The sequence below is a fragment of the Paramormyrops kingsleyae genome, chromosome 18, assembly GCF_048594095.1.
Source record: "Paramormyrops kingsleyae isolate MSU_618 chromosome 18, PKINGS_0.4, whole genome shotgun sequence".
NCBI lineage: Eukaryota > Metazoa > Chordata > Actinopteri > Osteoglossiformes > Mormyridae > Paramormyrops > Paramormyrops kingsleyae.
Window position 1 is genome coordinate 8,871,734 of NC_132814.1, and position 65,788 is coordinate 8,937,521.

At 41.2% G+C, this 65,788-nt stretch overlaps 2 protein-coding genes across 3 annotated transcripts; both read right to left on the reverse strand.

Annotated features, from left to right (window-relative positions):
* Positions 1–20,659: 20,659 nt before the first annotated feature.
* LOC111838054 (protein FAM98A) lies at positions 20,660–26,386 on the reverse strand. 2 transcript variants are annotated; one of them, XM_023800624.2, is made up of 8 exons: positions 26,211–26,385; positions 25,225–25,346; positions 24,973–25,092; positions 24,432–24,691; positions 23,952–24,032; positions 23,699–23,815; positions 22,340–22,486; positions 20,660–21,302 (listed from the first exon to the last, which is right to left on the reverse strand). In XM_023800624.2, exons 1-8 carry the CDS (start codon positions 26,252–26,254, stop codon positions 21,162–21,164), a joined length of 1,032 nt encoding a protein of 343 aa, XP_023656392.2. In that variant the 5' UTR covers positions 26,255–26,385; the 3' UTR covers positions 20,660–21,161. The 2 variants fall into 2 exon arrangements, 1 of the variants encoding a protein (XP_023656392.2); XR_002836797.2 differs by having other exon boundaries at positions 21,179–21,302; positions 22,250–22,486; positions 26,211–26,386.
* A 1,774-nt stretch (positions 26,387–28,160) lies between these two features.
* LOC111837992 (heterogeneous nuclear ribonucleoprotein U-like protein 1) lies at positions 28,161–45,971 on the reverse strand. The gene is made up of 16 exons (XM_023800507.2): positions 45,821–45,971; positions 45,132–45,414; positions 44,596–44,823; positions 43,917–44,148; positions 43,755–43,828; positions 43,505–43,644; positions 43,317–43,416; positions 39,531–39,643; positions 38,960–39,223; positions 33,416–33,538; positions 33,200–33,328; positions 31,699–31,867; positions 30,583–30,852; positions 30,313–30,491; positions 29,295–29,471; positions 28,161–29,212 (listed from the first exon to the last, which is right to left on the reverse strand). Exons 2-16 carry the CDS (start codon positions 45,370–45,372, stop codon positions 29,078–29,080), a joined length of 2,574 nt encoding a protein of 857 aa, XP_023656275.1. The 5' UTR covers positions 45,373–45,414; positions 45,821–45,971; the 3' UTR covers positions 28,161–29,077.
* Positions 45,972–65,788: the final 19,817 nt, after the last annotated feature.

The following is a 65,788-nucleotide window of genomic DNA, read 5'->3' on the forward strand; positions in this document are numbered from 1 at the left end:
GCGGCCGTCATGGGGGGGGGTTCTGTCACCTCCCCCGGGGGCGGGGCCAGACTAGTGTAACACCCTTCCTGCTGATTAAGCCTCCTTTAAAGGAGGGAAGTCACCACCAGTCTAATTGCGAAGTTTTGAGCCGATGCAAAGAAGCCTTACTGAGCGTTTTTCTGTCTTCCGTCTCCCTGCTCTCCCGTACCTTACCCGATCGCCTTGTGTGAGATCCTTACCTTTTGTGCCTTATCTCCTCAGTCCTGCTCCCGTTCCTGAACTACCTGCCCTGCTGAGTCCAGCGTCTCCTGTCTTCTTCCCCGTGTGTCCTCTCGTCCTGTGTTTCTCTGTTGGACGGACCTTTTGGCTAACGACCCATGCTCCGGAACCACGACTATGCCCCTTGCCTGCCGATTCCACGACTGTCAACCTGATCACCATCCCAAAGGAAACCTCGTTACCTCTCACCACTGCTCTGACCCTTTGGACGGTTGTGCTGTCTTTCAGTTGCTCTGTGAGCTTGCTGCTCCTCTGTATTCACCTATCCTCAGCTCCATTAAAGCTTTCCTTTCCCCGCATATCTGGATCTGAGTATCCCTACTCATCCTATATTTCTATATTTCTGTCTTCAACGTCATCTTGATGCGCTACCGTTTGGATGAAAGCACCATTCTCCACATTTTCCAAGCTAGTGTTATGAGATGTTTGATATACAGTTTGGTCAGCAATGCTGACCACGCTACGAACAGCTCTTCTGTTTTGGTGCCATACAACATTCAGCCACTTTTTAAATCCGTCATTCTCAACACCAAATATATCTAATGATAACTCTCCCCATACACTGGAATACCATGATGTGACTCGGTTTATTATAGCCACGTTTAAAAATGCAGTAATTAGTCGTTGTGTACCTCTTGCTTTTTTCCCACAAATCCTCTTTCAGCAATTTGCGTCCTTTTATTGCACACACCGTATTCACACTTTGCAAATGTAGCGTAATTTCTACTTGACCAGAAGAAGTTGCTTAGAACAGTTTTTTATTCTTATAGCTCATAAAGTGTCTGAACAGACTGCTCTATCACCATTTACTTTTCCAAAAATGGCGCACATTCATTTTTCATATTGAAAAACATATTAAGAATGGTTTAAACAAGCCAACTTGTGGTGGGGAAGTAGATGTCCTCGGTTGGCTCTCGCCACACAGCAAACGTTCCAAATGGAAACAGCGTAACAGTTAAATGGGAGTGAAACTTGAGCCTTTTACATATAAATGCATTAGCATTAAGAAATGTAGCTTCTTTTAACCGTATGTAATGACATTATCTATTTGATAAATATTTATTGGGTATACACGTTTTGTCCTCATCCTCTGCATGTGCAGCAAATTGGTATCAGTAAGGCACAAATTCATGATAAAAAAATTCATTTGTTCATTCGTTCGTTCATTTGTTTATTGGAGGGGAAGTGTCCTTCCCATTTCCAACTCCCATGACTAATAATAATAATAATAATAATAACAACAACATCAAAAGTATATAATGTTATTATATAATAATATTTATAATTACGTATTAATAATTAGGATTATTATTGCTAATAACTGCTGTTGTTATTAGTAATGATAGTAATAATATACACTCACCTAAAGGATTATTAGGAACACCTGTTCAATTTCTCATTAATGCAATTATCTAATCAACCAATCACATGGCAGTTGCTTCAATGCATTTAGGGGTGTGGTCCTGGTCAAGACAATCTCCTGAACTCCAAACTGAATGTCAGAATGGGAAAGAAAGGTGATTTAAGCAATTTTGAGCGCGGCATGGTTGTTGGTGCCAGACTGAGTATTTCACAATCTGCTCAGTTACTGGGATTTTCACGCACAACCATTTCTAGGGTTTACAAAGAATGTTGTGCAAAGGGAAAAACATCCAGTATGTGGCAGTCCTGTGGGCGAAAATGCCTTGTTGATGCTAGAGGTCAGAGGAGAATGGGCCGACTGATTCAAGCTGATAGAAGAGCAACTTTGACTGAAATAACCACTCGTTACAACCGAGGAATGCAGCAAAGCATTTGTGAAACCACAACACGCACAACCTTGAGGCGGATGGGCTACAACAGCAGAAGACCCCACTGGGTACCACTCATCTCCACTACAAATAGGAAAAAGAGGCTACAATTTGCACGAGCTCACCAAAATTGGACAGTTGAAGACTGGAAAAATGTTGCCTGGTCTGATGAGTCTCGATTTCTGTTGAGACATTCAAATGGTAGAGTCAGAATTTGGCGTAAACAGAATGAGAACATGGATCCATCATGCCTTGTTACCACTGTGCAGGCTGGTGGTGGTGGTGTAATGGTGTGGGGGATGTTTTCTTGGCACACTTTAGGCCCCTTAGTGCCAATTGGGCATCGTTTAAATGCCACGGCCTACCTGAGCATTGTTTCTGACCATGTCCATCCCTTTATGACCACCATGTACCCATCCTCTGATGGCTACTTCCAGCAGGATAATGCACCATGTCACAAAGCTCGAATCATTTCAAATTGGTTTCTTGAACATGACAATGAGTTCACTGTACTACAATGGCCCCCACAGTCACCAGATCTCAACCCAATAGTGCATCTTTGGGATGTGGTGGAACAGGAGCTTCGTGCCCTGGATGTGCATCCCACAAATCTCCATCATCTGCAAGATGCCATCCTATCAATATGGGCCAACATTTCTAAAGAATGCTTTCAGCACCTTGTTGAATCAATGCCACGTAGAATTAAGGCAGTTCTGAAGGCGAAAGGGGGTCAAACACCGTATTAGTATGGTGTTCCTAATAATCCTTTAGGTGAGTGTGTGTGTGTATATATATATATATATATATATATATATATATATATATATATACTGTAGGCCTATATAAAATTATATTGTAGCACCGTCTCCCGACATGCTCCGCGGAAAATGTGTAAATGGCCTTTCGTTTGTATAATTGTAAATATTTGTGTTGTATTTCCAGTTGTCACCTGTATCCTTCGCTCATTCGCATCGGATTCTCTCATGTCTTTAGCCATTGTGTAAACTACCCACCATCGCCGCTTGCTCACTGGCCCCATGCTGCTCTCGGAGAAAGCCATGGAAAACCTCCTCTTTTCTGGCCTAGTGGTTCCCAGTTTGGATTGGGACAATGCTACATTGGGAGGCACTGGAGGGACAAGAAGGCAGGGAGAGCAGAGGTGAGGGGAAATCAGAATCCAGATCCCACACCTCAGACGACGCCAAGCAGCCCTTTTGGACGTCCTCTCTGGCCTAAACACAGTTTCTCCATTCCTACCTTCCAGGAGGTTCTGCAGGCTCTTCTCCTTCTTCGAGACTTCCACCAGGAAGTGTCTGGGCTCGAAGTTTGCCTGACTCAGGAGAAGGGACTCCCTGCTGATATTGCTCTCTGATCTAAGGTGGATGACAGACCTTCAACTGAGCATAACGACTTAAAGACTTTGGGCGTCAAAATATGCCCCTCATTAATATTTTAGGTGCCCTACTAATCTGCTTATCAAATTGTGGATATAGGTAAAAATCCGTACGGTACTGAAAAGCCAGTGTCCAGGCAAATGTTTTACCCATTATCTAAAGCCCTGGTGATTGTTGTGCATGCACCATAGAACTGCTATTAAATTGTAATGTGATATCATGTAGCCCTACAATGACACATTTTACTCTATCATGAAAGCAACATTAAGATGTTCAAAGTAACTTACCTATTCAGCCACACTTTGAATGATGCAGTGTCCTAAAGAAATTAGGGGAAAAAAGCACATCAGAACATTTTTCTCTAACTGAGAACAGGTCTCAAGGACAGCTAAGCCCTCTAAGGGATCTCTGCACTGTTCCCCTCCACATGAGTGGAGGTGAAGGCCTACATTGCAGTGAGTGAGGTTCAAGTGACCCAATTCTGTCACCTTCATGAAGTTGATGTCCTCTGTTTTTTGAAGGGCCATCTGGACAGAGCTCAGCGATTGCTTGGTGTCCTCCTCAGTCTTACTGAGCCGCAAGATCTGAGCTGAGCTCTCTGCAGAGAACCTAGAGTGCGCCGCGTCCAGCTTCTGCAGAGTCCTGTCCATGTCCTGCATCAGGAGCTCTTGCATTTTCTGGTAATGTATTTTCACTGTTTCCCTGACTTTCTGGAAACTCTTCTGCAACACAAGTAGTTTGGGATATGTCACATGCTCAGAGAGCTGAATGACACTTTGAGATCCCGAAAACCTCAGAGCAGCTGGGGACACCGGCCATCCAGCGCTCAGAGAGGTCCTTGGGCTCCGACCGGCAGCTGTCCTACCTCTGCCTGCCGTTTATTCGCCATTGCTCGTGACAAGGTTTCACTGATGGCCCACATCCGCTCCTCTATCTTCCCCTGCTGCTCCATGAATGCTTGCTAGAAGAAGAGAAAAGAGTTGGGCGCTCAGCCAGCACCTCTCACATGTCTGTCACCCAGGTGCTGCCCACTGCACTAAACACGAGTTCTGTCCAAATGAGCCCACTCACCCTCATGCCATTGCGACGGACCTCCACATCGCACACCGCTTGACCATGGCTGGGGACACACCTGGCCAAGTAGCACTGCTGGCAAATCACTGTGTTCTCCTCCTCACAGTGGTATAGCTTGTAATTGCCGTGCTGAAGGCAGGTCCAGCTCTGCACGTCTTCCGCATTGACCAGCAAATGCCTTTCCTGGTCAATGTGCATCGGAACGTGGGCTGCACAGCAACCTTCAGCACAACGGAGGCAGAATTTCTGGACCTGTTTGCCACACACTGCACAGCCTGATGCCACTAATGGCATCGGGGGTTCCAAGTCCTTGAACCGCTGGACAATGTTGGCTAACTTCAGGTTCTCTGAAACAAATGGCTCCCTATTGTAGGTGCGGTTGCACTCTGGGCAACGCTTTGCACCTACATGGTCAGCCCAAGCCCTGGAGATGCACTCCTGGCAAAAGTTGTGCATGCATGGCAACTCCAGAGGCTCATCAAAAAGTTGAAGGCAGATGGCGCATGTCAATTCTTTCTCTAAGTTCTTCCAGACTGTGTCCATCTCTGCTTCTTTGACTTGCTACAGCTAAGTGTACCAGAACGCGAAGCACAGGTGCTTATAAGCTGCCTAGAATGTGACGTCATTCGTCGAAAGATGACGGAATACGAGTCCTAGAACGCAGCACCAATGCGACGCGGTCGGGTTGCTAGGTAACAGCCGAAGGCGGGTCCTCAACTCACAGTCCTACGTCACCAACCTTCAACAAGGCACGTACAAAAGATATTAGTGTTGCGGGACCATTAAAATGCCCCTCCACACCGCTGAATAAAACCAGATCGATTGTGCAAACAATGCAGAGTCTCATAACTTACACCGTATTAACGGGCACCATCCCGCAGCCCGATAGCATTTGTAATCCTTAATTTTGGCTCTTTCGTGCCGTTGCAGTATACAAATATTTTGATCTTTGGGTGTGGGTCCTCAATAGCCAAAATGAACAGGATTTCAGGGGCAAATGAACGGGAACTTTTATTACACAATCACCACTACAACCGCCAAAACCTAAACGCAACCTAAACGACTGAAGTACACCAATTTTACAATCGTACAAGTAGCAGCATCGCCTGATGGGAGGCAGAGAAGGTACCGTATTTTTCGGACCATAAGACGCACCGGACCATAAGACGCACCTAGTTGTAGGGGAGGGAAATGAAGAAAAAAAAGATTCTGAACCAAATAGTGTCCTACAATATTTTACGTCAACCATGTACAGTGAACAGTAGTCAACAGCAGCATTAAGAACCATTATCACTGTTATTAACAAATAAAGTCAGTAAAAAACAATAAAAGTACAAAGAAACAAGGAGACACTTCAGTAACAAAAAACTTTCATGTGGATGTAGCCATATGGGAATTTTGGGTGGTTAATTTGGTTGGTTGATGTATTTAAGTTGATGTTCTGTTTATTGTTGAAGTATTAACATCACATTGAGAGAGAAAAAAAAAGTGTGATATCCCTTTATATGTAATAAGTATTTAGTAACTTTAAAAAAAAAAAAACTACCTGGAGGAACGATCCAATCAGCGGCGAGAGAGAGGCGGGGGAGAAGGACGGCGCGTGAGAGGATCGAAGAGAAGAAGGAGTAAAGAAAAGTTGGTAAAACACCAGCTTTATATTGGTGACCGGGGAAATGTGAGCGATAGACAGCGAGTGTGTCGCTTAAGAACATTCTCCCCGCTTTGTTTAGAATTATATGCGGTGTTTGAGTACATTTTTATTTTATTTTATTTTTTTTACCGCGACGAGCCGGAGAATGCTAGCAAAACCTAGCTTGCTAATGGAAGCGTCCAGGGACTGCGCGCGCGAGTAGCCTACGCGGCTCTCTTGCTTTACGCCCAGGAACACGAACTTCGATCCCCGGCGAAACCCTTGTTTGGGGATGTGGACGTCCATTGTCATCTACTGCGCCACCACAGCGCTGCCCGTGTGAGGACGTCGACAACCAGCCATAACAGGGCAGTTACTTTAGGCCTCTCCGCTCACCAGCCTCGCCTCAGGCCTGCACCGCTGACTCGATTGGGTACCAAATTTCACCTCAGGTTTTCATTTTATGTGTATTTTTTTAATATAAAACTGCCGGCTTTGGAATTGTATGTATAATAATTTGTGGCATTATCCTGATTGGGGTGGGAAATCCTGTTTAGTAACCTTTTAATTTATGTATATATTTCCAGTAAACAGTCAAACTTTATTATGTTTGTACATTTTTCCCCTGCTGATAATTCATTGGTAAAGGTAACCTCTTTGTTCTAAAAAGAGGGTAAAGGAGTGTTATATTACTGAGGTAAATGATTAGTTCCCTTTATGCATTGATTAACATTAGAGAGAGATCTCTTATATCAAAGGAAAGGATTCGGGGGCGCACTCCAACACATAGCCAGACACGCTAGGGGGCGCTACATAAAATGGGGGCTCGTCCGGGATAAAACGTTAATTAATGCAATAAATACAGTTAGTCCAACAGATGTTTCAAGTTTTCACAAAAATTTCATAGTAGCATTTCTTTTATTATTATAAAAAAAAAAATTATAAAAGGAAAAGAATATAAAATAGTTATTGAGAAGAATAAATAAATAAACAAACCTATGTAAAATGTCTTCACCGTACATAGAGTTAGTAAGGGAATTCAAAGAATGGTGCCGGGGGGAAGGATTGGATGAAGCACATTCTCTTGTGGTGCTGGTTCCAGAAGGGACTGAGATTGCCCATATTGAAGCAACAATGGAAACAATCAAGGCTTTAGGCCGAGTTCGTGTGAGAGGACGGACCTACAGTCGGAAGCATGATTGTCTGACAGTCCTATGTGAATGCAAGGAGAAGCTAGATACTAGTAAGGTCCCCCCTGAAGTCATTCCATTGGGAGGAACAGAGCGGTGGAGGATTGTTCTGGTGGCTGAAAGTCCCGGGTTGGATGATGATGATCAGAACCTGCCTGAGAATCCCCCTTCTGATGGCTCTGCTGAGTCATTAATTCGAGCAGTTGGTGATATGCTAGCTAAAATGGGGAGACCTTCTGGGGAGAATAACAGTTACCGACGTTTGCGGTTGTTCTCAGGAATGTTGCCAACCCCTCTTGGGGAAGAAACCTTAGATCATTGGTTGGAGCACGCCTGGCTGATGGTGGAAGAGAGTGATTCTTCGGCTAAGGAGAAACGACGGCGCATAATTGAGAGTCTTAAGGGCCCTGCTCTAGCTGTGGTGCAGGCTGTGCGGACCGCTGACCCTGAAGTCAGTCCAGCTCAGTGTTTAGAAGCCATTGACAGTGCGTTCGGGTCTACTGAGACAGGTGAGGACTTATATTTTGCTTTTCGGTTGCTACAGCAGCAGCCAAAAGAAAAATTATCTGACTTTCTAAGGCGTTTGGAGTTGTCACTGAACAAAGTGGTTCGTCGTGGAGGTCTTTCTCCTTACCGGGCTGATCGTGCCCGGGTGGAACAGCTTCTTAGAGGGGCTGTACACTCAGATATGATGATGGTTCAGCTTAAGCTCCGAGAACGTAAGGAAAGTCCTCCATCATTTTTAGAGCTTTTAAGTGAGATCCGCGGTGAAGAGGAATATGAATTCTCCAGAAGGAAGCTGAATACATCTGTTCATCGAGTTCATACAGATTTTAATATGGATAATAGTCAGTTGGATATTCAGAACTTGAGATCTGAAATTAAAGAATTGAAGTCAATGTTTGCTTCTCTGGCAACCCCACCTCGCCAAGCCTTAGTGGACTACAGGGAAACAGAATCAATCCCAAAGGTGCCCACCTTAGAGGCAGGGGTTAATGCTGAAGTAGCTGCTTTGAGAGCACAAGTGAAAAAGTTGCAAAATCGACTGGCAGCTAAAAAGTCAAATATGTTTGATACCCCTGCTGCAGCTTTAAGAATAGGCCCACTGAAACAAGTACAGCATGGAAACAGACAACTAGCCTCTAGTGATGTTGATGGAAATTTTTGTTATCGCTGTGGCGGAAATGGACATTTTTCTGCCAAATGTGGAAATGCAGAAAACCAGACGAAAGTTATTCAGAAGCTGATACGGCTGCTGCGGAAAGCTAAGCAGAGTGAGCCATCTACCCCAGGGACAGATAAAAGCAACACCGTGTGTTCAGCAAACAAAAGTGAAGTATTCACATTGAGAAGAGACATTCCCCGAGGTCTCATTGGTCCGTCTTCTATTGTTTCAGTGAGGATAAATGGCCATCAGTGTGATGCACTTCTTGATAGTGGCTCTCAAGTCACCATTATTTTTGAGACCTGGTACAAATGCCACTTACCTGATGTTCCTATCCAGCCAGTGTCCGGGTTAGCTATATGGGGATTAAGTGACACCAGTTACCCCTACCTGGGATATGTGGTAGTGGATATGGAGTTCCCAGAGAAAATCACAGGCGCACAGGAGACCCTCTCTGTTTTGGCACTAATATGCCCGAGTCTCCAAGGTCCTGAACAGACCCCAGTGATCTTAGGTACCAATGCCACTCTTTTTCAGAGACTAGCTAGACTGTGCCACGAGACAACTGGGGTGGATATTGCACAAACTCTGGGGATAAAAGCAAAGGACTTTGTCTTAAACACAGACCAAGCAGCCACTGAAGAGGATGAAGTGGGATGGGTGAAATGGATGGGTCCAGGCTCTCACGTTACCTCCAGGTGGTGACTGTGTTGCACTCTGTGAAGCAAAGATGACGCATCAGCTGGACAAAGATATGTTGCTGGTCGAGGCATCACCCACGGTTCCATTACCATCAGGGATATTGATGCAGCCTATGGTTGTGCCGAGTACTGCCCTTGACAAGGGCCATTTTACAGTATGGATCCAGAATGAGTCGAAGAAAGATATAGTCATTCCAGTAGGAACTATGTTAGGCCAGTTATGTCGTGTTGATCCATTTATACCATCTCCAAAAACAAGGACTGAGACTATGACTGTTCCAGTGAAATTAGACTCTCACCTGATTCAGTTTGGTGACTCGCCCATACCTCACCAGTGGAAGGTTCGACTCCGTCAAAAGTTGTGTGAGAAAGCCAGTGTATTCTCTCTGCATGAATGGGATGTTGGTCTGGCAAAAGAGGTGGAGCATCATATCCGGTTGTCAGATGCTAGGCCGTTCAGAGAACGTTCAAGGCGCCTGAGGCCCGCTGATATAGACGATGTTCGTAAACACTTGCAAGAGTTGTTAAAGGCTGGCATCATTAAGGAATCACGTAGTCCATATGCATCACCAATTGTGATTGCCAGAAAGAAAAATGGGCGTATCCGAATGTGCATTGACTACAGAACTCTTAATAGTCGTACAGTTCCGGACCAGTACACAACTCCCCGCATAGATGATGCATTAGATTGCTTGTCTGGGAGTAAGTGGTTCTCCGTTTTAGATTTAAGAAGCGGATACTATCAGATTGCTATGGCCGAGGAGGATAAAGAAAAAACCGCCTTCATATGTCCTCTCGGATTTTTCCAATTTGAAAGAATGCCACAAGGCATAACAGGGGCGCCTGCCACGTTCCAAAGACTCATGGAGAAAGCTGTCGGCGACATGAATCTCCTTCAGGTATTAGTCTATTTAGATGACTTGATAGTTTTTGGACGTTCATTGGAAGAACATGAAGAGCGCCTCCTGCGAGTGTTAGACCGGCTCGAAGAAGTAGGGTTGAAACTGTCACTCGAGAAATGTCAATTTTGTCAACCAAGTGTCAAGTATGTAGGACACATAGTGTCTGCCAATGGCATTGCCACAGACCCGGAGAAGATAGAGGCAGTTGCTAGGTGGCCAAAGCCTACAGACCTCAAGTCCTTACGATCTTTCTTAGGTTTCTGTGGCTATTATCGCCGGTTCATAGCAAACTACTCGTCTGTTGTTAGGTCCCTCACCGAACTAACAAAAGGCTATGCACCAAAACATCCTGGAAAGAAACAAGCCATGGACAAGAAGAGGACTTACTTTAAAGAATCTGAGCCATTCAATGAAAGATGGGACCAGTCCTGTGAAGATGCTTTTAAGAGCATCATACAGTGTCTGATTAATGCACCTGTGCTTGCATTTGCAGATACCTATAAGCCATACATCCTTCACACTGATGCGAGTTTCAAAGGGCTTGGTGCTGTACTTTATCAGGAACATCCTGAAGGACTTAGGCCAGTGGCATTTGCAAGCAGAAAGTTGAGCTCTGCGGAACAGCGATATTCAGTGCATCAATTGGAGTTCTTAGCATTGAAATGGGCAGTCGTGGATAAATTTCATGACTATCTTTACGGAGCTAAGTTCACAGTACGCACAGACAATAACCCCTTAACATATGTGCTGAGCACTGCTAAGCTCAATGCGACGGGTCATCGTTGGCTAGCCGCCCTTGCCACCTATGACTTTAGTGTGCAGTATAGGCCTGGAAAAGCCAACATAGATGCCGATCTGTTGTCCCGCAACATAGCTGATGCGACAGAGCTGGGTGGATGGGATGCCATGTCCACAAATGCAGTGAAATCCATATGCCAGTGGGTGCAGGCTGAGAAATCCCATGAAGCATCCCCTAGGTATGTTGACCAATTAGGAGCTTTGCCAGCTTGTATCCCCGAGGCTTATGCATTTCCGTCTCAGTTGCAATTAGGCTCTTTGGAGCACCTATCAAGGGCTGAGTTGAACGTAGCGCAGAAGAGGGATGTTGTGATTAGACGAGTATTGGAGGCAGTGAAACAGGGAGTTTGGCCTAGTAACAAGGAGATGAATGCGGAGATGCGGCTGATGAAGAGGGAGGAAGGCAGATTTGTCCTGAGAGATGGGCTTCTATTCAGAGTGCGCAAGAACAATGGTGAAGAGGCACTACAATTAGTATTGCCTGAGGGGTTCAGAGAAAGGGTGTTGCAGTCTCTACATTATGACATGGGTCACTTAGGTGTTGACAGGGTTACTGACCTTCTAAGGGCACGATTCTACTGGCCCAAGATGGCCCAAGATGCAGAGGACTATATCAGGAATTGTGGATTGTGCGTAGCCCGCAAGACACCCTACAAGAGAGCTGCTCCCCTACATCACATTGTCAGCAGTGGCCCAATGGACTTGGTTTGTATTGACTTCTTGTCAATGGAATCCGATTCAAGAGGCATAGGCAATGTACTGGTTGTGACTGACCACTTCACTCGATACGCTCAAGCCTTCCCTGCTAGAAATCAAAAAGCTTTGACGGTAGCGAAGATTCTGGTCAGACAGTATTTTGTACACTATGGTTTGCCTGCAAGAATTCATTCGGATCAAGGGAGAGATTTTGAGTCAAGGTTGATCAAGGAGCTTCTGACAGTTTTAGGCATACGGAAATCTCGTACGACTCCGTACCACCCTCAAGGGGATCCACAGCCGGAGCGTTTCAACCGTACTCTGCTCTCCATGCTGGCTACCTTAGGGTATGAGAAGAAGAGATCCTGGAGTCAACACTTAGCTTCATTAGTGCATGCATATAACTGCACAAAAAGTGATGCGACAGGATACTCTCCTTATTACTTGATGTTCGGCAGGGAAGCAAGACTGCCGGTAGACTGGTGTTTCAAGACATCAAGCAATGGGGATGAAGAGAGAAGCCATTATCATTATGTGGAGGACTTGAAGCGTGACCTGCAAAGAGCTTACCAACTGGCAGATCAGGCTGCTGAGAAGACTCATCTCCGCAACAAAAGAGCCTATGACCAGAAGGTTAGATTTCAGAACATCCAAGAGGGAGACCGGGTTCTACTGAGGAATTTAGGACTCAAAGGGAAGCACAAGCTTGAGAGCCAATGGAGTTCCATACCCCATGTAGTCGTGGCAAAGCTGCCAAACTTGCCTATATACCGAGTGAGACCTGAAGGAAGAAGAGGCACCTTCAGAACCCTTCATCGCGATCACCTATTGCCTATTGGGTAGTCTGTGAGAATACCTGAAAATCAAACAGTTGAAGAGGCCTTGGAAAGGCTAAGAACACGTTCTAGCAATAGGAGACCCCGGCAGCCGGCGACCTTGCAGATGGAAGATGTTCAGGAGATGACAGAGTCCTCCTCGGATGTGGATTATGAAAGGCCCCGCGGGCCCTGTCGGGATTTCTTGGGACGTCTGTTGAGAAAGAAGGAGGCTTTGGATAGAGTATCTGAACCCTCGGAGGGTGAAGGTACCAGGAGCATAAGTTCTGAACAGCGGTCTGGTGAGTCTGATTCAGACCAAGACAATGGGGAAAGCCCGCTGGTGACTGATACAGATCTGTCAAACTGGGAAGTAAATCATAATGTTCAGAGAACCCCGGTCAGCACTGCAAAAGAAAGACAGCGCTCTAGATCTAGAATGGATTGGGAATGTAGACTAGAAAACACTGAGAAAAGGCCTATCAAACCAGTGTTAAGACTCACATATGATGAACCAGGAAAGGTCAGTGAGCACCCACTTACCATAGTTCACAGGGGCATTACCATTAAAATGGGGTAAAAGCTAGTTTGCCTGTGGTTTATGAGTAGGAACTTATAGTTCTGATAAAACGTGGTGTGGTAAGAGTTATACTGTTTAGAGGTGTTGGATGTCTAATGAGGACATTTAGACATTTAGTAAGGGGAGGATGTAGCCCTATGGGAATTTTGGGTGGTTAATTTGGTTGGTTGATGTATTTAAGTTGATGTTCTGTTTATTGTTAAAGTATTAACATCACATTGAGAGAGAAAAAAAAGTGTGATATCCCTTTATATGTAATAAGTATTTAGTAACTTTAAAAAAAAAAAAAACTACCTGGAGGAACGATCCAATCAGCGGCGAGAGAGAGGCGGGGGAGAAGGACGGCGCGTGAGAGGATCGAAGAGAAGAAGGAGTAAAGAAAAGTTGGTAAAACACCAGCTTTATATTGGTGACCGGGGAAATGTGAGCGATAGACAGCGAGTGTGTCGCTTAAGAACATTCTCCCCGCTTTGTTTAGAATTATATGCGGTGTTTGAGTACATTTTTATTTTATTTTATTTTTTTTACCGCGACGAGCCGGAGAATGCTAGCAAAACCTAGCTTGCTAATGGAAGCGTCCAGGGACTGCGCGCGCGAGTAGCCTACGCGGCTCTCTTGCTTTACGCCCAGGAACACGAACTTCGATCCCCGGCGAAACCCTTGTTTGGGGATGTGGACGTCCATTGTCATCTACTGCGCCACCACAGCGCTGCCCGTGTGAGGACGTCGACAACCAGCCATAACAGGGCAAGTTCATTTTTTTTTAGCGCTTTGACGCGAAGCGGCCAGTTACTTTAGGCCTCTCCGCTCACCAGCCTCGCCTCAGGCCTGCACCGCTGACTCGATTGGGTACCAAATTTCACCTCAGGTTTTCATTTTATGTGTATTTTTTTAGTATAAAACTGCCGGCTTTGGAATTGTATGTATAATAATTTGTGGCATTATCCTGATTGGGGTGGGAAATCCTGTTTAGTAACCTTTTAATTTATGTATATATTTCCAGTAAACAGTCAAACTTTATTATGTTTGTACATTTTTCCCCTGCTGATAATTCATTGGTAAAGGTAACCTCTTTGTTCTAAAAAGAGGGTAAAGGAGTGTTATATTACTGAGGTAAATGATTAGTTCCCTTTATGCATTGATTAACATTAGAGAGAGATCTCTTATATCAAAGGAAAGGATTCGGGGGCGCACTCCAACACATAGCCAGACACGCTAGGGGGCGCTACATGTATGAATGATCCATTGACACCTGGCCACATCCCTCCCCCCTTTTATGGCGCTGATGGGGATGTATTTGGATCGTGTTTCACCGTTGCGTTGTTCACCAAATTACCATGCGAATGAGATTTGAATACGCGCTAATGCGGCTATTTAGAATGTGAATAGCGATCTTCGGGTGACAGCGGTACTACACGCCCCCGATGCAGGTAAAACAAAGTAAGGGGACATAGTTTAATTTTTTGCCGATTTAACATAATTTTAAAAACTGTAATACTTCCGACAATGGACGTTTTGAAAAGAAGACAGATTACGGATTTAGCCAGCGTTTTTTCATGATTCTACATTAAGATTTCAGCGAGAGATAAACTGAAATAGACGCGAGAAGTACGCTGCGTCGCCAACTATGCATTCGACCCCAGAGGATTAAAGCATGTGAGCAGAGCAATATTCGGACCATAAGATGCAGTGACTTTTTCTCCCCTCTTTTGGGGGAGGAAAAGGTGCGTCTTATGGTCCGAAAAATACGGTATTTGTTTAACTTCACTTCAACCCCTGATTACATATACAGTTACACTCTATTTTTCTGAATTACACAAAATATTATTTATATAATTCTAGTTACGATAGATAAGCTTTATTGACTGTTGGAGGAAATTCTTTACTTTGTGTTAAGCCAAACACTGCTGTTGTACGTTGTATTGATAGTTCTAACAGAAAAGCGATGAATTGCTAAACCATACTTCCACTCGTGTCCTACATCATTTCAGGGTGCGGGGTGGTGGTGGGCGGATTGATCCAAGTATCGATAATAATGTTGGTATTGATCAATACCAATTTAATGAGATCGATATTTTAGTTTCAATTTCTCTCCTGAATGCACTCTGGCTGTCCATGTAAGTGCTACTGCTCTCACTTGCCGCTCCCGGCTTTCACAGCGTATAGCAGGCTTCGCCTCTCCTCCTCAGTCTCCTGATTTGATGTTGTACCGTCACGTGACTCAGCGGCGCCAGGCAAGCAAGCAGGCTCATTTGCGCGCGCGGACACACACGCACTGGCAAAGGCCTTTCAATTTGGCAGAGAATATCCAGGTGGATTATAGTGGCGCCAGTAATATTTTAGTCATCTTCAGCATTAGTTAATATTACATTTTCAAATTGCAAGTGGTTAAAACTCAAAATGTATAAATTATGCTAAGACATTATATCATGGATGCTAGTGCTAGCATCAGGGTCAAATAGGTAAATGGTTTGGGTTACGTGATCATTTTTCAAAGTCACCCTGACCAGAACCACGGAATGCGGTTAATCAAAGCTATTTTTTAACTAATTTTTTTTTGTTTACTTATAAACTTTGCCAAAATTCTGTCCTGTACTTTCCACGCCCCCCTCGTTAACCTCCTGTGAAATTCCGATGTCACCAGCTGTTTCCCTGTTATTTCTAATTGATCCTGTGTATTTCAGTCCGCGTTCGAGTTTGTTTCCTTAGTCCTGTCATTAACGTATCCAAGTCGCTGGTGGCTGTTTGTGCTCCGGATTGTATCCTACCCTCATTAAACCCCGAGTTTTCCCCGTGTCCTGGACTCCCGTGCCTTCCTTTATGCTGTGCTATCAGCGATCGTGGCACCTGGGTTTTAGTAATTAATAAAAAATATCACAAAAACACTTAAACGTAATGAAAACTAATTCAGCTTTAGCAATTTGATACATCCACCGTAATTATTAAAAAGTTGATATCGATATCGGCGATACTGGTCCTGTATTTACTTTGTATCCGATCAATACCAAATCTTGTGATATCGCACACCACTAGTGCGGGGATACTACCGATTTTACGGTAATTAATGTTTTCGCTCATATCTTTCTAGTGTCTCCCATTTCAACTTGAGAATGTTCTTCTATACCCGACAAGCAGCCACACAAACTTGAGGAGCATATGGGTATAATTCGTTAAAAACAAAATGAAATGGGTTGCCATACCTAATTTGGTTTCTACAGTTGTGGCCAAAAGTTTTAAGAATGACACAAATACTGGTTTTCACAAAGTTTGCTGCTTCAGTGTTTGTAGATCTTTTTGTCAGATGTTTCTACGGTATACTGAAGTATAATTACAAGAGCTTCATAAGTGTCAAAGGCTTTTATTGACATTAAGTTTAAGTCAATATTTGCAGTGTTGGTCCTTCTTTTTCAAGACCTCTTCAATTCTCACTGCCATGCTGTCAATCAACTTCTGGGCCAAATCCTGACTGACGGCAGCCCATTCTGGCATAATCAATGCTTGGAGTTTGTCAGACTTTGCCTCTTGAAGATTGACCACAATTTCTCAATGGGATTAAGGTCTGGGGAGTTTCCTGGCCATGGACCCAAAATGTTAATGCTCCCCCCCCCCCCCCCCCGAGCCACTTACAAGGGGGTGCTGAGAAGTTCCTGGCTTTGCCCAGAAAGAAGAGAGCAAGAGTTGTGAAACAACACATTTATTCAACATATTCCCCCCTGAGACTGATGCACTTGCATAGTTGCAGCTTTGACATCAGAGATGGCATCAAAACGTTGCCCCTTCAGGTGTTTCTTCAAATTTGGGATCAGATAATAGTCTGATGGGGCCAGGTCAGGTGAATAGGTGGGATGGTGGACCAGTTGGAAACCCAGGGTGTTCAATCTGGCAGCCACAACGTTGGACGTGTGCGCAGGTGCATTGTCCTGCAAAAAAAGGATCCCTTTGGTCAACTTTCCACGGCATTTTGTCTTAATTGACATGTTTGATCACTGTTCAAACATTTCAGCACCCACTTCGCTGAAAGCTTGCAAATGTCTAGGATAGTGGTGATAAACCCAACACGCTCCCATGAGATGTGAAGTAACTGAGCTATCTTTTTTGCGGATATTTGCCGGTCCTCAATAATCAGCTCATGGATAGCATTGCAGGTTGCCGGGTCAGTTGATATTGGGGGGCATCCACTGCACCTACATTTTCAGCCCAAGTCCTGTAGATGCGTCAGAGGCTCCTCAAAAAGTTGCAGGCATATAGCACACATAAGCTCTTTCTCCCGGTTTTTCCAAATTGTATCCATCTCTGCTTCTTTAACGTACTACAGCTATGTGTACTCTTCAACGGTGAAATGCCCATTCTTGAAACACGATATCCAGGTTCTGACAGTGCTGTAGGAAGGACACTTCTCCCCCAGTGTTTGTGACATCTGTGTGAATGTCCTTTGCTGACTTTCCCCGGAGAAACAAAAACAATGACATGAAACTTGCTTGTGCTTCTGCCATCGCAGCTTCTCACTGAAAGAAAAAAACAGTTTTAAGAATCGCAAAGCCCTGATATTTCCACAGTTACATAGTAAGATATTAGCCTATCATATGCCCCCACACTCATTTTTCTATTTCAACTGGCAGGGGGCAAAGCCAGGAACTTCTCAGCACCCCCTCGTAGTTATCACCTTATAGCACAGTGCTCCATCACACTGGAAAAGGCATTGTTTGACACCAAACTGTTCTTGAATGGTTGGGAGAAGTTGCTTGTGGAGGATGTCAAAATTAAAAGTATACAATGTTAGGAAGGCTAACTTTAATGGTATGAGACGGAAACTAGAAACTGTAAACTGGATGGAGTTAAATAGCAAAACAGTTGAAGAGGCTTGGAAAATTTTTAAAAGCACGTTGTTGCCAGTGCAAGAGGACTTTATACCTGTTTCCAGCAAAACTAAATCTAGGAAACGACAACCAAGGTGGTTTACTAAGGAAATTAAGAATAAAGTCAGGAGGAAAAGGGCTCTGTTCCACAATTGGAAAATAACTAATGATTTCAAAATTAAGCAGGAGTATCTAAGTCTACAGGTAGAGTTAAAAAATAACATTAGACTATCCAAGAGGTGTCACGCCCACGCAGGCGGGACCAAGCAGGAGCGCAGCCGTATGACTAATCAGTGGCCTTACTAAAGAAACCAGCACACCAGAACACACTGCGAAGTATTGTGCCAATGACTTTGAGCCATACAAAGCGTTTCTTTGTCTCTCGTCTACCCGAGTTCCCTTACCTGCTCTGCTTGCCTAGTGTGTGTTCCTTACCCTGTTTCCTTTCCTTCCCCCAGACCGGCTCCCGTACCTGACCCGCTTCCCTCGCCAAACCCTGCTCGTCACGTCTCCCCTTCCCTGTGTGGTCGTGTCCCGTGTCTACCTGTAGGACGGATTCCCAGGCATCAGACCCTTGCTCTCCTTCAACGACCTAGCTTTTGGATTTCCCTTGTTTGTACCTTTGCCAAGCCCGGCACATTAAAGCCTGCGTTTACCCGCATATCTGGATCCGTGTCTCTCTGCCCCGGCGATCGCCACAAGAGGCATGTAGAAAGAAAAATTGCATTGGAGGATAAGGATGACTAAAAGTTTATTCCAATACTTTAACTCCAAAAGAGCTCTAAAAGCTGAAATCACTAATTTGCAGGGTAGTAAGGGCCTTATAATTGACAATGAAATTGATATAGTAAATGAGTTTAATGGTTATTTTTCACGGGTGTTCAAAGTAGAGAAAACAAGTAACTTACCACCAATTAGTACGAATAGAGCGTCGTCTATGACCAACATATGTATAACTGAGGCTGATGTGGTACTAAGCCTAGCTAAACTCAAAATAAATAAATCACAGGGCCCTGATGGCATGTTACCTATAGCTTTAAAAAAGATGAGGGATATTATTAGCCAAACTTTAACTTTAATATTCCAGAAATCGTTATCTGTGGGTGTGGTACCTTCAGATTGGAAGCATGCTAATATAACACCCATATTCAAAAAAGGGGATAGAAGTAATCCAGCAAACTATAGGCCAATCAGTTTAACTAGCATTACTGGAAAAATAATGGAAGCTATAATCCAAGTGAAAATGGTAGATTACCTGGATGCAAATAACATTCTGAGGGATAGCCAACATGGATTTAGGAGAGGTAGATCCTGTTTAACGAATCTACTTGAGTTCTTTGAAGAAGCTACAAGTGAAATTGATCACAAAAAGGCCTACGATGTGATCTACTTAGATTTTCAGAAGGCCTTTGATGCTGTCCCTCACAAACGGCTCTTGCTAAAACTCAAAGCTGCAGGGATTTTAGGAACTGTGGCAGCTTGGATTGAAAACTGGTTAACTGACAGGAAGCAGTGAGTAGTTATTAGAGGCACAATGTCACAGTGGGCCTGTGTTCATAGTGGGGTATCGCAGGGTTCAATTTTAGGACCACTATTGTTCCTAATTTACATTAATGATATTGACGCCAATACATACAATAAACTGGTTAAATTTGCAGACAACACCAAGGTGGGTGGTGTAGCAGATACTGATCTAACATGGGATCTGGATTTAATTAGCGACTGGGCTGACACTTGGCAGATGAAATTAAAAACGATAAATGTAATGCAGGGAGCAGAAATATAAAGTACAGATATTTTATGGGTTCCACTGAAATAAAGGTAGCTGATTACGAGAAAGATCTTGGTGTGTATGTTGATGCTATCAAGTCCTACTCTCGCCAGTGTAGGGAAACAATAGAAAAGGCCAATAGAATGTTGGGTTATAACTCTAGGTGTGTGGAGTTTAAGTCAAGGGAGGTGATGTTACATTTATATAATTCCTTGGTAAGACCCCTCCTAGAATATTGTGTGCAGGTTTGGTCACCATACCTTAAGGATGACATTGCTGCCTTAGAAAAGGTGCAATGGAGGGCTACGAGAATGATTCCTGGTCTTAAGGGAATGTCTTATGAGAAGAGGTTAGCTGAGCTGAATCTGTTTAGCCTTGAGCAAAAGTGACTAAGGGGGGACATGATCCAGGTCTATAAGATTCTAATGGGTCTGGATGCTGTTCAGCCAAATGGCTATTTCAATATTAGTTTAAATACTACAACTTGTGGCCATAAGTGGAAATTAGCGGGAGAACATTTTAAAACAAATTTGAGGAAGCACTTCTTTACACAGCGTGTAGTTAGAGTATGGAATAGTCTTCCTGCTAGTGTAGTGGAAGCTAAAACCCTGGGTTCCTTTAAATCAGAGCTAGGTAAGATTTTAACAACTCCGAGCTATTAGTTAAGTTCTCCCCAAACGAGCTTGATGGGCTGAATGGCCCCCTCTCGTTTGTAAATTTCTTATGTTCTTATGTGTCAAAACCTTTGGCCACAACTGTACACAGCCAGCCTATCCTGGAATTTTCAAAGGACGTTAGCATTCTGAACGCTTCACATCACTCTCGTGAGTGCACGCCTAATGATGGCGGAACCCCCCTCCCCCTCAGTGTGTTTTAATATTTAATTACCCCAGGGTGTTAACCTTTGTCCCTACCCTACTCTTCTCACGCACCAGCCTGCCTACCACATGCTTATATGGGGGGGGAGGGTGTCTTTTGCAGCTTGTCATTCTAAAATTCCTTTCTTGATTTAAAGGAAAACACAAACCCTCTACGATTTGCATACATTTAAAAATGTATTCTCAAAAAACAATGGCTGTACAACTGATAATCCAACCAAATGTATAATGAAAATAGATGCTACAAATGTAGAGTATAACTACAATAAAATTTTGCAAAGTTATAATCTAAGTTAAATAAACAAGCATTTCAAAATATATTCTAGTTTATTTCAATCTCCCCAGACACACACAATTCTGAAATGTAGAAGCTGGGTGATGATTCACCAAGGACCGCACTATATGGGCTACATTCATGATTTAAAGTCTTTGGTGCCACAATAACCATTAAATTTATAGACAAACGGGAAAAAGATTTTTCAAACTTAGTCAACCTAAGAATGACTCCAGATCCACTACCACAGAGCATATAAACATTCAAGATTGTACTTTTTGATAGATTCTTGCAATCACAATATCCTCTCTCTTCTCATTTCGCAACATATGCCCAATTAGCCTCAGTCAGCAATGTGCGACTCATTGACATTCTTCACTGCTTCATCATTTCTTTTTCTTCCTTTTTGTCCAGCGACGCTGATGCCCACCCCGGCCTCCACCTTCACGACGGCCCTCCCAGATAGGCATAGGGGGCTCGATCTCTCCAGGGCGCCCTCCCCTGTCTGGGACTGTCCCCATCAGCACCTGCAGAGCAGAAATATTCCAGAATGAAACTACATTCCAGAATGGCAAACTACACATGCAATTCAAAGACATGCAGTTAGGTCGGCAAACTCTAAAATGCCCATAGTGAGGCGAGTGTGAACTGTGGCAGAGATCCCGCCTTCTGCCTTGTGCCGCTGCGATATGCTCCAGGCTCCCATAACTCAGAGTTTAAACATGGATGGAAAACCTTGGTCATGAACACTACAGCAGACCTCATTTGAGACCTGGGTAGGCAGCTTCCCCGGGCCCCAAACGCAGGGGCCCCATAAAGACAATTTCCAGAAGTTACATTTAAGGATATAACCTAATATGATCATTTAAAATCATAGCAACTGTTAGATTGATGAAGTTGCCCCCCGTCCCAGTTGTAATGGAGTATTTTTACTTTGAGACTTAACACTGGCAAGCAATCGAACACAAAGTAGTCGAACAGAAGAAGAAAACAATGAACAAGACTAACATTACATCTCCTGTGTCTGAAACTATCCCTCTAGACACATTGTAAACCGATATGAAGAGAACACAATTAACAATTAAATGAACATAGGCAAAAATTCAAGCAAAAGAGGGAACAGATAAACTTCTTAAATTTGTACACCCCTCCCACCAATTAGCAAATTTTACCAGTAGCGCCCCCACCCTGATTGGTAAATTGTACCGCTGCCCCCCCACACTTTGATTAGCATATTATTGATGTTCCATCATTTTTATTTCCCTCTCGTTTCACTTTAGGCTCCAAAAATAGCTGAAATGGCCACTTAGAGGCCCTCTAAACCATGTCAGCATAGGGCCCCCAGAGAAGTATGTCAATCCTTGTGTTTAAGAGTTCACGTGCTGAATAACTACTGTCTCCTTGTGGGATTTGTGATTCACATTTCAAAGGAACAGCTTGGTAATTGAAGGGAAAAAAAAGAAGTTATACATACATGCACATTCAGCTGACATATCCAGCTAAATCAAAGAGCAAGCTTCTCAGGGAGGGACTCAGAGAATCTGCATCAGACTGAAGCTCCCACCTTGTGAATGGCAGTGCTATGTCCTGCTTTCACTGGAAGGATGAATGACTGGTCCTCTCTGGCTGCCAGGAGGGATGACAAAGAGATGCAGGACCTTCCAGAAGGGGGGGCAGGTAACGGCAAGCTGGAAACCGCTGCAAGACGCTCCTACGTAAGCATGTGGTACATGTGGAGATGTTTCCGCACTCTTTGCCAAAGTTTAACAGTGAAGTATGACTTTAGATTTGCACTTGTAATTAATGCTTTCGTCACATGTTCAAGTTATGAGAATAACTTGAGGAAATCCCTCAAGTTAATCAGAAAATGTGCAGATTTGCAATCCCTCAAGTCGACATTTAGGGAACGAAGATTTAAATTTGTACATTTCTTACCTTAAAGCATTTAATTTCATCTTTCTACAAACAAATATAATAATGAACCTATACAGACCAAATATACAGCACTCTGCAAAATTCTTAGGCAATCTTATAAAATCATGCTCAAATAATCTTCATGCTGATGTAAACTTGTGATATGTCTGTCAAAGTGTCTGCTCAGCCACTTCAAAACCTCTCAATCACCCCTGTATTTGCCACAATCCTTCCATATACTCATATATTTTTGCCTTGACCACTACCACCCCTCATATAGCTAAACCATGCCTCACTGACTTTGATTGAGTCATTAATTAAAGTCGGTTAGTTTAATTAAATAATTTAATTAGTTTGAGCTGGATGTGAGATGTAACAAATACATGGAATGGCTGAGGTGCCCCTGAGGAGAGGTTTGGTAACTGAAGCGGTGTTCATCTAAGCATCCAGCAAGTTACCAATACATTTTTGGAGGAAGGAAAAAATACTTGCTACTTTTTGATGTGTTACTCTTTATTTTTGTATGTTCTAATGTTAAACTGTGTTTTTTCTTCTGAGCACATATACCCTTACTACGTAGATATACATTTCCTTTGACTAAGATTTTTGGACAGTACTGTACATTTGTATGTACTTATTCTGATTTATTGCAACTTGGTGCGTGCACGTGATGATTAATCACGCTCTGCTGAACAATCACAGCCAGATTTACAGATACTATTTCTTGCTAACTCCCCAAGAAACTCCAAGTTTTATTCCTTTATATACTGCTTTAAGTTTCAGGTTCTGTATGATACTTGCCCTAACTCTATACTGGAAAGGAACTGTCCATCCCTATTAGTTTTCTACACTTTTAAAAACCACATTTCAGCTGCAAAAATTAGGATATGTGTTCTAGTGATTAGATGCACATTGATGTCTGTGACAATCAAACACAGCAGATTCAGTCATGACTGTACACCAAACATATCACCCTGGTGCGTAAAGTCACTACCTAAGGATGACCTACCTGCCCCCTCTCTCCCCAGGTGAAGGACTGTCTCGTGACCTCAAAGCGCTTGATCACCATTTGCATCCGACATTCATAGTCCCCAATAAGGACCTGACTAATCTTCTGGATGTTGGACTGAAGTGGACATGAAGTGGCATCATGTAAAATTGAGGATCACCGATCCTGCAATCACACACACTTTTAATCTACCAAAATTGTAAAGAATCCATAAGGTCTGAGCTACAAGTACTCCTAACTCTTTATCTCATACCCATTGCTCAGGACTCAGTGGCGTTTTCAGAAGAGGCCCAGGCAGGACATCATCTGGTAACATCGCAAGATGAGACTCCACCTGAAAACATTACATTAAAGCTCTAAGTACAAACTGGAGATTCTAGGTGAACGTCTCATGTACAACATTTCAGATGAACTGTCGAAAATTAAAATTATGCAATGACTTATGAACCATGACTCGTATGTGTGTGTAATATGTATAATTTAAAATGATAATCATTATCAACATTAAAATCCCTTATACTTTAATAAAAATATGTACCCATTGCTGTGCACATTAGCAATCAAATGTATATTAATGTAAATATTAAGTAAATCTGTACATCCACAGAATTTTACAAAGAGATTACAAATGTCACTCATTTCAGCAAACCAGGAATCCCTGGCAATGACACGCCATTCCACAAATCATGTTAGATATTCAGTTAAGAATCTGCGTGTTTCACGTTTTGCTCACCTGAGCGTATACATCACTCAGCTGAGAGGAAGCAGCCAGACCCAGAACCTTTATCAGTTCTGAAAACTCGTATTCAAACTCATCACACTCTCTCTCATTCTTTTTTCCACCTTCAGCTTCTTGGTCTCCCTCCTCAAGGTCCAGGTTTTTACCCCGCTCCTCTCTCTGATCTTTCTCATTCTCATCCTGTTTCTGTTCCTCTGGGTGAGTATCTTTAAACTGGAGTATTCTCACTGCAAGAAGTTCTGTTACCAAAAACTCTACAAGTAAAAGAAGAGGACAAAGAAGAAGATTCTCTCACCTTCCATTCCTTTTCTATCTCAGCCTCCTTAAGACTTCGACCACAGACTGTTTCACTTACTGGGAGAATGTGGTCGCTGGTTTTTATTCCAAACCATTTCTCAATTAATGATACTTAACTAATTTAATTTATACACACATTAATCAGAAAATGTTTACACACACACACACACACACACACACACACACACATACACACACACACACACAGGTAGTTCACTTTAAGGAGCATCTTTTTCACCAATGAGGTTGTTGAGAAGTACTGAGCTTAAGGTCTCAGTAGTCAGGCTTGCATAGGGACAGTGCAGCTTTGTCAAGACATCCCTCAACTCCCCCACCAGGACGGTATTCACCCTCGAATCTGGTGGGGGGACAAAAAGACACTTCAGCCAACCCTGGTCTTACAGACGCAAACCCTAGCGGAGGTAACACTCTCGCGGCCCGCAAGAGCAGCTGGCGACTACAAGCTAAGCAGGGATAATGGCAAAGTCACCTCGTCTGTCCCCATCCTGCATTTCTAAACACGTGGCCCGGAGCTCTGTGACCAGCCACGTGAGAAGGGGGCAAGGTAGCTCGTCACATGTGCATCTCTCCAAGCAGGCACTGCCCGGGTACCTACACCAGCAGTCACAAAACAAACATGTACGACTGCGGACATCTATAAACCATTATGCAGCATTCAGTTCTTCCCCAAAAGCAAACTCATCTGTTGTGGCTTCACTATAATCAAAATTAAATTTTGTATTAATGGAATCTTTTCTTTTACAATGCTTAACCGCCCCCCCCCCCCCCCCCGAAGTCTGCTTCATGCACAGCAGAACTTTTCCAGATGCTTTTGGTACATGACGGTTTATTCCTGTACCTTTTCTTTTTAATAAAACTGAAATCTCTAATGCAGGTTGGTTGTGTGTGCCTTATTACGACATGGTCGCTTGGATGAAAAAGCAACATTTACACACAAAGATGTTTTAGCGTCATTATCCTTTAGGCCTCTCCATGTGCATCCTTGTGTTACAACTTTATAGTTTGACAGGTACGGCAGTAGAAATGCATAAGTTATGGATCATTTCCTTACTCTTCAGCGCAAATAAGCTAGTTTCCCTTTAATTAAAAAAAAAATCGGCCTGTCCCTCTTTACTTTCAGTTGTTGTTTTGATCAAATAATTACGTTTTACTGTTAAGATTTTGCAAATTTTACTCCCGAATGTTGCTTATTTCAACGCAGAAGCATGACGAATTAATTTAGGCAAACGTAAATAAAGCTAACTGCACTGCAGCTGATTTTGGCGACGAGGTTTGCAATATACTATTACGTTTCATCGGATAGCATTAAAAAGCCGAATCGAAGACGAACAACAAATTGAATGAAATTAACGGCATCATTCGTTAATAACATCTGCGAAGAATATATGTAAAAGTTGCTGGTTAACGAATGAACCGTATTAAACAGAACACTATTATAATTCAGCAGCTGCTCACCCGAGGGCCTTAAGCCCCCATACTGTCGGCGAAAGTCTTGCCATGGCGCGTCTGATGATTTTCTGCTAAACAGAGCCGACAAACTTATATTGCTTATATATTATATTGGAATCTTGCACCTGCAATCAACCATGCTACAGCGGGTCACGTGAAGCAGAAAAATCACATAGAACACTTCCGGTTTGACGAAGGTCTGCCATTGGCGGAGTGTCGAGTGGGCGGAGCCGAAAGCGCAGCGTAGCCGAGCTGTCGGTACGGGCGGCGCCGGGCGGTAACTTGGCGGGACTCATCGTTCTGCCCTTACAAACAGTACTTTCTTGTTATGGCAGCGCAAATACAATTAAAATAAGTACACATTTGCGCTGCTATGACAAGAAATACCTTGCATTTTAACCTGTATACCACAAATGAGTTAGAGTTAGCATATGAAGATTAAAATGCATTATATTTTGATTTCATATCAGCGCAGATGCACATGAAGTACGCTTTTATACTGCAGGTATGTTACAAGAAAACGAGACAGTAAAATTAAGACCTGCAAATTGTGAGAGTGTAAAGAAACATAAATTTTGATACCAAAACCACCCCTCTATGTTCAGTATTAAGGAAGTTATGACAATTTTAATATTAGGGGAATGGCTAATTTCCATGTATTGTCTTTGCATTAGAATAAAACAAAAGCTGTGATCAACAAAAGTGAATGTTCAATAACTTCCTTGTGGGTTGAGATAACTGAATGAAACTTTCAACACGTACAGAGAAAGTTAAAGAGAATCAGATAAAACACTAAACAATTAAGTTGGATATCTATTTCTCCTTTTAATTAGTTAATTAATTAGTGTGACGGACAAGGCTAAATTTAAGATGCAAAAACGCAGTGACATGGTCTGTAGCATTGTCATACTCCTCCAAATGACACCAGTATGCAACCGTATAAATCTTTTTGGTGGCCCGCAACTTTTGTGCAGGATTTTGGGAAATTTTCATAGATTTCGTGTCCGCCATGACACTCAGTCAATCAGACAGGCGATCTTCGGAACGGTAAATAACTGTCTCGGATTCATTTGATTTTGATTAAACTTCACCAGTTAACAGAAAAAACAATAGAAAGAGCGTCCAATTAGCTTTTGTTATTGTCCAAAGCATAGATTTTGGTTTAGAACAGGTTGAACTTGATGAAAATTTTCGGCGCAAGCAAAAATGACAAACCGTATGATCAAATTGAAAAATTCGAATTCGAGGCTGAAGAGGGGAATCCTAAGTATGTCATAACAAGGAATCTCGCAGAAATAGCCGATCACAGACAGCGCACTGCCCATTTGACCTTGGGGTTACCCTGTGATGCACCTATATCGCATAGCAGTGGCGATCGTAGAAAATGGCGGCCGGGATTCTCGTAGATTGTAACATACCTATATACTGTTACCACAATCGATTGTCGCACGTATCGTTTTTTAAAGTTGAATGCGTAACAGGTATAATATACCTACAAGGTTATTTCCGAAGATATTCAATAATTTGGCAAAACTTAAAAGGTCCAAGCCAGTAATTTTTCCCCATCATATTTATGTAATAGATGAAGCATGAACAACTTGATATTTCGGAGTTGCTTTCGGATCATATGTGTTTTAAGATGACTTAAGTTGTTACGTGTAATTTTAAACCCAGAATGTAAAACTAATCGAGCAAGGCTTTATTCTAAAACACGTTAAACATCACGATTAAGTGTGCAGACATTTGTGTTTAAAGGCAAGGGCGTAGTCCCCAAAATCTATTAAGGCTTCATTCATCCCTCCAATAAGCAGACCTTTGTATTTAAATTAAGTCATTCCTCCCACAAACCCTGGCCTACGCATTTTTTAAAAGTGAAGGACTTTAGTGTGCACAATGTATAAATCGGTATAAGCAGAGGATGAGCAAGAGCCTTACAGAATGACAGGAGGCAAGGGGCAGTATTCCAATTATATTCTCAAATACAAAAAGTCTGAATTTAGATTGAACATTTAACTACATACGTGCATACAATTTTACAGACATGGTATAAAATTTGTCTTTAACACACGCACAAAACTCGTTAATGACTACGAACTGGCAAAACAATCTGCAGGATAGGGGAAATTATGTTCATTTGAAAGAATTAACAGCTTTAAAATGGTACATTAATGGAAACCCACACTTCAAACACTTCAAATTTATCACAAAAATATTGATACAAGTTACACAAACATACTAAAATGTTAGCCATTCCGGACTTACATTTTAATAAAACTAAGAATTATGGATATGAAAGCAAAACATTTGAAATTTTCCCAGGTGAAAACTTATGCATATAAAAAAAAGAAAAATGCCATTTTGTCAAACATTATACTCTTTAGTAGCTGACAAAGGTAAATATTAAAACAAATGCTCTCTACATTGCTTCCATCTTGCCTAACACACGAGCAGCATATGGTCTTAAGATTACACATGCAATTGCCAGTCAAATAAAATGAGCAAAGATGCACTGTTGTAGCAACACAATCCTGTTGCTATTTTCTAATTGTGGTATTACTGCAGGGTTTTTTTTGTTTTTTAAAAGAAAAAAATGCCTAGTTTGTTATCTACAACAGGTGTGTGTTTACGCAGTTGTTTGTATACTTGAATGAAAGACCTAAAGTAGCTAAAAAGCACAGTGAGAATGGAAGGAATCAAAACTCCATTACTTTTAAGAGGGCGGGGATAAATCTGATTATAGCTTGCAAACGAAGGTGAAGGAGGCGGCGGCTGGTGGGGAACAAACACCGCAACGCAGACCACTGACGAGATTGCGAGGAAGGGATGGAACCTTTCTGCCATGTGTCAGGACAGGATGAGAAGCTGCCGCACAGCTACTGAGACCCGCCCTGTGACCCCTGGCTTCCCTGGCTGCCTTGGTTCGAGTAGCTGCCATAGTTTCCGTACTGTCCGTAGTACTGGTTCCACTGGCTCTGGTTCTGGTAATACTGCTGCCACTGCTGTGCGTACTGCAGGGGGCAGAGTGGCATTGGTCAATGCTCCGCTCGGAAAAAGGCGGCAACGGAAATGATCAAAGTGGTTCAGCCTCACCTGCTGGTACTGCTGATTGTAGTTCTGTTGCTGGCTATAGGTCTGTCCGGTGGCAGCAGGAGCTTGACTGTAGCTCTGGCTGTATCCAGGATACTGACTGTAGTTTGCATAGTTGTAACCCTGGCTGTAGTTGCCCTGATTGTAACCTTGACTGTATCCCTGGTTGTAAGACTGAGGCTGTAAAGTAAAAAATCAGAGACCGGTTTACCACACTTTGATCTGCACAACACCCTTTAAAGTCACGCCGTGATGTGCAGACATCCTGAATGGTGTGAGGGGCTTGCATTTTATTTCTTTAGCCAATCAGAGTCATCGTATGACATCACCACATTGAAAATGAAGAAATTGACCAAACTCAAGGCTTCCAGCAGAACTGTGTGGCTTAGCAGGTTCAAGCCTTATCATCATCATCATCATCATGAAATAAAGGCACACCCTTCCATTGCTCTGTCCAGCCTTTGTAGGTAAGCATACTCCTATGTTTGGTATCTATGACATGTCCCTTAACAAAAGACATACACGATAAAATGGGTACTTCAGAAATCTGTGCACCACTTAGAAAATATTGGCTTTATTAAAAATATTGTGGGCAGTGGTGGCTTAATGGTTAGGGAAGCGCACTTGTAATAGAAAGATTGCAGGTTCGAATCCAGCATGGCACCACTGAGGTTCCCTGAGCAAGGTACCGCCCCCAAGCACTGCTCCCTGGGCGCCGAATTAGCTGCCCCCTGCTATTTTACGAAATCACATATGGGTTAAATGTAGAGGACACATTTCGTTGTTGTGTTGTGGTGTGTCATCAATGACCACTGATCACTTAATTTTAATTAATTCTAATTTAATTATTGCAGTGATGACATACAATGGAGATGCTGACTCAAATTGCCCCTTGGGGACAAGTTTTTTTGATTTGATTTGATCTGACTGGTAACAGAAGGGAAACGCAAACCCCTCCCTTGTTGACACAGGGACACACAGCACTTGGCAAAATCAAGACATGCGTGATGGGCTTGTTTACCTGGGCCTGGCTGTAGGTACCGGCAGTGGTGCTGCTGCCCTTGTTGTAGGCTGCCTGGCGGCTGTGGTTGTAGCCTCCTCCGGCCTGCTGGTTCCGGTTGTAGCCACCTCGTCCCCCAGAGCCACTGTCACGGTTATTATTCCCCCAGCGGTTCTGATTGTACCCTCCACGGTTATATCCTGGGAAAGAGGAAATGGTAGAATTGGTCGCTGATTCCATCTATTACACTGAACCATGAATAGCAGGAATAGCAAACCACAACCTACTCACCGCCTCTGAATCCACCGCCTCCGGTGCCACCGCGGTTCTGGAAGCCACCGCGGCCTCCCTGGGGTCCGCTGCGGTTGTCATAGCGCTGGTACCCGCCACCTCTGCCGCGGAAGCCCCCCTGCCGGTTGTCGTAGCGCTTGTCGGGAGGAGGGGCAGCCTTGCGGCCCTCCTCATTGTACTGCTTCACCAGCTTGTCGGCATCTTCTCGCTGCAGCTCCACGAAAGCAACGTCGTCGAGAAACTCGCCGGCCTCCGGGAGCACAAAGTTGGCTACAGGAACAGAAGCAGGGTGTGTGGTGGGGGGGTGGGGGTGACGAAGTAGGGGACGAGCACAGCCGCATCGCCGGGGGACAGAGAGAGAGACAATTAGTGACTGGTAGAGGCTGCAGGAAGCCACAGAGAGAAAGAACGAAGGGAAGGGGGAACGGTGGCAGAGATGGATGTCGAGTGTGGGCTTAACAAGGTTGGAGCGAACATTACCTCAAGGGACAGAGGGAAGATTTGCTCCAGTTTCAGAAGGAAAATGAGGAAAAGGAGAGAATAAAGTAGAACAAAAAAAAATGCCAGACTTTTGGGGGAAGGGGGATGATAAAAGGAAAACAGAAAAGAATCTCTGCAAATCAAGCATTTCAATACATAGCAAAGTGAAAATTTAAGGGCAAATTCAAGGCCAGAGTGTTAAGATGTTCACATGAAGATCACATGAATCCTGAGCCCTGGTTGACCAGTTTAATTGTCATAAGAACCATATGAAAATCAGGCTGATCCCGCAAAGCCAGCAAATATGGCCAAAATCCCAAGTGATAGACAGTACAAATGGGGAAATCATTTCCGCCATCTCTCTGAGAGACAAAAATTGGATAAATTATTTCTGCTTGTTTTGCAGTGCAGCTAAAAGAAGCAAAGGGTGATGAAATGAGATACAAAAAAAGGATGAAATCTAATTCAGGAAGAAGACAGGTATACGGGCCTGAAAATCTGGCAAAGGGGAAAACTAAGGGGGGGGGGATGAGGTCTTCCAAGTTCGATTAAAAAAATAAATAAAAACAAAACAGTAAAAGCAGATCTTGTGTTTGCTGTTTTTTTTTATTTGTTTGTTTCTTATGAAATTCCTACCTTTCATTTCTAACACAGCATGATCGGGCACATCCTTCCCTTCCTCATCAGTTCGCTTTAACGTTCGCTCTTTTAAATCCTCGTCCGTGGGACAAATTACAATAGCCTTGCGTTGAAAACCTTCAAAAGGACGCATTTTTCGTCTCTGGGCTGATCCATATACATTTGTCTAGCAATGGTGACAAGAAAGAAGTAGAAGCTGTTCATTGTTTGCTTGTTTGATTTTGTTACGGCTTTGCGTTCCAGAGGAGAGAAACTGGAATCCTGCAATGATGAAAGTGAGAGAGTTTCTTGGTTGTCATTTGCCTATATTTACTGTTCTGGAACTACTGGTTGTCTCTCACAACCCCACACACTTACCTTTATGTCTGGATCGTGTGCTTCAGATACTTTTCAGAAAGAAAATTTCAGGGGCCCTTTAAATACATCAAGCTAAAATCACTCCTAGCCTGCTCTAGGCAGCCCTGTGCATATGACACTATGCTTACTCAGCCATGTATTTCCACTAAAGCAGTGGAAAGCAAATGCACATCTCTGTACTGGTTAATATATCACAATTTTGATGCAACAGTACAGGTTAAAGAATGGGAATGAATCCGTTTGAGTAACATCAAAAACATGCTTCGGCTATTTGGTTGCAAAGCAGAGAGCGCTGATTACTCAAGGTTATACAGTTCAATACTGCTTAAAGAAAGATCTACAAAGGACAAAACTATGCCTTTTCATTTTGGCAATTTACTCTTTACATACAAAAATCTCGACATTCAATATATACCTGATAATGAATTAAATTACATTTTAAACGAGTTTCTTAACACAGATTCTGGTGTTTCAAATACACGTAGCTGTCCCTATACTAAGAGGGTCCCCTTACTTACCAGTACCTACCTGCTCTTCAAAGGCACTTCAGTCCCATGGACATGAACAAACATTCACTACTTACCTGTGGGTACTCACCATTTCCAGGGTGTCCTAGGGCATGTCCAGTAGACCTTACTTACCTTATAACTCTGTGACCAACATGCCCTGGAAAGTTAAATGTTAGTTTTTTTTTTTTTTTTTACTTACCTTGAAATTTAATTCATTTAAAAATACAACATTAAAAAAGTTCCTTATGCTACATATATACTATAAAAGCTAGTTTATATCAACTTTTTCTTTTTTTTTTTACATTTAATGTAGCAACAGAAGGTGTATTTCTTACTCACCAGGCAGTGTTTACTTGTTTTCAACATCTTATTATTCACATGGACTATTTGTACAGTGTAGAAAGAGTTTTCAACAAGACATACAATAGAGCAAATACTGAAAATGACAACATTCTTTCTGTCACTTGAACAAAACAAGTTTCTTTGAAGTACATAACAGCAACATCATATTCAAGACAAAGACAAGTGTGGTGAGCTCAAAAAAAAATTAGTTAGAGGCCAGTCTTCTACACAGCAAGAACAATGCAGGTGGGGGGTGTATGTGAGCGAAGGGAAGGGTTTGGTTGCAGTACCTGATCCAGGATGTAGTTACGCTTCTTGCGAGCGGCGATCTGGATCAGTCGGTTTAGACACTGTGTGGCCTGTTGGATTAGGACGTCCCAGCGGCCCGCGTAGTTCCGCTGACGCCGAAGACCCATCACCTTTGGGGGTGGACAGGGAGGCAAGCTTGGGGTTTTGGTGCCTTTTTACCAGCCTGAATGCTACTTAACCAAGAGGTCGAAATGTACCTTCATCTTGTCCATGATGGCATTGGTGCCCAGGATATTGAACTTCTTGGCTGGGTTCTCTTCTGCATGCTTCATCGCCCAGGTGGTCTTTCCAGACGCAGGCAGGCCTACCATCATTAGTATCTGACAGAGCAGGAAATGGGTCAAGCAACCACCACACAGACATAACACAATGTCTTCTGAATCCAACATCCTAGGATGATGCTAACAATCCTAAATTAATACGATGTGGAGCAGGAAGAGCTGGAAAACCCATTTCTAAACCACAATACGTGTAAGAAAGGCAAAGTATGCTTTCAGCATCTCATGCAACCATTTATTAAACACCACCATAAGCATTTAAAATAAAAGTGGCGGCATATTTTCTGTTACACGTTAATGATACAAAAAAAGACAAAGCAAATCAATCAATCCATCCACCCATCCACAATTGTGGAAGGATCATTGAAGCCAGATTTGAAATCACGGTGACAAAGTTACCATTTTGAAATCCTACTTTTCTCCAAACATCTCAGGGCATTTAAGTGGTCGTGCACACAGAAGCATTGCTAGTTTACATTCAAACATCCAAATGCAAAAAATAAATGAAGCATTTCCTACACTTCCATGTGGAATAAACTTTTGGACAGACATTGCAGCAACCTCGTTGAACAAAGTCAAGCCACCAATATCTGCATCTCTCATAACACATCTGGCATTAACTGTGAAGCTCTCATTGTGTAGCGTTTCCATCTGTATGTGTATAGGATACCATCCGTTTGTAAGGGAAAGCAGGAGACAAATCAAACCAGGCTTTTATTTCTCCCCTAACAGCTTTTGCATCTATTAACTAATGCGTTATATACAGTGAAAACTTCGCCACAGTCTTTCTTTAAAAGTCCTGTTTAGAAATGGTTGAAGGTCTACTAAAAATATTTGGGAAAGTGAAAGGCAGTGTTTTACATCTGTAAATGCAAACCGGCCTCTTCAAACAAATATTGCAAAACAAAAATATTTTTCATCTGTGAGCCATTTGGCAATGATTTAAAATTAAACGAGACAAGTACCAATTATTCCTTGTCTCCAACTACCCTGAGAGAGATACCTGGATTGGTTTGATGTTAACTGTAAATTCTGGGAAGTCTGTGCAATGTCATGACCGAAGCTCTTGTGCTATTTACAAACTGGAAGGAATACTACTGGTTTCAGAATATTTTTGAGCCCTAATTTTAATATACAATAAAAGGTATATCAACATACATGGTATTGTGTCATCCTATATCTCATTTTGAAGAAATAGCGATATACCGTGAAAATCTGATGTACTGTCTGGCCCTAGGCAACTATAAAAGATGTGTTTGGGAGGACAAGCGAAGCCAATGCCGTTTATACCGCACAGTACTATGGAAAACAATAAGCTAATTATGACTGTCAGTTGGCCACAGCTAATTCTGTTTGAATGTCATGTCAGAAATAAGCAGTTTCTGTATTTCTTGGTTTCCCAGTAAATATCACCAACATGGAGACAGTAGTTGATAAGACCAAGACTGTTATACCAAAAATAGATATATTGCTGAAGAAACATCCAATATGCAAAAGTCATTTGTAGGGGTGTAACAATATACCCAGCCCACAAGATGAGACACGATATTGGGTTCACGAGACAATATTTGAACAATATTTTAAGGAAAACTTCAAAGAGGAAATATATTACTGGAAAGCAGCCTTTTATTTAATTAATTTGAAAGACAAAAAATGCTAAATAATGCAGATGTATGGTGAAATGTTTTAAATAATCACCATCATCATATGCAGTAAAGAACAGAACAAAAACCTAACACCATAAAATATTTCACTACAAACTCAAATGACAGGCTTCTCTTGTATTTGACTACTCAATTGAACATAAAATAGAATATAAATAAATCAATATAAATAACAAACATAAAACATTTTTTTAATGCAGTGGATTTAAGTATAGCTATGATGGTGCTGCAAATGGCTTTGCATAGTAGTAGTGTTAGCCGCTGTGTAAGGCATTATTTTCCTACAATGCTTACAGATAGTGACAGACAAAACACGAACCATCTTGCCGTTCATATTTTCTGCCGGGTACGCAAAATGCTGCCACACAAAACATTTAAAAGTGTATGGGGCATCTACTATGGTACTTTCGTCAGACACCAAAATGCTTACATCAGCTGATTTGCAGCGCCTTCACAAGACTGCTTTTCACTCTGACGAGAAATCTCGTCATGTTGTAATATCGCGAGATCTCGTGACACGAGATTTCGTTACACCCCTACTCAGACATCGGCCGATTGTGTGTACGACTGAAACAAGGATGAAACTACCCCTGCATTCTGCATATTTTTAAAATGTGCAAATAAGCACCTCTTAAGCTGTTATTCAGACATGTCGCATCGCTTTGGGCTCCTAAGTTTTTTTTTTTTTAATAATAATTCAGAGTACTGAAACTGGACCAAACCATGAACCCAAAACCAAGGTTTGTGGCAAACTGTAAATTTTGTGTACCATTGCACCCCTAATACACACAAGTTCATGTGAGGAATTCTTCCCAAAGCAGCTGTTCGTTGACTGAATACAAAATTGCCAGAAAAATCATTTTAAACAGTATGATTTAATCTGATATAATCAGTTATCAAGGATGGAACACTGACGACATTTAGCACAAAAAAAAATCTAAGCTCAACCAAGCACTGGCCAGGGAAGAAAATGTTCCCTAAGAATGTGCCAGAGGAATGTATTTAGACTAAATACAATTAACAGAATCAGGTAGTGTATCCCAACCAGGCTGTGTCCCCCGGCCTTGAGCCCTATGCTTAAAGCGATAAACTTCGCTGATTTGTCGACCACAAGCACAAGTGCCAATTTGGAAGTGGTACAGATGCGCAGGGAAAAGAGAAACAAATTCTAAGAACAAAAATGGAGCAGATACAAAAATATTTATCTCCCAGTTACATTAAATGCATTATCTTTTGCTTGTGTCTCCATATTTCTACATCAGAAAATTTTACTGATAACATATTTTGGTGAAATATCACCGGTCCTGGAGGGGAGACTTGCCAGTATTTATTAGCAGAATAATGTTATAGTTTTTTTTTTTTTATTTTGTGGAAAATATTTTTTTATTATTAAATCTGCCAGATTTCATAATAAATTATAATATGCAGCAGGCTGTATAAATAAAATATTAAAACATGCAATACAGGAATTTTTAAGCAATATGTGAAATAGTTCTTCTCATATTCTAGGACTGCACGATCGATCCCCACACTCCGCAGTAACTAAAGGTGGCAGTATCCTTCAAAGGATATATGTGTATGAGCTGTAACCGCAGCAGTATCACAGTTCCAGTGCATCGCCTGAGCAGGGTGCCCGAGATGGACTTTTTCATTTGCTCTGATCCCACCCGCTGTTCACAATTGGCTGACAAGATGATGTCGCAGGGTTGATCAACAGGACTAATTATGCAGTTAGTGGCAGCCTTTGCCCAGCACCACATTTTAAATAGTCAAACCTCGGATTGCAAGTAACTTGGTTTGCAAGTTTTGCAAGACGAGCAAAAATTTAAAATAAATTTTAACTTGATAAATGAGTGAGGTCTTACAATAGGAGTATTATGTATACGCTTTGTCTGCCGAGCGTCACGTGATCATAACTGAGCCGATGGTTCTTCGCTCTCGCTCGCTGTGGGATTGTTGGTAATAGTTTCCCATGCTTGGTCTCAGTCAGCATGCGTCACTTGTATAGTCAAAATTTAGTAGAAAAGCACCACCCGAATAAGGGCGTAGCAGTGCGAGCGATGAATCTGTTTAACGACAATGCAATGTCACATTTCTGAGTAGTCAAAAACGAGGCAGAAGTGGCTGTCATTGGATAGGTTCCTTGTTAAAGTTGCACAAAAAGAAAAAGATTCCAGTGAGCCAACAGATAGCAGTGATTCCGTTAGTTATAGTGAAAGTCTACAAAATAACCCTCCTCTTCTCCTCTCTCGTCTCCCTCACACCATCCATGATTCTTTTCAAAGGTAAAGTGAAGGTTAATTTGTTTTATGTATTTTTACTTTATATTTTGTATTAATCATTTTTATATGAATATTTTTGGGTTGTGGAACGAATCATCTAAGTTTCCATTATTTTTAATGGGAAAATTCGCTTTGATATACAAGTGCTTTAGATTATGACCACATTTCCGGAACGAATTATGCTCACAATCCGAGGTTTTACTGTATTGTAAATCAATGTGTATTCATGCATTTCTATTCATAGTAAATGCTGTTACCGTGTAGTTTTTACCGTGGAATGCTCATTCCCCAAGTGTGTAACCGCGAGTGTTGTGTAAATTATCGGCTTCAATGTTTGTGCTGCTTATAGCAGTAGACCAATATTGGCTGTTATAAAGAGAGCAGCTTCCATTTTAAAAGAGCCTTCCTCTCCTTTATTAAAATGACTCACGCATTCACCACAATATGTTACTTTGAGTTCTGTATGTGGGACCGCTGTATCGAAAACATTCTGCGCCCTCTGGGGCTGTGGCATGACAAGGCGGCAGCATCATTTTAGGTACGCAACAGATTGTTCTCTCCAACGTGTTTGATTTTGCTTTGTCTGGATGTTATTTGAAGTATATGGATACCTTGACAACTAACAGAACAACATGTTCATCCTCCATTGTTTTGGGGTAGGGGAGTAGTTTCGTCATATGTAAAATTTGCACGTGAAGTTTAACCTACAAACATTTTGGATCTCCCTTGCTTATTCAGCATAAAGATCTCAGTTCCTGTTTGTGACGGGAAAGCAACACACTAAAGTGGCTAGGAACTACAAAGATTCCTGGCTGAGACAGTGCTGACCAGGCTCTTGAACTTCAGTAGGAAAGTGCTTAAGAACAAGTTTAAGAAGTTCAACAAAGTAACAGTGACCAATAGTAGAAAACTATATTTTTGGAATGGGGGGAGGTAACTAAGTTGCATCCATCAAATTAACTGACTATCCTTCAACGGGGCAGCAAAATGAAAGAGACTGCCATAGCTTAAACAAACTATATTGGCACTCATTTAACAGCGAAGGTTCAGAATATGAAAAAAATTCTGTCACTATTGTAGCTCATCTCTGAACTAGATTTTTAAACTACATTTCAAGCTCCCAGATAACATTTACATCATTACCTGGTTGCCTAGCATTCTATAGATAACACAATACATTAATCAACACTGAGATAGCGTAGAATGGGTCACTGGTCAAAGTTTAACAGTTGTATATCCTTGACAGTCTATTACAGACTGAAACAGACATTACTAATCATACTGATGTGTTCCCATGGCCTAATTGGATCAACAGATTCAAGTCTAAATCACAATTTGGAACCAAAGAGAATCTCATCGGTACTTATGTCTACACGTGTCAATGACCCTCTGTGTAGATACCTGAACATCCAACCTCTCAAAAAAAAAAAAAAAAAAAAAAAAAAAACACATTACACAAGTATAATGTATTCTGCAAGCTATGTAAAATGCTTGGTTTGTATAAAGACACCACTTACCTCACATTCAGCTTTGCAGGAAGGTCCCACGGTGCCTCTGGCCCTGTCCTCTACTGGAACATTCTGGATAAAGGTGTATCCCTCTGGTTGAGGGAAGAAAGATTCTTTCTGGCCAAAGTTGAACTCCACTGCACAGTTCTTGACCAGAACGTGCGGTAAGAGAGGTCGGCCAGCCAGCTCTTCTCTCTTGATGCAGTATGCTGTCTCCAGCCATTTCCCATTCTTTGAAAAACATATCTCGATATCTTCTCCACTTTCAAAGTCCTGTCGGTGACAGTGCATGGGGGGGTTAATAAATTTGACCATATAAAGAGGGGCATGACAGATCATTGATTGGTTTTATTCTTGCCAATATCTGCTTTTTGTGACTTTGAAATTCTAGGACTCCAGGGGAACATTTTGTAACCAATAGACAAGAAAAATGCTAAAACAGACTACAAAACCGGACAATGTCCCCCAGACATGACAAAGCAGCGCATTTTATACCTCAGTACAACGTAACAACCATGTCAATGTGGACGTTGTCCAGATCCATGAAGTAACCACACAAACCTTCACTGTAAACACTTACTATGTAACAACCAAGGACGTCATTTTCTCCAAACCTTTCGCCGTAATCTTCAAACTTGCAGTCCATGGATTTCTTGCCTGTTCCTCCATATCCAAAAGAGAAAGGCTCCTCACCTAACATAGGAAAATAAATTCAGTTGTTTAGCATCATACATACAAAATAATCCTTATAGCCAGATATCAGCATCTTGTAAATGTCTTTATAGTAAAAAATTTTCCTCCCACTTTGAAGTGGTTTAACATGACACAATATTACAATTAAAAGTTAACAAGTACAAAAAGAAATTCATCCAAACTCCTAATACTGACTTATATTCAAACACTCTATTTATAGACTGCATGTTAGTACACATTTTGCAGGAGAAACAAAATTTTAATAAGAAAAATCTGTAAATACATCTTTATATAGACTGTAAATTATATCAACTGGAAATTTGCAAAATTGCGGGTTAACCTATAACAGGGGAACTTAAATGTAGCTGGAAAAAATATATATTGATGGTACTAATAGTGATATCATTGTGTAACCAAGTGCCTGTGAGTAATTGTGTGTGCACAAACACACCCCAAAATAAGCATCCGCATCAAAACATGCTTCTTATAAGCTATATTCTATGTTGCATTATTCATACGATTTACTTTTCATACGTATCTGACAGCGCATGGGGAGTTCCACAGAGTTCAACATTTCCAAGATTCCACAGCTTAAATTCCCATTCAAAGTTTCTGGAAAGTTTACAGTTATTTTCTGCCCCTTTGCAACCCTTCTTCCCATGGAAAGTTTCTGGAAAGTTTTTCTGGAAATTTCCCAAAAATCTTCCACCCTTTTGCAACCCCCACCCCCTAGGAAAAAACTGTCCAACAGCAAAAAAGCGCTTCATAATGTTTGTGAAGAGGCACATGGTGAAGTTATTTTAAAGAGATGCTAGTATAAGTCAGCGTAATGTGTCAGGTGTAATGTGAAGACTATGCTAGAAAAAAAAATTGGATCTTAACAGGTCAACAGACAGTAGTAGTATTTTCTTTAAATGCTAGGCTAGCTTTATTCACATTGCATGCAAAGGGAGTCACACCTATGACTTCTCTCAGCGTAGCTCAAATCCACTGAGTGGTTGCAGGCTATTTGCATGTTTTTAATGACATGACACATCCATACATTACACTTTGATTGGTCAAGAATGATCTCACCCACATTCCCCAACTTGTTTTTCCCTTACCAACTACACTTGTTTACTTAAGCTCATGTACGAGTGGCACCCCAACTAGACCAGTACTTTCCTAAGGTGGCCATAAACCTCCTGACTATTTGAATGCTTCCCAATTCTTCAAAGAACAGAATTTTTTGCAGCACATCGGTCTTAGACCAGGGATGTTCTCTTTAGGTCGATCCTGCCCTTCTATCAACCCCCTTTTCTTCTCTTTTCCACACTCAATTTAGCAAGCTGGCTAGACTGTATGCCCACTTCACCAACATCCAATGTTCTTGCCTGAGCGTCTCTATACATTTTCATTGGCTAATATCTCTCAATGTTAGTAAACCAAGCAAAATTATGACATATGCATGCACGCATGCAGGTGGGTATACATTTCATTAGTCTATTAATGAATGATAAGGTCACATCACTTTCCTGCATTCCTTCAAATTCTTCTTCCATAAGACACATAGGCAAGCGTTTTCAGTGTCTACACCTAAAGCCCGGTACCTCCTTCTGAGCATGCAGACATGTACGTACGCTTATTACACGATTCACATAAATCAAATGAAAATGTAAGACTTTGTCACTGTTGTGTCAAACTCAGACAACATGCATACATGTTGCTCTAAGCCACCTAACCTGTAGGGGGTAGAGAGGAAAAACCTGTGTTCATCGTCAAACCTAAAGTTGAGTCAGTGTTTCCAGGGGGACCCATATACCTGTGCACCATTGACGAAAGGTTTGGAAGGAGGCTTCACTGGGATCTCAATGAGCAAAAGAACACTCTGCTCACGGTCAAAGACACTGGAGATGCAATTGGTAGGGAGATGGGCTTTTAAAATGTATTAAGTTTGGAATGCACAAGTGACTTGTTCATGGAGAAGTACATGGTGAAGTAGAGGACTGTGTAAGGTGTTTAAAGGTGTTACGTTGTAAGCATTTACTGAGTCTTAAAAGAAGCCATCGTTTATGTTTAGAAGCTATGGTTTATGGTGGTGGAATAAAAGAAGCTATCATTTAAGTTTGAATCTACTGTTTGTATAGTTCATTTAAGTATAGTTAGTTTAGCTCATCTGAAGTGGCATTGTAAGTTTGCATACTCATTTAAATGAAGCAGCATTATATGGTGTGTGACTCATGTACTTATGTTAGCTTGATGTGTTTTCCTAATTTCATAAACCTTTAGCCTTTTGTGTCATAGTGATGACTGGGATATTTATAAATAAAATGAGATGTTTAGTTTAGTTTAAATAATGTTTTAGTTTAGAAGCGTTTGTTTATTGTTTGTTTCTGGTGTTTATCCTTAAAGGTTATCAACCTAATTGGGTATCGACCTAATATTGCTTCTAAATAAGGAAGACCATAATTGAGTGAGTTGTCCCTTGCGTCCTTCAGTCTTTGACTGGCCGCTTTCAAGTTTGGGCAAGAGCTCAGATGTCAAAACCCACCATAACTTGACAGTCACTGTGCAGCCACCAACTATGTTAGTCTTCATTCATCACACACGTATATTTATAAATATTGTCCAATCGCCCTCCTCTATATATTCTGCAGGGCCATCGTTATTCACCCAATAAAAAAAAAAATATTGCGTGCAGAGCACCTGAGTAGGGTTGCAAAATTCTGGATAAATTTTTTAACACTCAGAATCAAGACCACAATTATTTTTATGATGATTCTTGAGCAATATATACATTTCTTTATACATTATTGTTATTATAAGCGAATAAAGCTGATTCTGATTATTTTCCATTACATATTGTCTTTATGAAGATGGAACAAATAATATGCAGTAATACAAGATATATACTGGAATTGCCATCCAATATTTAAATTTGATCAATATTCAAGTTACCAGAATCAGAACAAGAAACACAACTACTGAAAAAATGGTAATGACTGTACTGGACGATCAGTCATTTTCCCTAAAAGGAGGAGGGTTTCGTTGGCTCACCTGCCACATATAAGAGGTCTCAAAGTATGGATCCGCAACATGTTTATAATCCATATGCAATCTTTAGTTTTCCACAGAATAAAAAGTTATTCCATTAATCTGCAACTGCAAATACGGCAAGTTTCACTGGTTCTTCTGAACAACAACAACAACAAAAAAAAAAGTGCAACTCAGTTTTCCTTATTGTGCTGCACTATAACTTACAGTGCTACAGTATATTCAAACCAGTCTTGAGTGAATTTAATAGTACAGGTTGCGTTTCATAGGATAAATATTTCAATGTATAGTATTTTTGCTTAAGTACTTTTAAATTCTGGTATTTTTTACTCTTACATGAGTAGTATTTTACTGGATGACTAACTTGAATAACATTTTGATGTGGTATCGGTACTTTTAAGTATGAAAATTGAGTACTTTTTCCACCACTATTTAGAATGTCTGCATTGTGCGGGCTTGACTGCAGAAGAATGAACTGTTCCATATGTTACGTGTACGGATGTGCAAACGCACTGTCCACATGCAGAGAAGTATACTCTGGCCTTCAGGGCCCAGAAGAAGGCCCTTAAGGCCAACCATTATATAAGCAGGCCCCAGGACCAGTTCTCTGCACAAACTTTCAATTGAAAGTTCTTCTTACCCAGTTGCGTGCTGCAGGAATCCAGGGACCAGCCAACTCTCACGACATGTGGGTCAGGCTCACTGCTGGGCAGGTGCTTTACCGAGATCTCCTCATTAATCTGAAAAGAGGACAGTTACTTCGGCTTAAACACATGGGCCATGAATTCACAACTCTATTCAGCTAATATTGCACTTATTGTAGCCTACCTTGACCTCATAGCAGACACGGCCTTTGGCGACGCCATAAGAGGCCCGGGCGCCCGACCACAGATAGGCGAAGCCCTCGATAGTGAGGGGGTAGCCACTGTACCGGTCGCGAGACACCTTGAAGTGCAGGTCACAATTGTCTGCCAGACCGAGAGAAAAGCCTTACTGTAACCCAGCACTCATTCAGTGGCGTTTAAAAAACTGCTATATGGTAATCCAGGACAAACAGAAACAAAGCCGTCTAACTCACAGGTGTCAATGGCCACCAGAGTGTCATCAAAGTCTTCCTCTTCCTCCTCTGCTGGGGGCTGGGGTGAGCGTGACCTGTCGAGGACAGCATGCAGGATATTTAACACACACCAAAAAAAAAAAAAACCTAGCTAAAGGAAACAAAAACCATGGCATTAATTACCTCTTATCTTCACGAAGTTCATAGTAACTGAATCCTCGGCCTTCGTCGTAGGGTCTCTTACGGCCATAAGGCATGTGCCTGTCATCCATCTTAACCTGCACACCCTCCTGGGTCTCCCACTTATCTGTCAGCTCTGGCTGCAGGTGCTGCTGCTCCTCTGGAATCTTATAATGATCTTCGTATTGCTGTGCTTCCTCGTCAGCCTTCATCTCCTCCTTCACCTCAAACTCTTCTGCACAGGATTATGAGACACTGCTTTACATACATCAACAGAATGAACTTCTGCAAACAATTAAAGGACTGATGCTATTGTTGAGATTTCGGCCCCTTTAAAAAGTGACTTTTGAGTACAGTAATAAACATTACCACTCCTGTAGTTTAATGTTAAAAAGGTACAACCGAAAGGAATAATTACTGAAGTTTAAATGAGCCACAAAAGGTACTTTCAGATCTATATCACCATCAGACGGTATGTCTTTTTAGACTTGAAGGTGAAATGTGTAGCATACCAGAGTCAAATGCAAAATATCTACCATGAAATCAATAAATCATTATGGCTCAGCCCTCATTGATAAGAGGTCACATTTACTGACACAGAGACCCCCACCCCCCTGCAAATTAGAATAACATCCAAGCCATACCCAGACAGGCACCCCTTTTCATATTAATTGTGTCCCACCTGCTTTAACTTCTGGTTGTACGTGTTCCACAAACTCTTGACCTTCTGGTTCTTGCGGCTCAGGCTCGTAATCCTGCTTCAAGTTGGATTCGTTCAAATCTTCCGAAGTAAAGTCAGTCCCGATCCCAAAGCCCATCTCAGAGGCTTCCACTTCAGGCATGCCTCCCTGCTCCCCGTTCTCTTCCTCCGCTGGCTCTTGATCGTCTTCGTCACCTTCATCTCCTTCACCTACGTAGGAGAATGGCTCTTTTTATACAGAAAGAACAGTCCTGAATAACTACACCGTTGCAGTCCTACCTCAAATTTATGGGCATAAAGCTTGACCACTGCTCGGGGCATTTCACGAGTTCCCTGGATGATTCCTTAAAACTGTTTGCCGACAACTGCAAAAAGTGCGCAAGGCAGGCAACTATTTTTATAAATCGTTAATTTACTTTGGATGGGAGCGATAGATGGAGGCTCCATGGATCAATAGAAAAGCTTGATCAAAAATTAAAATGACAGTTAAGACATGTAATATTAGTGATTTACGATACCTTCGTCCTGGTACCCCTCGCCGGCTCCGTCTCCGTCTCCGTGCTCAGCCTCCTCGCCGCCCACACACGCTTCATCCATTGGTCCCGGCGGCCCGCCCCCCTCTCCCGTGGCCTCGGCCTCGAGTGCCGCCTGCAGCCTGTCGACGAGATCCGCTTTCAAGCCGCGGGTGTCCAGGCCTCGCCGCTGGAGTTCCTCTTTGAGCTCGTTGACCTTTAATTTCTTCACATTTACTCCACTCATGATTTAGCCAAAATCGTGAAAACGGCCTCTCTCCCAAAAACACTGCAAGGAAATTTTTTTAAACAAAAACACAGAAATATAAATAAAAGCGCGGCCACCGGAATCATCAATAAACCAGTTACCGACATATATCGTCAATGGGAGTGCATATAATCCAGCGCTGTAATCGGTTCGTTTACCCAAGATAAACTATTTTTGCACAATCGGCTGAAAGGCAGTTTTTAAATAGCTTGATCGATCGGGCCAGAAATGAATGGCTGAGCCGCACTTTATGACATTAAAGCAGGAACTGTTACTGCAGCTGCAGGCCAGCTAGCAGTTCAGCTATCATTCACAGAAGCGCCACCACGTATGCAAATACAGCCCCCATACACGATACGCTCGTCGATCGGCGCTACGGTGCATAATGCATTGCAATACACATAAAAAGCTGCACAAAACACCAGACCTGTTTGGTTTATTCCCACCACGCAAACTCCCTCGCTTTGCTTGGCAGTATTAGCTCCACAAAATGGACGATAACCCCTCCTTCCTTCCCCGACCATTACACAATTGTTGCTTGTACTTCGGCCCCTCTCATTGGACAGTAACGCTGTCTACTCTGGCTTCGAGCAGGGAAATACAACCAATTACTTCTCCGTACGAAATTGCGTCACCCTCAGAGTAAACATAACAGTAACTTCCAGTTTCCGTTCAACAGAGAGAAAAAAGCCGTTTCAGTTGTCCCTTCCGTGCACTCTTTTTGATTAAAGCAAAATTAGCGGAGGATGCGAACTATTCTGTAGCACTATGTTATGTAATCTGAATCAGAAATATATTTTTTTATGTCAAAAAAGGTAGCATCCCTATATAACATTGTTTTCTCGATTGATTTGGCTCCATTTCTCAGTTGACAGTTGACATTTGTAAAACAACGACCGTAATCCCCATACCATGATGTCACTTTTGCACAGAACGTCGTTCTAGATTGTTACACACACATTTCCAAATGTTTTAGAACATGCATGCAAATTGTCTTATACAAGTGCTGTCATTTAATATATTTTTCAAGTATTGTTGGTGAAAATGGATTGTGCAGTTTCCCAGTGTAATACTTTTACACATAAAGCGAGTAGGAGTATTACTAAAATAATTGAATCAGTACAAGGGCATGCCATAAAATCCCAAAAAAGTAACACAGAACCCCTATGGTAATTAATAAGGATTTGCTGGTATTATATTGCACTTGATATGATCTGTGTTCATGGGAGGTCACTATAGAGCAGGGGTGTCAAACTCCAGTCTTGGAGCCTTGTATAGCTTAGTTTTTCTCCCCTGTTCCACCACAAATGATTCAGCTGAAGAGTGGTGTGGTAATTAGCATAAGGATTTGAATTAGGTGTGTTTAATGAGGGGAAACCCAAAAATGTGAAGGGCCCCCCAAGACTGGAGTGTGACACCCCCAATATAGAGGGAGCTGGTGATCTCCAGAAAGCCACTACTGTTGACATTTTTGTCACTAAAGGAGGTTCACTAAATATCATAGCTCATATACTTACCACAATGTTCAGCATGGATATGGCATTGTGAAACATTGTGTGTGTTAACTAAATAAGACTGTCTTTATTATGATGATTTAGATGAGAATCGGATAACATTTAAGAGCCATTTGTGCAGAAGGGATTTATAAGCTTTTCTCACAACTGTAGTTTCAAACTTTCAAAATGAAAGTCTTAGTCGAAAAAGATTCTGAAGACAAGCCAGGTCTTACAGGTAACCAGGGTCTTTGCAGAGCTTTACTTTTGAAATTTAAATATTGCAATAAAGTTCCACTGATTATACAGATAATAAATACATGTTACTTTTCCAGTAGATGTTTACCATTCAAAGTCATCAAAACCCTCTTTATTACTTTATATAACTTAGGTCAGTCTAATTTTCACTCTGATGCCTTATTTTCTAAGAATCTTCTTGAAGGATGTTCTTTCTTCCACAGGTTGCAGTCTACAGCCTGGCCACAAGTCTTAGGCCTCCCAGGTTCTGGTGAGACCCCCCCCCCCCCCCAACTTCCCCTGGACAAATAAGTGAAGTGTAGAGATTTCTGATTATGTAACTACAGGAAAATACAATATAGTGATTAAATTCTATTTAGCAGAATAAACAGAATTATTTACTCTGGCTTTCAAATCAGGAAATTAAAACATAAAAAAACTAAATTTCAGTACACGGGATGATGGGGACTCATGGACCTCTTCTCCGATGGTGTCAATTAGCTCATTGCAGTTTTTTTCTGATTGCTTAGGCACTATCTATAAAACTATAGGCAATTTTGCAAAGCTCTACACAGTAACTACAAAACCTTACTCCAAACCAGTAAAAATATAAACTCTAAAAAGCAGTTCTTGAAAATTTCTTCAAACTCTTTCAAAAATTGTGTTTTTGTCTCAGTACAGAACACACAAACCATCATTTGTATTTGCTCACAAAGCAGCAAGTTCATCAATCTTCTTGAAGGATGTTCTTTCTTCCACAGGTTGCAGTCTACAGCCTGGCCACAAGACTTAGGCCTCCCAGGTTCTGGTGAGACCCCCCCCCCCCACTTCCCCTGGACAAATAAGTGAAGTGTAGAGATGTTCTAATGCTGCTCAAACAACAAAGTACAGTAGAAGAAAACAAAAAACATTTGTGCTAGGAAAAAAAGAACAGAAAGAAACTTTCTGAATTGGCAAGATAGTGTAGGAATGTATAGACTAATGTTTACAGTTTTGCTAGAAGTGTGCTATAAAATTGGATTTAATAACTGGATTTAATAACTTCCATTCAGTTTGGCAGAATTGGTAAATGCCTTGGCTATATGTGTTAATGGTTTCAGAGATGCTTCAAAGATCAGTTAGTGTTTCAGTGTTTAAAAAAAAAAAAACTGTGATTTTTATCAGTGTTTCTCAACCCAGTTATTCGGAACCCCAGGATATTCCACAGTTTTGCTCGTTCCCAGCTCCCAGTCAATGAAGAACACTGTATACTTAGTTTAGGTATGCTGACAGGTGGGAGAGAGCAGAAATGCTGCAAACTGTGTTGCACACAAGCCCTCCAAGACAAAATTTTGATTAGCTTTAGTTGTCATTTGTCATCTTCCTTCCTGTTGACAAGCTGGTCAGATGGGGGTGCCCCCTAGTGGCTGCTGGGCCTGAAGCAGCACTCGGTTCACTTATGCCTTGGGTCTGCCCTGCGTGTGGTATAGTACGAGATATGGAAGTGATGCTGTAGCCTGATGTGTGTGATTACACAGCGTAGCACCTAAGGAACTGGTAAGCATTCATTTGTAAATGTTGTACTATATGCCGGAGTATGACACAAAACCAGTCAGTAAATATCCAACTGAAATTGCAAAAAAAAAACAAAACAAAAAAAAACAATTACTTCTGAAGCGTTTCGCACAAAATGGAAATGGATGAGGAAAAAACTCAAGCCAGCTGTCTATAGGGATTATACTCCAAGAAATCCACACTGGATGCCTTATGACTGAAAGCACTAGACCTGAATTACTCTCGAGAAAAACATAAAAACTAAACATTCATCTGTAAGGAATTAAACATTACAAGTGCTTATATTTTACCTGGTTATCTAAGGCCCCGTTTACACTGTCTGTTAAATGCGACCTAATTCCGATTTTTTGCTCATATGTGACACAGATCGGATCTGTTCTGTGACAGTGTAAACGGGAAAAAAACGCATGCATTCGGATATTTCGAGATCGGTTTCAGGCCTCATTCATATGTGGAAATAAATCAGATATAAATCAGATATGGGCCAATGCGACTGTAATGTAAACAGGCAGATCGGATTTTCTGAGGCATTGCGTTCTGTACGTCATTAAACTGCGTACGTGAAAAGTACGTGGGAAGTACGTGTGGAAGCGTAACATTCAAGAAACACACGAAACATGGAGGAGGAAAGTGTAGGGCAGTGGTCGGCGCCTGAAATAGCCTACCTTCTCACCCTGTGGGGAGAAGAATCCGTTCAGGATCAAATTAAAGGTTCCTACAGAAACAAATCTGTTTTCGAGGATATTTCGGCTGCAATGATGGCCCTTTTCCTCCTCCTTCGCCTCAAAATCGTGATGTTGTTCGGCGAAATTCGCATACATCGCAAAGCTATCATAAAACAAATTTCGCGTTCGTCCGTCTTGGCTACGGTGTCGTGCAAAAACCCCCGTTCAGCATGCGTGAAATTATAGCAAGTGTAAACACACGAATCGGATATGGGTCACAATTAAAAAGACCGTGTAAACAGACGGTCCAAAAAATCGGATATAGGCAACAAATCGGAATTAGGCATCAAGACCTGCAGTGTAAACGGGGCCTAAAAGAACTAAATGCACATTCTGACGAGGTTTTGAAGCATACACTTTCATTATTAACCGAACTCACCAAACATTTTGAGGGTAAGTACTGCGAATTTGTGCAACTCAGTCATCTTCCAGGAAGGTCTAGAACATTCTTACAGCATGTATAATACCAGTCAAAAGTCGATCTTGCCCCACAAATACACTGTAGGAAAAGAAATGATGCTTTATTTGTCATTTGTAAAAGTAGTTACAATGTTACATTGCATCATGTGTATGTTTCTTGTGATAATTGTATTTATTCTTGTTACTGTAGATGCACCTTAATTTATACTTCCACCTTAAACTGTACTTCTGATCTGTACTTCTGTTGTGTTAATTTGTGTTTAGTAAAAGGACAGAGTATGATTTTCATTGCATAGTGGAACTCACTGTTTACTGTGCATATCACTAACTCATTACCCCACTGAGCCACACAATGTATGCTGCACACTACAAACAGCAAATGCCACAGTAATACTGAAGGTTCTGATAGCTTTGTGAGTGGACAAAACCGTATGATGTCTGCTGCTACCACTGTTGCGTTAACCTTTACAGTCTGTGGCCTGCAACTCCAGCTTCAATCCTCCTAAGAGTCCAAGTCCATCTCCTTCCACTTTACGTTGTCTATTCAGTAAACGACATCATTCCTGCAGCCCACAGCTAACAAGATGCACAGCACTGGAGAGGATATGAGGTGATCTGGGAAACTCCAGGGAAGCCCTGAGAGATTCATCATCTTCATCCAGAGTCCCATCTGTGGAGGAGACCACCACCAATGTTGTGCAATGCTTGGGGGAACCATTAAGAGCGAAGGGGCAGGAGAAGATCTGGGCTTCAGTCTGGAACTGCCACAGTAGCGTCCTGTCACTGCTGTTCATACAAAAACACACAGCCATCAAGTGACCCACGTTCCACCCTTGTGTAAATCGTAACTGCTGGTATCTGTGACAGGAAGTGTTATGCATTTTGTATGTTCTACTGGATAACACAGTATTTCTGATATTGCACAGGTTTACAGTACACAGCACCAAGCTGTTGTATGTCGGACATTAAACTGCTGAAGTACCTCCACACCATCGCCATCTTTTTACCTTATTTATCCAGTGTCTCTTTTTATAAAAAGATGCTGTGGCTGCTGGGTTGTCACTTTCTTCACAGACACTGGAAACTTCCTTTGAGAGAGGCAAACAAGCAAATAAAAACTGACAGTTTGGATTACATAGACATGATATTGAGAACCTGATTATGCTGCTGTTGTTAATTTTAGATGTACATTTAGGTTGTTATGGTTGTCATTAAAAAGGTTAGCTTAACGATGGGGACACATTCTGAGAAACAAGCCATTAGGTGTTTCTGTCACTATGTGAACATCATAGAGTGCACTTGCACAAACCTAGGTGGAAAAGCATGTTACTGTACTGAACTGTACCTGTACACCACATTACTGTATTGCACTGTACCTATACAGCATATTATTGTACTGCACTGTACCTGTACAGCACGTCACTGTATTGCACTGTACCTATACAGCATATTATTGTACTGCACTGTACCTGTAAAGCACGTCACTGTAGTGCACTGTACCTGTACAGCACGTTACTGTATTGCACTGTACCTGTACTGTACCTGTAGCATGTTACTGCACTGTACTGCACTGTACCTGTACAACATGTTACTTTACTGAATACTGTAGGCAATTGTAACACAATGCTAAATAGTTGTGTATCTAAACATAGAAAAGGTACAGTAAAAATATGCTATAAAAGATAAACAGTACTCCTGTATAGGGCACTCACCATGAAGGGAGCTTGCAGGACTGGAAGTTGCACTGGGTGTGAAAGCCTAGGACACCACTGTAGACTCTAAAAACACTGTACACTTAGGCTGCACTAAATTCATAAAAATACTTTTCTTTCTTCGATAATAAATTAACCTTAGCTTACTCATTAAAAAAAAATAATAATTAACTCTGGTGATCACGGCGTGAAACACAAATGCACTATACAGCTGTACAAAAATATTTTCTTTCTTTAAATCCGTATTCTGTAAGCTTAATCTATTTAAAATTTTTATTAATTATTTTTACTTTTTAATTTTTTTGTTAAAATCTCCAGCTCCACATCTTGTCCCAAGTCCTCAGCAGCACTAACTTGCATGTAGCTGTCATCTCCTGCGACAACAATGCCTTCTTCTGGAAGACCTCCTGAAGGAGCTGCCTGAAACGCTTCAGAGGAGCTGCCACTCATTTCATAGGTATGTCCGTGGTAGTTTGCTTGGCCTGTTTCTTTTTTTCATCATAGATTTGCTTGTAAGCAGATAATGCACCATGAACATTCCTCTCTATTAATGAAAACCTTTTGGTGCTGGGATCCATTTTTTCAAACTTCTTAAGGAGCTTCTGGAGGTCTGCAAAAGCTTCTGCTAAACCCTTCACTGTGAATTTTCTTGGGGGTTGTTGTTCTTTTTCTTTTCCTGCAGTTTCCTTTTCTCTTGCCTCTTCATCAGCTATGCGTTCCTGTTCCAGTTCCAACAACTCCTCATTAGTCAGTTCTTCAGGACCCATCCCCAGGAGCTCCATGATATCGTCCTCATTGACACCCAAGTTGAAATTGTTTGTCATCTCAACCACAACCTTGGTGATTTTTGCAACCTCCTCATCCTTGGCAGATCCTTTGAAGTCATGGACAAACCTCTTGAGTGTCTTCTTCCAGATGCCAATCATACACTCCTTGGTGACATCACCCCAAGCCCAAGCAAGGTTCTTGATGCAGTCATAGATGTTGTAATCCTTCCAGAATTGCATCAGTCTCTTTTCAGTGTTTTCTTTGGATGCAGCAATAGCCTGGGCGAAGGTCCTCCTCAGGTAGTAAGCTTTAAAAGCTGCTATAACTCCCTGATCCATTGGTTGGATCAAAGAGGTGTTGTTTGGAGGGAGAAACACCACTTTGATACTGGGATGAAGATCACCAATGAAAGGAGGATGTCCAGGAGCATCATCAATAATAAGCAATATCTTGAAAGGTATATTACTCTCCAAGCAGTACTTCTCCATTTCGCTGGCATAGCAATTCAGGAGGGCATCTTGGAAGAGAAGCTGGGTCATCCATGACTTTCTATTGCTCCTGTAGTACACTGGCAATGTGTGCTTATCGATATGTTTGAAGGCCCTAGGGTTCTTACTGTGCCAGATCACAAAGGGTTTCAGTTTGTAGCCGGCAACATTGCCCCCAAGCAAGACTGTTATCCTGTCTTTAAAAGCCTTGAAACCTGGCTTTGACCTCGCCTCCTTATGGATGGAAGTCCATTCTGGCATCTGTCTCCAGAATAGGGAGGTTTCATCCATATTGAAAATTTGCTCTGGCAAGTAATTTTCCTCCACAATTAGCTTATCCAGAGATTCCAAAAATTCCTCAGCTGCCTTCACATCAGTGCTCGCCAACTCCCCACTCGCTTTCGCATTTTGTAACGGATAACGATTTTTGAATCGTTTAAGCCACCCAGAGCTAGCAGTAAATTCAACATCATAGTCGGGTCCAGCCTTTTCTTTCAACATTGCAAACAAGCTTTTTGCTTTGGCCGTGATCATCATGGTGCTGAGTGGGACGCGCTTCTGTGTCTGATCTTCGATCCAGGTCATTAGAAGTTTCTCCATGTCTGATATAGGACCTTCCCGAATTTTTGTTAGTCTCGTTGTTTTCAATGAAGCAGATCCTTTAACAGCTTCTGTCACTTTGTTCTTGTTTTTCAATATTGTAACTATGGTGGAATGGGACATTCCTGTCTGGCGAGCAATAACCATCACTGATTTTCCACCTTCGTAGTCTTTAATCAGTTTTATTTTGGTTTCCAGGTCAATCACTCGACGTGGCCTCTTACGTCCAACATAAGATGTGGGCTTTGCACGCTTGGGGACCATAATGAAAAAAAAAAGAGATTAAATGAAGCACAAGGGAAAACAATGCAATCAAGAGACACGGTAAGCATGACATGAAGCTGATGCTGGCAGCAGTTTTACAGTAAACTTCTTTATATAAGTATAAAGAATACACTAAGATAAAATGTACAGTACAGTAAATACATAAAACAGTAACATAGTAATTATCAAGTATTACATACTTTTATATGAGCAGCAGTGGAGTAGGTTTGTTTAAATCAGCGTCACCACAACACTTGAGTAATGCTTTGCACTACAGCGATATGGCATATTGACTTGCCTTTCCCAGACAGACTCTATTGGTAAATAAGTTCTTTTTTGGCAATTGTTTATTTTTGGGTAACTTTTGAGGTAAACATCACAATATGAATTTTTCCAATATCATTCAGTCCTGGTTTCAAGGATACATTTAATGTTTTAAGTCATCCTTTTGCAGCAATGAGTGATGTTTTATTTTGTATGAAACAAATTCATGGAATTGATTGTGTTGTTAAAAATAAATTACCATTTGCCATTACTGTGCAAGACTACTGCAACTGATTTATCAGTTTCATTTAATGCCAAAAAAGTGTCCAGCTCCATACTTTTGTAGTTTGAAATGGAAATAGTAACATTTGTGTATGTAAAGCATGAATTGACTGTAAAGAAAATGCAAAACTGTCATCGCAGCAATGGAAAGAGGGGTGATATGGCAAAAATTTACAACTAAACGACACAGAAGTAGATCACTCTAATTTTATTTAAAATTCAACACACCAGTATGGTTGACGACAATGTCTAATATAACAGATGGAATATTTTACATGCATGGTTCTCTGTACATTGTGCTGTGTATATATAGGAATATATTTAATGCAGTTGCAAACCAATTGGGACCAAAAGAACTTGGCAGCAATTAGAATGAAATTCAAAAACAATTCCAAATAGTAGGAACATTACTGCACATTTGTAATTAATTCCAACATTTGTCTAACTGTTGACTTTAGCTAACGGGTAATACTCATTTTGGAGGGAGGGAGGGATGGATGGAATTGGAGTTGCTTGTCCCCCAGTACTTTTAATGTAATTGACACTGACTTTTGCATGTAATCATTGGTCTCTTCCCAGGTAACAATGATGTTATTGGTCAAACAGGTCCTCCTACCACAATAGAGCCTTATGCTTTTATACATGAATGAATATTTCTCAGATTTGTCTGATAGTGCCAAATACGTAAATTAAAGCACTTATTACAGGAAGAAGAGGAGGAGCCATATCAGACTTTGAGAGGACATACTGGGAGGACGGCGGAGATATAGGTTCATGCATGAGTATTTTGCACGTCAACAGTCCTATCTGATTACAGTGGTACCTCAGAACTCGAAATTAATCCGTTCAGAACTCCGGATCGAATCCTAAAAAGTTCAAGTTCTGATCGACTTTTCCCCATAAGAAAAAATGGAAAACCAATTAATTGGTTCCCGGTGTTCTGTCATAAAATACTATCTATCGAGACGTGCTATCGAGCCATTCTGCGCATGTGCAGTTCCACCGTCTTGGGATTAGGGTTAGGTTTTAGGGGTTAGGGTTAGGGTTAAGGCAAGGGTTTTAGGGGTTTTGGGGGGTTAGGGTTAGGGGAAGAGTTAGGGTTAGGGCTATCAATTAGCACTACGGTAGCATTTTTCGACAAGGCAGCATATATCGACAGAACACCGGCCCCAAAAAATTACACCGAAATATGTTTTCTTTTTGTTTTTTTTAGCATTTAAACACAAAATGAACCGGACAAAACAAGAAAAGCATATCCTGTACTAAACACATCTAAGCACATTTATCAAAATAGTAATTTTTAAAGTAAGAAAACAAATGTATCCAAACAATGTGTCCTGCCCCAATCGTCCGCTCCTTCCGTGTGCCACGCCCCCTCGTTAACCCCGTGTGGAATCCCCTTGTGATCAGCTGTTTCTGGTTGTTGTCATTAATCCTCTGTATTTCGTCCGCGTTTCAGTTTGTTTCCCCAGTCCGGTCATTGTATTGTCCGTCTGCGTTTTACCTGCCTTACCTGCAATTAAACCCCGTATTCCCCGATACCCTGATGTCTGCGCCTTTGTCTCCGTTCTGTCCCCGCTCGGCACAACAATATTATTATAATTAAACGTATTAATGGTTTAATTATTAATATTAAAATAATGAATAAGAAATCTTTATTTTTAAATGTATTTTATTATATAATAATTACTGTCACTATCATTGTCTAAATCTATTTTTACTGTCTAAATATATATATTCAGTTAGTGTAAACATGCACGGTGCTATCACAGCTAATGCAAGGCTGAGACTGAAGTTTTACCCTTTGTTTCTGCTGAGAGACGTGCCCCGCGCCTACAAGTTATCTTAGGTCACCGTTCATGGTTTTACTTCTGAGATTCAGATCGAGCTCTAGGTAATTTTTTTTTCAAACTGGTTGGTTCGACTTTTAAGAAATTCCAGTTCTAAGGAGTTAGACAACTGAGGTACCACTGTACATGGTCCATCTGGAGAAGCAAACCAAGTGTGTTATCTCCAAATGAAGCATACTAATCTTTTAAAAAAGAAAAACTAGTTTAGACATTGAACTGCTTAATACAAGGTAAAATACATTTACATTTATATTTATATTTATGGCATTTGGCAGACAATCTTAGCCAGAGCGACTTACATAAGTGCTTAGAAGTTTCATCAGTGAATACATTCTGATACTGGTTCAATAGAAATTAGAAGTGAATTGTACGGTTATTAAACATGGCTGACTCTTACTTGCTGTGAAATGATCAAGACGTTTGTGTGTGTCATTTTATGTGCAAGCAATAAAGAGCACATGAATGAAATTGTAGTTAGTTTGTTTTTATTTCATTTATAGTGATGATTGTAAGTAATTGAGAAACATGCTTATTTGCAGACACTTCTGGGAACTCTGGAAGAATGTGAGATCCATCTAGGCATTAAATGATATTAGTGGATCCTGCGACATATAGATGATATTTATTGTGATAATCTGTTCAATGTCGTCAGCAAAAAACATTTCTCTAATAAATAGCAAATTTGGTAGAACTTTCCTTTATTTCTCCTCAGAGGTATTAAACATTATTTCATGCTACTGTAATTGATGTATTAGTTAATTTAATGCTAAAAAAGTGGTGGGGGGGGGGACACAATTTTCTGACCTTCATACACCACAAAGTCCCAAGTGTAGCCACACAAAGAAACTGCCAAAACACAAAATCTTTAACCCCATTTTTTTCACATACTGTTTTTCGGCTATTTGTTGCTTTTGATGCTGCTACCATTCTCTCATCCACCGAAATGTTCTGCCAGGGATGAAGGAAAGTCTTGCAGGCATCTCTAATCTGTGTATGTAGGGATTTTATCCTTCCTATTCTGTCAAAACCAAGTGTTCCCTGTTTTTTTGTCATTTTTTGCATCAAGACTGATGTCATTCAAATTCAAGATCTGCAGAAATCTCCTGCATGACATTATTTGTAGCGAAAGTGGAAAGCTGTACAGTTTGGACCTCCTCCAATAGTCTGTCAATATGGAGCGTTTTATGAGTCCCATGTAAATAACAACTACAGCAAATAATAGCAGTTCGGTTATAGTGATGTCGCTCCATGTGTTCTTCTGGCCCCATAGGCATCACTGTGGTTGAAACTTCCTTGGACAACATCAGCAAAAAAGAAGAGCTGAAACAACTGTAATGCGGTGCAATTGGTCATTGAAGTCAGCTGTTCTTGCTGGCTTGAAGCCTGGGTGTTGCGGCTCTTCATCTGCCTCATCAGCAGTGTGCCATCTCATTTCAGAGGTGCCAAAGAAAGCAATGCGTGCAGACTGAGGCTTCCTCCCTCTGCCCCAACCCCTGGTACCGTGGGTAGCATGTATGGCTTTTTTTCCCTTTGTTTTTAGCTGAGTGCTGGGCTCTGGATCCCAATAATCATCAGATGAAGGAATACTGCACAGTAAAATTATAGAAAAATATATATCATTCAAGACCGGTAAAACCACCCATATCTGAATGCTACAATTTCAAATACACAAATTATGCTGCATTTCATTTGTACTCTGAAGTTGGAAATTGAGTTCCTAGTCAGAAATTTCAGCTAAAATGCCACCTGAATTTGCAATTCTGACTTGGAAAGTCGGAAGAACTTCTGCAGCCCCGACTGCACCCTTTATCCTCAGAAGCTAAAGCTGTAGTTATATGCTGTGTATTAGCACTTATGTCTTATTTGTGCTTCATTAAATCAGTCGTGCAGACAGTACTGTCCCACTGCTATTCGTGGATGTGTTGCTGCAGTGTTAGTATGTGCAAAATTCCACGTAATGAGTCGTTATCAACTTTTATTGCTAATAATGGCCAACAAAGAACTTTCTTAGAACTGGTGCCCGTTTCAGAAAGCAGGATTTCTTGCTTTAGCCAGACCCAATAACTTAAGGCAGTCTGAGCAAAATGTAAGTGAACGAAGATAAAGGCCATTTAAACTTAAATCCAAAGTTGTAGAAATACTGCTTTTTGAAACAGGTCCCTGGTATTACTAAATCACTTTCAAACTACTTCTGCTGGAACATGGTTAGCTCAGGCATGGTGTCATTCCCAGCTCCGACTTCCAAGGTAAATGGAACACAGCATTAGTGCTGGTTTACAGTCAACACACACAAGGCATTTGCATCATGGATGCCACACGTTTTCCACACGGATCCCACGTGTCATCTGTACACCTACGTGAGGAATTAATGCTAGAGGTACCAGCGATGCAGTATGGTCACATTTTGTCACAGGACTATGTGCTTATATATGGTATAGTTAGTATTACAGTAGTTTTTTTTTTTAAGAATGAGTGGCTGGAAGATATTCAAAACTTAATATTTTCAGAGGCAGGAGAACAAGATCAAGGTAATTCAAGTTTCTTCTGTGTCCGAATTCAATCTGAGCTAAGAGAGCAGTGCCACATGTACTAAGCACAGTGTACAAAAGTACAATGAAATTCTTACTTGCTTAGCAACATTATAATAATAAAGTTCCAGTATAAAAAAAATCTGCAGAGTGGGAGTTTTTACGCTTCGCTAGAATATTTATGTTACAGGAAACAAAAGTTAGTAAGTTTTGCAATTTAATTTGATGACCGTTCCTACAAGATTATCTAGTACACGTTTAACATTAAAATCTACCACTGCTACTCTTGCATGAGCTCTGCATGCGCTCTAATTTTCATCTTTGCTGTTTAAAATCACTCAGTCATTTGTAAGATTTATTTTGAACTCCTTTTTGCTTTATAAATAATGCAATATTTATCACAAAAATTATTGATTTTTTCAATATTGTACAGCCATAAAACTAAGTACAAAATACTGCTACAAGATATTTAACAACATAATAATTCAACATGAGGTAGTAAAGTGATATGTGATAAAGTACCAATATGAAGTGGAGCAGTGGCTAGAATATAGAAAATGTTGCTGTAGTATTAACAAAATTCGTAAATTTCATGCCACAACCTCATACAAACAAGGAGCCGACTAAGATGGTTCTCGCACTGCCCCCTAGTGGACATAGTTTACATCAATCTGGAGGATTAAAAGTTAAGTAGGAGCAACAGCACCTCATGCATAGTGACAACATGCATAAATGCAGGCATTGCATGCATAAATGCAGGCATTGCATGCATAAATGCAGGCATTGCATGCATAAATGCAGGCATTGCATGCATAAATGCAGGCATTGCATGCATAAATGCAGGCATTGCATGCATAGAGTACAAACTGCACTTTGGTAGAAGAAAAGTAGCAGTGAAATGGCCACACCCGGTCCACACTAGGTTCACACCTTTTCTCTGACTCTCCCTTATCAGTCTGCAAAAAGAACCCACAGTGATGATAGTTTTTACTTTTTACCACTGATTTTGTCTACAGTTCTGACTTTTGAACATTATTTGAATATGCAGTATTTATATATAATAGCATTTACATAATACATAAACATACCGTTTCCATTCATAGATTGGATTTGGCTATTTTCTCCTATGTGCAAACATTATTCCTAGCAACCTCACTGCTTATTTATTAGTGAGTCAAAGTATCAAAGTATGAATACAGGCAGTTCCTGGATTAAGAACATCTGACTTATGGACATCGTACTTAGGAACAGACTGCCCTAAAGCCTATTATTATAAAAATCAGATTAAATACGATGGATAATAAAAAATAAAAAACATTACGTGGCTTCAGTGGTTCATTGGCTGAAGGTACAGCACTGTCTGTAGGTACTTTTATTACTACTATACAGAGGTTCCTCTATTTATGGATGAGTTACGTTCCAAATGGTCATTCGCAACTTGAAATGTTTGTAAATCATTATTCAACATAATTTTAAGGGCATACGCAAGTACAAAGAACTAGGATGCTGGGAGTACGCACGCTACGTTGCTGCGCGGCGGGAGTAGCGGCTAAGTCATACTAGGTGGAACTGGTGCGCAGAAAAAAAAATTTAAATGATGTTGCAGACAGGAAACGGGAGCCCAATGAACACAGTTTGGACTTACAGTCCTCTTCGTTCATATATCTGAAAGTTCCTAAGTTGAAAGTTTGTAAGTAGAGGAGCGTCTGTATAACTATTATGCACCATATTATCATTCTTCATACTTATGTACAACTCAACTTGAAATCTGATACCCAAGTCGTTATTTGTAACCTGGGTACTGCCTGTATCACTAGAAACTCACCGATCACAACCCCCTTCATCTTTGGAGTCAACATGGAACTGTTCACTGTCAACCTTGGATAAATCCAACGGTCTCTTGTCACAGTCCCAAGGCTAGGGTTGAGCATTTCAGGCAGAATTACTAGCTGAACTTCGAATTTTATTTCAATAATATTTGATTAACCCATCCCCACTCCATAACTCCACCACACACATAACCGTTTATGGAGTATCAAGATACTTACCACACAAATCAGACATTACTAGTTGTAGTACAACAATAACTAAAAAATTTTTTTTACATCTTACACAAAAATAAAAAAAAAAGACTTATAACCTTAATATCAACACAAGCAAAAGCACGTGTCATTCACCTTGACAGGAGATTTAGGAGTGATGTTCTTGCAAAATGCATGCCACTCCCCCTACTGTGACCTCAGACCAATAAAGTCTTGTGTTCTTGATCATGTGCTTTGTATACCAGCCCTCATGCAGTAACAACTATTCTGCAAGCATTTCCCAAAAGCCTTTTTATTCCATATTTAAGGAACAAACTTAAAAGTAGTCCTGTGTTGGTTCATCCCCAGTGTCCTTGTGAGAAACACACAAACTGTCAACTACAGGAACATCAATCCTATGCATTTCAGCGGTGAATTATGACACAGACATATGCAAATGTTTTTTTATTAAATAAATAAAAAAAAAATTCTTTGGACAGCCGACATTGTCGTTGCTGGGAGTAAGTGACGATTCACCTTCCCACTTTAAAAGGATGTGACTGAATACATAGCAAGTTTAAACAGTTAGCTCATCATATACCCAGGCTGTTTAGAATTTATGAATTGTGCTACATTCCATTCATGAATTGGAATTTGAATTGAAGGTGTTGAATTGGAATGACAGGAAGAATAATTTAATCCATTTCAAATCAAAGAAATTCAATTTAACCACACAACACAGGAATGTCATAAAATCTAGCAAAACATAAAATACTTGTAATGAATTTACAGTTAGTCCTGCTATAATATGACTTATGAATTTCTGAAAAAACTTGTGTTCACTAAAATAGAGTACTAAAATACACATATCCAGCAGGAAAAACTAGCAAACAAAATGATTTGAAAACAAAAACAGTGATACCAGTGGCCAATAAGGGGCTCCTTGAGCAAGGCCCTTAACTCCCAGCTCCCTGGGTGCCGCTAGAGGTGGCTGCAAAGAGCAAGTTGAGGGAGGCGTAAAAAACATTTCCCCACGGGGACAATAAAGGATCGATTATCATGCAATTACATACATTTTAAATAAGCAAAGATATTACACTGATAAATTATGTCATACATCTGCTAAATACAGTACTGTAGGTTGGAGATGTTTTGGAGTACCTTTTCGTCACAAACAGTGACAACGAAATAAAAATTGAAACAGTGACAATAAGTGTTATAATAAACTAGCTTTTACCTTGAAATTGAAGTGTAGTTTGCTTGCTGAAGTGGACATTGGTTGCGTATTGATGGGATTACTGCTTGTCGTTAGCTGACTGCAGCAAAACTGGTCACTCCAGATGCTGATGGTTGTGGCTCGGGGGAGAAATAAAAGCCCAGTTTTCTTGGCTTTGCTTGTGACGTCCTTTCCTGAAGCAGAAGTCTGTAGGGCTCCAGATGTGCATGAATGCCGCATACTGCTACGCTGCTACGTCCAAGGTCAACGTCATTGTCCTCAAACCACTGCAAAGATTTTTATATTGCTTATGCCACTGGCGAGTTCCAACGTAATCAGTCTTGGAGGTGGCACTTTTTCTGTTATCTTCTTGGACAGCATTATCCTGCAGGAGTTGTTGCAGTTCTTCAGTGGTGAAATCTTCTGGTTCCCCATCGATGATTTCCCGAACAACATCTTGCTCCATTTCCAAAAAATCCCACCTGGATTGCGAGTTGATGGCACCTGGCAACAATGTGTTTCACTTCCTCCACCGGTTCGAACCTTTCAAAATCATGAATTAAATTTGGGAGCAATTTACGCCAATCTCTGTGCAAACAATCAGGAATCACATCGTTCCATGCTTGCACAATGTTGTCAATTGCCCTTTTAATATTATATTTTTCCCGAAAATCCATCACTGAATTACCAATCTGATCTATAGTAGCATCAACCAACATGTTGAAGGTTCTTCTTAAATAAAATGCCTTGTGTCTTAAATGGTCACACCTTGGTCAATGTGGCTTAATCACACTACATTTGGCGGTAGAAAAACTAATTTCACATGGTGCATTAGAAAATAAACATTTAGATGCCAAATTCTTCTTTAAGTAGTGTTTAGCTGGAGTTGTCAAAAAAAAGGTATTGATGCAGATTTGAGAAATCATCCAACCTCTCTTACTGCTATAATAATACACACCAAGGCTTGATTTCAATATGCCCTTTAACGCTCTTGGATTGGCAGAATGATAAACTAGCAGCAATCGGCACTTGTGGTGACTCCTAAAAACTCTTCTTTTGAAGCTCTGAATCCTGGGGCTTGAGTTCCTGCTACCGAGATGTAGGATCTCTTCGGCATCCTTCTAATATAGAGTCCCGTATTATCAAAATTAAAAATTTGATTATGAGTATAACCACCTTCTTCAATTACCTTCTCCAGCTGCGCTGAAAATGTCCTTGCTGCTTCCTCATCTGCACTTGCTGCATCGCCAGTCAACTTTACGGAAACCAAGGCAAAACCAAAGCTGCTAAACCATCCGTAACTAGCATTAAAAAGCGGGACTTCGGCAGGATTTGGAGACTGCCATCTTAAGTCTTTATGTATAGCTTTATTTTTGTATTGCTTTCTTCTTGATGGTGAGCAATGTTGCTCCCAATTCCTTCTTGCTTTGGCTGTTGATCCATGCAGTCCACAGCTTCTCCATCTCTCCCATTTCCGTTGGCCTTGTCCTCACTGATTAAGCTGCACTCCATATTGTTCCTGCTATTTGCTTGATTTTCTCTGCATTCTCTCTGATGGTACGCAGCGTTGACTCCTTAATGCCCGTAGCTCGTACAATGACGCAGGTCTTCTCATTCCTCTCATAGAGTCTTATTATACAGTGTTACCTCAGTTCTCGAACTTAATCCGTTCAGAACTCGGGTTCGAATCCTACAAAGTTCGAGTTCTGATCGAATTTTCCCCATAAGTAATAATGGAAAATCAATTAATTGGTTCCTGGCCACAAAAAATTACACCTAAATATGTTTTTCTTAAACACAAAATGAACAGGATAAAACAAGAGCATTTTTTTCTTAATAGCTTCCAAAACAAAGAACTTACCCCAACACTACCCGTCCTGCTCCTTCCATGTGCCACGCCCCCTCGTTAACCTCATGTGGAAGCCCCGAGTGATCAGCCGTTTCTGGTTGTTGTCATTAGTCCTCTGTATTTAGTCCGCGTTTCAGTTTGTTTCCCCAGTCCGGTCATTGGGTGCGTTCGACTTCATGCAGTCACTTACAGCGCTGGCTTAAAGCAATGCATTCTGGTCCTGACGCAATGCATCATGGTTATATTTTTTTGTCAGACTTTAGCTGGCGCTGCAAAACGTCACCACGCGTCACCATGTCACATGGTATAAAAACCTTGCGAGAGCAAGACAAGACAATTCGGGCAGCCACAAGCACCTCTCAGCCGGCTGCACAAACTGGAACCGCCTCGGTGACACACCTTTGCCCTTATTGGCTGAAAAGTTTAGTTACATGCATGACGTTTGTATCCCAGGAAGTTCGAATGCGTAATCTGCTATTTCTCCCGAATTTTTTACCTGGTAAAATGAAGTTTAGATGAATTACATAAATGCTCTAATAGTACACGTAAATTAGTGGTTTATTTGTTGTTAGTTACTGTAATGTTGCACTGCTTTATTTGTTTAATCGTCCAGTCTGTGAAGAAGGCATTCAAGTATGAATTGCATTGCATACACTGTACATGACAATAAAAAGTAATGTATTTGATCATTTTCCTGGCAGCTATCTTTTTACACAGGGCCACTATACACAATAGTTTTTTTTCTCCACTGATAATAGTTTGGATCAGGAGTTAGTTATTGTAAAAAGTAACGTGCAGGCAGGTGATATTTGTATAGATTTATCTAAACCCTTCTGGCAGTGCTGCCATTGCAGTCAGATCTCGCAGACTACGAAAAGTAGAACTGAGACACAGCACTACAACCTTGAGTCATACTAAGGGTTTGTATTTAATGTACGAACAAAAGAAAAACATTAAAAAAAAAAGAAAAAAGAAAAAAAATGAGTACACAATATGAACACACACAAATAACACTTAACAGTAGTAATAAAAAAAACATTAAAAAAAAAAAAAAAAAAAACCACACACTAACCTTCACCAAGACAGTTAATCTGCATATTCGAAGCTGGAGGATTTTCTTTTCTTTTTTTTCAGGGGGAGGAGAGGGGGTTATTTTTTGGAAGAAGAACCTTCCTCCATAATAACTGAAGGCAATTCTCCTTCAGGGGTCTTCTCTCTCCCTCTTTTCACACCCTTTTCAATTAAAAATCGTTCAACTGACAATTGTTTTTGTCTTTTTTTCAAAATTCTCTGAAAATGATCTACAGCATTGTTATTCACTAAATGAATCACTCTGTCGATGTCCGCTTTGTGGGGATGATATTCCATCCAGAAGTTGGACAACTTCGTCCAGTAGGAGTTCATTTCTTTAATCAATGCTGTTGGTATCTCGTCTCTTCCCTCATCCTCCCCCGAAGACAGTTCCTCTTTTCGCTGGTCCTCTAATTGTTTAGCTAACTCATGTAGGTCTTGGGTGGAGAGTTCAGGGTCATGTTCTTCCACCAACTCCTGCACATCCCCCCCATCTACCTCCAGACCCATTGACCGACCAAGAGAGACGATTTCCTCCATCAGGAAAAGGTCATCGATCATCTCCTCTTCTTGCTCTTCGAAGCCCTCAAAGTCTCGTTGAGGCACAGCCTCAGGCCACACCTTACGCCAGGAAGAATTTAATGTCCTGCAAGTCACTTCTTCCCAAGCTTTATTTATCAGGCTGATACAATGTAGAATATTAAAATGATCCTTCCAATATTCCCGGAGGGTCAATTCACTGTCTGAGGTGATCTGAAAGCAACTCTGGAAAAGTGCTTTCATGTACAGTTTCTTAAAATTAACAATCACTTGCTGGTCCATGGGTTGGATGAAAGGAGTCGTATTTGGGGGGAGGAACTTGATTGTAATGAAATCAAATTCATTAGAAATTTCACTGTCCACAGTTCTGGGATGCGCTGGGGCATTGTCCATTAAGAGGACAGCTCTAAGAGGCAGGCCGTTTTCTGTTAAATATTTTTTAACACTAGGCCCAAAAACTTTATTTATCCATTCGACAAACAATTGCCTGGTCACCCAAGCTTTGGCGTTGGA

What these genes read in the sequence shown, in the direction of transcription:
- LOC111838054 (XM_023800624.2), bottom strand. Translation starts at nt 26,254, where the DNA reads ATGGCAAGACTTTCGCCGACAGTATGGGGGCTTAAGGCCCTCGG. An exon ending in TGAGTGATGTATACGCTCAG is followed by an intron (nt 24,033 to 24,431) that starts GTGAGCAAAACG and finishes TAATGTTTTCAG; the next exon opens with GTGGAGTCTCATCTTGCGAT. An exon ending in ATAGCACTGCCATTCACAAG is followed by an intron (nt 21,303 to 22,339) that starts GTGGGAGCTTCA and finishes TCTGCTCTGCAG; the next exon opens with GTGCTGATGGGGACAGTCCC.
- LOC111837992 (XM_023800507.2), bottom strand. Translation starts at nt 45,372, where the DNA reads ATGAGTGGAGTAAATGTGAAGAAATTAAAGGTCAACGAGCTCAAAGAG. An exon ending in GAACTTCGTGAAGATAAGAG is followed by an intron (nt 43,829 to 43,916) that starts GTAATTAATGCC and finishes TGTCCTCGACAG; the next exon opens with GTCACGCTCACCCCAGCCCC. An exon ending in GTAACTACATCCTGGATCAG is followed by an intron (nt 31,868 to 33,199) that starts GTACTGCAACCA and finishes CACCATTGCTAG; the next exon opens with ACAAATGTATATGGATCAGC.